Source organism: Aptenodytes patagonicus, chromosome 2 (genome assembly GCF_965638725.1).
Source record: "Aptenodytes patagonicus chromosome 2, bAptPat1.pri.cur, whole genome shotgun sequence".
In the NCBI taxonomy this organism is placed as follows: Eukaryota; Metazoa; Chordata; class Aves; order Sphenisciformes; family Spheniscidae; genus Aptenodytes; species Aptenodytes patagonicus.
The window spans coordinates 18,193,213-18,265,301 of record NC_134950.1 but is presented as its reverse complement, the minus strand read 5'-3'; positions in this window follow the sequence as shown (position 1 = coordinate 18,265,301).

Genomic DNA, 72,089 nt, shown 5'->3' with positions numbered 1-72,089 from the left:
ACATCTCAAGTTGGAAGGGACCTATAAGAATCATTGAGTCCAACTTCCTGCTCCTCGCAGGACACTAATAGTTTTCAAAGTAAATTACTACATATAACTTCCCCCACCTTTGATATTAAATGTTTCCTGTGTATTTCCCCTGAACCATTTTCATTGCTATTGTTTGATATTTTCTTTTTGTCTTTTCCTTCTTTTCTGACTTTAACAAGCAATGTGTGGCAAATTTGACATTCTGCATAATGATATTTTCATAAAGATTTGTGTCCCTTGTAAACCCACTATAATTTCTTCTCCTTTGTGTGTTTTCCTTTTTATGTTCTCTTTGCAATGTCAATCTTGTTCTACTACATTCTTTGTGCCTTTGGCACCTTAATTTAATTTGTCTTTTCACCTGTCACCTTCCATTGATGAAAGTTAACACTTTCTTCTATCATACGTTCTTTAGTAGGTGCCTGCGGTTCTTACTCAGGCAGAATTCCCAGTGAAAGTTAGTGTCATGATTCTCAACTTGGATGCAAATGTTCCTGAAATCACTTATTTGCTTCCAGAATTATGACATGAACTGAATCGTTTTGTCAATGAGTCAGTTGACTCATTGAGGGGTGACCTTATCACAGTCTACAACATTCTCAAGGGGAGCAGCAGAGAGGGAGGTGCTGATCTCCTCTCTCTGGTGATCAGCGATAGGACACAAAGAAATCGGTTGAAGCTGTGTCAGGGGAAGTTCAGATTGGCCATTAGGAAAAGGTTCATCACAGAGAGGGTGGTCAGTCACTGCAACGTGCTCCCCAAGGAAGCGGTCACGGCACCAATCCTGTCAGAGTTCAAGGAGCGTCTGGATGATGCTCTTAGTCTTAGCTTCAGTTTTAGGTAGTCCTGAGAGGAACAGGGAGTTGGACTTGATTATGCTTATGGGTCCCTTCCAACTTGAAATATTTTATGATTCTATTATGCTATGATAACAGTCTCAAATCCTCCCTAGATCGGATGGAGGACTAAAAGATATGCATACACAGAATACTCTGAGCTACCTTTGTTTAAGTAATGACTTAAAATTCAAATCCTGGATATGTTAATTTCCTTAAATCTAATATCTAGTAATAAGTAAACAAGCAAATATGTTTTGGAAGACAGAAGATTACCTCTTTACCTCTTTTTTTTTTTTTCTTCTCTTTTTTTTTCTCTTTCCTTGCTTAAATTTTAAATATGTTGGAACTTCAGAATTTACCAATAACTGTGTGGGCTGTGTCACCACTGTGTAACTCGAGTTTTATGCCAGCATAACTCCATTAGTATACACTGATGTAGCACTGGAATTAAGTTTGGTAGTCTGGCTAGCCAGAAATGTGAATGCCATGAAGGTGATCTGGATGCAGAAGTTAACTGTTAACACCCAAAAAGATCTGAAGTATCTGATTTTTAAAAAGCCATATACACAGACTAGTCTATGTTTTTAGTTACATTGAGAGGTATTAAATTCAGATTTCTCTCTATTCTTGCTGGGCTGAAATGACTGCTTGCCATTGTTTTATTCTGCTTACCAGAGGAATGATAGGCAGAAGGATGAGAAACTCATGCAAAAATCAAACAAATATAAAGTAGGTTGAAATGGAGCATGAGGGTCTGATCAGTGTTTCATAGAGGTATAGCAAGAAACAATGACAGAAAGACAGAAGAAAGAAATATAGCCATGCCTGGAAATACTACTTAATTCTAATCCATCTAAATATATGTAGCAAACAGAATGCTGGATAGCCAGTCACTGAATCATTCAAAATTGGATTGGTCAAAATGCTTGAGAAGATAGGCCATCCGGCAATTCTTCATTGGTGAGTGAGGGAGGAAATGACCTACCAGAATTTGATGTTTTTTTCCTCATCACTGATTTATACTGAAGAGTGAACTTATTGAAACTGTTAACAGTGTCATTAACAGAATGAATTTTGTAACCAAATGTACATGCTAGATAAAAAAAAAAGAAAACAACTTTCTATTCACATTAAATAATTCAGATAACCCTAAATATAAACAAATCAGTCCTAGGTTTTGTGTAATAACATTTTCTGAATGGGAAAGCTGTTAATAAAAAAAAAATCAGAATTTAAACATAAAAGTACATTATAGTGTATTTCACTGCCAAAATATGATTTCATTTCTCACATTCAATGTAAGTCAAATATATGTGTTACAAGGCATAATCAAATCTGCTCTGTATTTTTGAGAAAGACAAATTGTTCAACCTAAAGTCCATATATAACCACTCTTTTTTTTTTTTTTTTTTTTTTTTGGTAAAGGAAGGTTGTATATTTTTCTTCTTCTGAGATTCACAAAGATAAATACATCAAATAAATACAGAGTAAGACAAGATGTACACAGGCTGCGCTACACCTGAGGAACTTTCTAGCTACCAGGAAAGAAAAAAAAGGAAGAACAATCTGGCAAGGAAATAAGAGTTTAGAGGATCTGAGAAAGGAGTATTACCTCCCATCCCAGGACATTCCCAGATTAAAGCTTGATTGGGAGACATTAAAGCCTTGGAAAGGGCTTATTTCTATCAGAGGCATTTTTTGACAGATGATCTGAGTTACACTGCAATATTTTTATTTCCTTGATTGAAATCCTTTGAATTCAGCCTTCCCTTTGAACCTAGCTGAGAAAAGTCTTGTTCCTATGTCTCTGTTAGTTGGCCAAAACACGTGAGAATAGTGCTTAGAAGGAAATTAGAGAGGATCAGAAATCAAAGGACACTTTCCGCAATCCTTTGCTCTCATTTCTGCTGGCTGTTCAGCTACCATCCTGCACATAACTGGTAAAGAAGTGATAAGTTGCCATGATACTACAGCAACAATTTGAGGCTGAACCTTTTTGTGGGAAGAGGCATCATTGTGCACTTGAATCTAGAACTGCATCTTCCTATATGAAGATGAGATTTTAAAAAAAGGCAAAAAATGGGACAATATTAACCCATGGAAAAAGGTAATGTCATCTACCTACATGGCATTGACAAGAGCAATACTTGAAAGGTAGATACAGTTAGGCATTCAAAAACATAAGAGACTATCACGGTCACTGAGTCCAGAATTTTGCAATTCAACGTGCTGTATAACTGAAGTTTAGTCCTGAAGAGAAAAGAGAATATCACAGTTTGCATACATTCACACAGTATAAACTATAAAATGTTCCCCAGCCTTCTATCACAAGGCAAAGACCTTTTCTACTTGGGACACAAATATTGTAATGCACTGGAGAGAGGGAGCAGGAGAGATCAAAGGCAACATTACAAAAGGGATAAGAAAACCTTTAAAAAGTCTCAGAAAAATGTCTCTGGAGTATTTTGTGGTCTGATTAATACACTTACTAATGAGAAATGTAAGGATATCACTATATAGTTTGTTGCAAAGAAGATTAAGAAGCAACTTGATCACAATCCCATGAGATCTTATTCTATAACTGAGTTATTTAATTTAACAGACAAAAGCATAACAAGATACAATTACTAGGAATTAGAAAATTCCGACTTGAAATAAGCTTCAGATTTTTAACATTGTGTTAATCATGAATAGCTAAAAACAAAAGTAAGTCTCGTAGTATAATCCACACTTCAGCTCATTGTTGAAGTTACAAACAAAGCTATACAGCAGAGTTAATATAACAGCTCAGTAAGAAGACCGGTATGATTCTTCTGACCTTAAAATGCCTGAGGTAACCACAATGTCTGTGTACAGAGCACAATGATCTAATCACTTCTAATCGCTAATGGCTAATCACTTCTCTCCAAATGTACCACTGTCCCTACTAGACCTCCAACCCATTTCATATGCTGATTTGCAAATATAACTCTCTCAATCTGAAATTGTAACTGTAACAGGCCTGCCAGATGTTGGGTTAATTCCGGAGATTAAGTTACATAACTAAGGACCTTAATGAGTCTAGCATCAATAAATTGATTTTTACCCAGAGACTCCAATAACACTGAATACCTTTCCTGGGTATCCGTATAAACGACATTTTCTTACCAAAAAATAGCCTATGAAATAATGACAACTTTAAAGAACATAGGACATACAACAGCTTAGGAGAGAAAAAAACAACAGTGATAATAATTATTTTTTGAGAAAAAGAAAACCTTCACATCAGTTAAATATATGATAAGGAAATAACCATTTAAACTTCATTTCTCCCTTCCTCTTAACTGAATATGACATTCACATTTAACCCCTAAGGAAGGTGCAGCGCACATAACTCAAGTTCTTTTCATATCAACACAAAGCATACTTAGTGTGGTATCTCAGGATGGGGAGACATGATTCTAGGATGAAGCCATACATATAATACATTACTATTGTCTGCCAGATTCCCAAAGAGAGTGAGATTTATTAACTTGCTAAATTACTGTATATGAAGGTAGCTATTTCAAAATGTTTTAACAGCTTAATGGTACCTATTGAGATAAAGTGTACTTTCAATAAAAACACACAACTAACTAGCCCATGAACCGCCTGGCTGACAAGGCTGATTCATCTAAATCGCTCATAGTCATAATTACTTGGTCATGCACCTCAGCTGAGCTCAGCCTGGCTGAGCTCTAAGTTGGCAAATGAACTAGCTCTGATCCAAATGCCATGTAGCCTTGTGAGCATGGCATTGTGTCTAGGTTAATGTTCCCTTTTGAGAACTCCATTCTAGGTGCCCATAAACTGTGATGAAAATAACTGACCTGACAACTGTGGTATGCTCTAAAAAACACGTCTGTCACATCTTCGGTATTTTCTAACTACTTTTTTGGTATCTCTCTGTTCATCTTCTTCTTTCCCTTTCTTAAATCCCTATTTTTCCAGGATGTCCAAGATATAAATGTTATACTGTAAATGGAAGTACAGCCTTTTTTTGTCCAAGTGGAATTTACAGTGACCATGTTGATGATACTACCCTATCTTAATCAAAGCATTCCCAAAAGCAGTTCTTCAATTGCTAAGGTTTCAAACTACGCTATTATGTGTAACTGTCATCCGAGTGAAAAAAAAGTTTGTTTGGAGTTTCATTCTCTTTGAATTGTACCTTGAAAGATACAGTGTATACTATTTCAACTGTTATCAATAGAAGAACAACTACCTAAAGAATGTATTATCCAGAGCCCGTTCAAAATATGCCAGATGTTTGTGTGATATTTTTAAAACAAAAAGTAGATCTTAAGAAGTCATGTAGCTCAGTTCAATCCTTATGAAGGTATATGCAATGTCTTACAAAACTGTTGTCCTGATGACTGTTTTTAAATAAGAAAAACTTCTAAGAACTGAAGACTTTCACAGGAGGTTAAAAAAACAAAAGCAAAGACCCGTTGGAAGCTACATGTGGTTTTAATATGAGGAGATTACTATGGTCTGCTATAAAGATGTCTGGACATATACTTCAATGGCAGACTAGCAGAGATATGCTAGCCTCATGCTGTAATCCCAGCTCACTACTGGACGATTGGTGGAACTTCTATCCATGCCAAATCAAAAGGAAATGAACTGTGAACATGAGAGCTCAGCAGAGCAGTTCAAGATAAAAAGCAGAGATGACAAGGATAACAGGGGAATACAATGAAATAATTTGGAGTAGAGGAATAGACCAGGGTAGTGATTAAAAACAGAATGGAGACACACTGAGTGTTGTGAGTAGTGAGGGAGAAGAGTGATTACCAGAGGGCAGAATAGACAGTACTGGATGGCAGAATATATTTTACAGTATATTCAGAACAGCACTGTTGGCAGGGCAGAAGAATAACACAATGGAGTCCCACTGAGTGTGGACGGAGCCACCTAACAGCCCAGATTAAGTGTGGCTAAAGAACAGTAGGAATGGGGATAGCCATCAACCCTCAAAAGATAATATTCAAGGAGAAAATGACCTTAAGTTTCAGAGCAGTAGAGAGCTGTGTAAGACTTTGAAAGTTAGTATCTTAAAGGAATTTAAAAGAAGGTATTACAAAGAAAGACCATGATCTTCAGCTTTGTCGAATTTCAAATATTTCAGGTGTCCTACTAAAATACATCAGCAGCCTGTGGATTGGTACTTCATAGAATCATAGAATAGTTTGGGTTGGAAGGGACTTCTAAAGGTCACCTAGTCCAACCCCCCTGCTGTGGGCAGGCACATCTTCAACTAGATCAGGTTGCTCAGAGCCCCGTCCAACCTGACCTTGGATGTTTCCAGGGATGGGGCATCTACAACCTCTCTGGACAACCTGTGCCAGTGTTTCACCACCCTCAGCGTAAAAAAATTTCTCCCTTATATCTAGTCTAAATCTACCCCCCTTAGTTTACAGCCATTCCCCCTTGTCCTGTCGCAACAGGCCCTGCTAAAAAGGTTGCTGCCATCTTTTTGAGAAGCCCCCTTGAAGTACTGATAGGCTGCAATAAGGTTTTCCCAAAGCCTTCTCTTCTCTAGGCTGAACAACCCCAACTCTCTCAGCCTTTCTTCATAGGAGAGGTGTTCCATCACCCTGGTCATTTCTGTGGCCCTCTTCTGGACCCATTCCAACAGGTCCGTGTCTTTCTTACGCTAAGGGTTCCAGAGCTTCAGGAGCTCAATGAAAGTTTTGTGTCTGCAAAAATCAAATTCCCAATTAAGTTGTTCCTTCCAGAAGAAGAAATAAATCACACATTTCTCAGAACTTTTTTTTTCTATTGTTCCAGTTCTTGAAAAACTAAAAGATACAGTTTTATCAACTAATATTTAGCTTAACACTTAGTAATCTAAATACTTCTATTAATTGTCAAAATATTTAAACTGAAGTATAACCATTTAATTAATTTATTCATCCTCTTAGTTCTAATATCTTTTTTAAAGTAAGAAACATATTCACTAATACAAAAAAGAAAAATGAAATTGTTTTGAACCAACATGAACCAAAAGTGCTAGAAGGACTATGATAGGAATATTATTATTTTATTCTGCTATTTACAAGCTCTCTGTTCTTCCATAATATCATGTTTTTTTCTGCAGGAATAAATATATAACACTACAGAAAAATGGGGAAAAAATTCAGAACTGTGAACCTACGAACCAACATCCTTGCACTATTACCAGCAAAAAATGTTAATTTATAGTTTGATTGCATCACTTTGTTTTGTTAAGTCTGAATTGAAACAGATTATGTGTGTTTACTTACTCTATGTTACTGAAGTATTATGATTACAGACTGGCCTAAAATTTTTTTTGTAGAATACTTATTCACCAAAAATGCAGTTTTATGTAAGGAGATTATTCACTATTCACATATTAAGGAATAGTTGTCATGAATTTTTGCTCCCCCCCCAAAAAAAAAAGAAGAAATAAATTTAAATGTCTTAATGGTTTATCTCAATCCTTTTAAAAATTTGCAGTTTTTAAAGATAAATTCACAACAGTAATTTAATCATTACTCATAAAATACAGAAAGTTGTAGCACTGTCAATATTCGTCACACTAAGTTAGTGCTTAGGACATTAATGTAGAATAGGAGATATAATATCAAATCTCCCAGTTTATAAGGCTAACTTGAACTTTCATTTGCTATTTCTCTAGTGATTACCCTAACCCCTGCATAATGTTATATTAAGCATTTCCCTTTTTTGTTTTGTTTTGTTTTTTTTTTCCCCTCTTCTCCAAATAAACTTTGACTATTTTTCCAAATTAGTATAGTTCAAGTAAGACAAAAATAAAGAAACACACACCGGTATATATTTTATACCTTCTGGTACCTGAATGTGGGTTAATTTCTTTCGCACAAGAAGAAAATTGGCAGTAGATTTTTGACCTCCTGAATAAGTGCTATGACACTTTGTCTTTGGAGTAACAAGGTCCACAGCCTTGTAGGAGTGTGGAGCTCTTGCTTCTCATTCCAGGAAGATGCTTCTTTGAAGTTCAGAGTGAGGCAGGCACTGTGATAACAGAGGCTGATTAGCTATAGTACATTTTCCCTTGGTGTTTCCTCTTGACTAGTTTAAGCAACCCTCAGTTTACTGGCTGGCTTTTATGGATCCATTCTCAGCATATGCTATATAAAATGTCTATTGCTATACTAACAAAGTAGACAGGGATGCATGTTTTAAACACTATTTCCAAATAGTTCATGCTATTTAATTGCTAGTAGGCTTCCAGAAATGGTTTTGGCTTTTATCAACTAGTGTTCTTCCAGATGATGTTCAGGCAGTCTGGGGGACTTTGTACTCCAGGGTTTGTTCCTCTCAGGCAGCATGGGTGACAGATCTTCAGTTGCAGCAGGGTGAGAGTTTAGCTAAATGACTACAAGCCATGCTGCAGCTCCTGCCCTCAAGTTCAGAGAATGACCCAAAGCCCATTTTATATTCTAGCAGAGACCATAGTATCTGTCTAAGGATTTTGGATTCCAGCATGCTGTATGCCTGAGCACCATATATTTTGCCTTTTTCCAAAGCTATTCCTTAGTGATTTTCAAGATGTGAATATTTTTCAAGCCAAATACATACCCTTTGAGGACTTCTGGGCTAGACTTCTGGAATAGTACAGAAAAGAAAGCAAGACTTACTCTCATATCCTCAGACTTCATATCAACACTTGAATTTTTACAGTCCTCAAATTCACCTGATTACACAGTCCTCTAAGACATATCTATAATTAACAATGGATAATAAACAATTCACTCCTGCCCAAATAGAGAAAATTGAAGTAAAGGGTTAAGAGATGAAATAATTAAGACTTAGAGCAAAGAAACAGATGTTCCTCTTTATGGGACAATTCAGAAAGACACTTAATAATATGCTTAACATTAAGCATGTATTTCAGTTTCACCAGAGTCAATTGGACTTATGCATATGTTAAAATTAGATGAATAAAGATGGATCTATAAACTGATTCAGACCGTGTGAGTTCAAGTATTATCATTCCAGGTGACACTAAACAGATGCATCATAGTAATGACATCCTGAAGAAAAAAACTTTTATATATTTGTTAAAAGTGTTACATATTTTGTTCCAGAAAAATAAAATAATAATATATTTCCTTGGGAGGCAAAATAAAGAAAAATAAGTAACCTAGCTAGTTAGTGTAGCAGGTATCTAAACTGTTTTTTTCATAAATGAGTAGTTCTAAAGTGAACTCACTTTAGAATCTAATCTTTCACTATATTCATGCAATTTTTTTTTATTAATGTCATATTTTTTTCTTCACTGTATTTTCTTGAGTGCGCTCTCTTTTCAATAAATAACCTGTTTACATTTTTTCACTTTCAACATACATTATAAATATTTTAAAAGTATTTGCTAAATACATTAGTTGTACATTTTTGTACAGTTTTGAAAATATGGCCTATTTTTACCCTGGCAGCTTAGAAACCAAGAGATAAAACACAAACAAACAAGCAAATAACCAAAACCGCCACACTTTAAAAATCATGAAAAGTTATCTTACGTTCAGTTACCTTCTAATCTCAAGATTTTGAAAGGCAGAGTTGATTAATTCATCATTTTTAGCCTTTCAGAATGACAATTGCAAAGTTTTTCTTAAAATTACTGTTATTACTGTAAAATCACTATAAAATTGCTGTAAAATTACTGTTTAATACATTAATATAATAGAGAAGATTTAGAGAAACTTTTTGCTATGATTGAGAGAAAAAATAACGCTAAATACAGATGGAAATTGCACATTTATAGAGCACAAGTTCTGTATTTTAACTGTAAAATTGCATAATCTAGCAATTGAATCTACCTTTCAGACGATAGCAGTGAAAAAGTGACACTGTAGAAGAGATCCGTTGCAGAAGCAGGATTAGAAATTAATTCTCTCATTTCCCGGTTCAGCATCTTGCTGAACCATAGGACCATAAGGCTTTCCTTAAGGCCAAATAGTGATACTATTTCTGTTGTAATCTGTTCAATCACTCTTGAGTGATTCTGGTGGCACAGAAGGGGAGTTTAATAAAATTCTGATTCACTTTAGGTCAAAGAACATATGCCTTTCATTCATTTTATAAAAAAACAATACCCACCCACATTTGGAGTACTGGTATGCACATTATGTTATGTCAGGTTCCTCTGTATTGGTCTGTTTGTACTGCCGAAGCATTCATTTTAATATAAGGTCTGTCTTGGCGCTGCGTTATTTCATTAGTCAGAGTGGAGATTAGCACCAGATGGTGTTTTGTTACTCCTATCAAGCTGGGGAAAAAAGAAAAAGAAACAAAAAACAACCTAAAGCCATAGTGTATTTTGTGGGCGGGTGTGAATATATGTGTGCTTTCCCATTTGAAAAGTAGAGAAGCAGACAAAGATACTGACATTATACGACAGTGACATAACAGTAGAGCTATGATTATCTGAAGATTGTGAGAGACACCTGAAACCTTTGGATAATCAGAGGAAATGTGCTTCAGCTTCACTCATGCACTGCTATGACCTCCTCTTCCAAGTATGTCACTTACACATTAAACTTTTCTCATCAGGTTGACACTGAAGATGACAAATCCTTGAGGACGTATCTGATCGCTGACAAATACAGAGCTTCACTTTTGAAACTTTGCTATACATAAAAACTGCAGTCATTAATATTTCACGTATACACAAAGCAAGACAATAAGTTCAAAAGTATTAAAATAGATGGAAATAGAAAAATATTGTTGTAAAAGTTTTGTGAAGTAGTTGTAGAAGATAAACAGTGTCCAACAGTAAAGTACAAAATTCCGTAACACAGTATGTCAAGTACTTTGGGCAAATTAAATCAACTCATGGAGCTGATAGGAACACTTTTCTCTGATATGATCTGTTTAAAAGATTATTACATATTTTACTATTTTCTTTTGCCTAAAGGTAGGTGATATATAGCTTAGTAAGGGTAGGATATCATATTATTTCATTTCTATTTGATTCTCACAGGTAGAAACAAATATACCCTCAGCACTTGTCTCATTATCCTCTTTTTTATTTCATAGAATTGTGTCATAATGTAGTAAATCTTATCAGCATAATTATCTTTTTTGAAAATTGACATTTTAAAAATGTATTTCCAAAGCTTTGGCAGTTCAGTGGGACCCATTAACTAGCTTCAGAAATTGTGCATAATTCACATAATTGTTCTCCAGGACACTCTATCCATCAAAAAAAAAAAGACATGCCCTTTGAAGAGGTGAGTAGTGAGATGCTTGAAGACAGAAAACCTGAACTTAAGCTATCACAGCATATAAAAACTAAACATAAGCAGAAGAAAGTTGCCTTTATCTCATAAGTAACTAAGTTTTTTAAAATATGTCTCATTTTACCCTTCAAATGACATGAAATTGGAGATGCTGAGTTTCACGTCCAAAAGGAAAAAGTCTCTGCTTTTATTTTTCTCCATCTGATGTCCACCTTGATAGGCACTTTCTCCTAGAGTCTCTGTAATGATAGTGTATTTTCACCCTCTGTATCTTCATTTACCTCACAAACACACTCCATCTGAAATGGATATTCATTAAGCCTACGTACAGTTGCATGCCAAGTGTATACAGTTACACCAGAGGAAAAACTTTGGAAAGTTCGGGCCCAGCCAATCAACCTATTAAGGCTATTTCTACACTACTAAATTAATAGTGCCAGAAAACACACTATGGAACTGTTCCATTTACAGATATAGTCTTGTCCTAAATTTTGCCCCACGTATCAGGGTGCTCTCCTCAAATAACAGTTGCATTTGACTTTCTCAGAAATACTTGAATCTTCAGAGCTGGTTATCATAAACATTATAGACAACCTGTAATGACCTTTTTACTAAGACATGGTGAAAGCTTCTGCATACATGAGCACTTAAACTGCTGGCTGGACTGCTCTTACATTTCCCTGTCCATCCCATCATGGAGTGATCTTCACCCTAAAACTGAAACAGAGTCACAAGTCTGATTCTAGCAACATTTAGTGCTTTCAGGAACTTGACAGCATTATAAGAACCCAAAGAGTAGATGTAGAAAATTATACACACATACCAAAAATGTCACGCACAATGGCAATATCATGCATGTGTAGATAAAATAAATGCTTAGATGCTAAGATAGTTGACCTATGAAAGTATTTAATTTGTCAATGTGATTAATTCTAAACCATATGAAATGATTCCTTAACAGGAATTTAAGGAAGAAATCCAAGGGTGATCAAAAGAGACTTCAGGATCTTGGGACAACTGATTAAGGGATCAGGAGGACAAGTAGTGTTTTCCTCTACCCTTCCAGTTGCAGGGAATGCTGAGGGAAGAAACAAGAAGACCCAGCTGATCAATACCTTGCTCCTTGACTTGTGTCATAGGCAGAATTTGGGGTTTTTTGATCATGGATTGGTCTACACAACACCAGGCCTGTGGGCGACAGACAGTGTACACCTTTCTCAAAGGGAGAAAAAGATTTTTGCCTAATGGTTAGCAGGGCTCATTGAAAGAGCTTTAAACTAGATTTGAAGGGGGAAAGGGAGAAGGTTATTCTGGGACTTACTGAAAAACACTTGAGAGACAATGCCATCATTGGTTATAGCCAGCACGGGTTCATGAGGGGAACGTCCTGCTTAACTAACTTAATTTCCTTTTATGACAAGCTCACCCATCTAGTTGACCAAAGGAAGCCAGTAGATGTGTTTTTTTTTTTTATTTTAGCAAAGTTTTTGACACTGTCTCTCACAGTATCCTTCCGGACAAAATGTCCAGCATACAGCTAGACAACTCCATAATGCATTGGATGAACAAATGTCTGACAGGTCAGGCTCAAAGAGTTATAGTAAATGGGGTTACATCAGGCTGGCGGCCAGTCACCAGTGAGGTTCTCCAGGGCTCAATTTTAGGGCTACTGCTCTTTAATGTTTTTATAAATTATCTGGACACAGGAATTGAATGTACATTAAGTAAGTTTGCCGATGATACTAAACTAGGAGGAGCTGTGGATTCCCTTAAGGGAAGAGAGGCCTTACAGAGCAATCTCGATAGACTAGAGAGCTGGACAACCACCAACCATATAAAATTTAACAAGAGCAAGTGCCAGATTCTGCACCTGTGACAAGGTAATCCTGGTTATACATACAAATTGGTGGATGAGAGGCTGGAGAGCAGCCCCATGGAAAGACATCTGGGGGTTTGGGTTGATGGCAAGTTGAATATGAGTCAACAGTGTGCCCTGGCAGCCAAAAGGGCCAAGCATGTCCTGGGGAGCATCAAGCACAGCATAGCTAGCTGGTTGAGGGAGGTGATTGTCCCACTCTACACTGCATTGGTACGGCCCTACTTCAAGTACTGTGTGCAGTTTTGGGTGCCTCAATATAAGAAGGACATCAAACTATTAAAGTGTATCCAGAGGAGGGCGACCAAGATGGTGAAAGGCCTCGAGGACAACACTTACAAGGAGCAGCTGAGGTCACTTGGTTTGTTCAGCTTGGAGAAGAGAAGGCCGAGGGATTACTTCATCACAGTCTACAACTTCCTCAAGAAGGGCAGCAGAGGGGGAGGTGCTGATCTCTCTCTAGTGACCAGCGATGGGACACGAGGAAATGGAATGAAGCTGCATTAGGGGAAATTCAGATTGGGCAATAGGAAAAGGTTCGTCACAGAGAGGGTGGTCGGTCACTGGAACGGGCTCCCCAGAGAAGTGGTCACGGCAGCAAGCCTGTCAGAGTTCAAGGAATGTCTGGATGATGTTTTTAGTCTTAGGTTTAGTTTTAGATAGTCCTGAGAGGAGCAGGGAGTTGGACTTGATGATCCTTATGGGTCCCTTCTACCTTGAGATATTCTATGTTTCTAACATCAGTTAATGCTTACCAGCTCCACAATTGCATGAAACACATATAAGTATAAAAAAAAAAAAAAAAGTTCAGCAGATTAAAATGGATTCAGAAGTGAAATATTTGTATACCAAAAATCAGGAAGGAGCTATACATTCATTTCCAAGAAGAATGATTTGGGGTGTAAGGATACTTAGGTGTGATGGTTAGGATCAGGAAAGTGGAAAGTCAACAGCCTCTGGGAATACTGGAATGTTTAATGTTAAATCAAATCTCTGATAATGGGCCAGTTTCCCTAATAGAGAGCATGTTTTATCCTTTGCAAAATATAAGAAAATACCTTTCCTAAAGACAGGCAGATGCTGCTGTCAGTGGCTACATGGAATATGCTGCAGTTTACATTAGAAGGTAAAAATCCTGCCAAAGATGATGTTTTTACAATACAAAGCAGACATTCTGGAGAGTTCAAAGAGGTCAAGAAAAGATCTCAACACAGTTAACTCTATGATCAAAATGGTTCTATCCCTCAGACACACGCGCTTTATTCCATCTGAAGACTAAACTCCATCTCATCTCATGTTTCTTCTTATCATCTCAATTCCAATGGGTTCATATTCACTACAGAAAACTTGGCAATATGCGAGCACAGAGCTGAAGTCAGGAGGATTTAGGTGACAGTCATCCTTTCAGGCTGCAGATAGGACATTCATCACCTATTCAATATTTGATAACACAGAGTATACAGCAATATGACATTCATGAAGGAGTACTAGCTTCCTAAATATTAACAAGTCATACGGACATAATTAGAAATCCTTCCGCCTCACAAGCACACACAAAAATGAGGTGATTGTGAATAAGGGCGCTCTGACTGGGTGACTACCAAATATGAACAAGTATAATTTAGCAACAAAAGCTCAGTGAAAGGATTATGAAATTCAATGTGATAACAAAAAACAGATTGTCTTGTACTTTGAGAATAGGATATTCTGTTAGAACACAGATACTCCTAAAAATTTTATGCTTCCACAGAATGATCTGTAGTCTGACTTTGAAACTGTGTGTTGACAACTAGAACTTTAAGTTTTTCCAGAAAAGGTAGATCGTTTATTTGGTATATGTGGAAGGAAATTTTAACAGTTAATGTCCAAACTCTATTCTAAGAAATTTAACATAGAAAAAGATTATCTGGTTTTTGGATGTGACAACTCTCTCTATCACAAACGGAGAGCAGTAACACCAGGAATAAACTTTTTGAAAAAAGTGGAGCATGCCAGCATTTGAGCAGTTCAAAGGAGAACTTCACTGATGAATCTGAAAGACAGAGAAAAGAGAATTTATAAGATATTAAAATAAAAACAAATATGGAACAGATAGAATTTTAACCCATGGTTTGTATTGAGGCCATTGGAGTCCAACATGTTGGCTGGCTTGACGATAGCCAATCGGTATGACAGATAATTTTAATAGGACCTGTAGCAATAGGACAAGGGGTAATGGTTTTAAACTAAAAGAAGGTAGATTCAGACTAGATATAAGGGAGAAATTTTTTACAATGAGGGTGGTAAAACACCGGAACAGGTTGCCCAGAGAGGTTGTAAATGGCCCATCCCTGGAACTATTCAAGGTCAGGTTGGACGGGGCTCTGAACAACCTGATTTAGTTGAAGATGTCCCTGCTCATTGCAGGGGGTTTGGACTAGATGACCTTTAAAGGTCCCTTCCAACCCAAACTGTTTTATGATTCTACGAGACTATAATCTCTCAGATAGATAGACAAAAAGATTGAAAGATGATAGAGAAGTGCCAAATATTTTCTTTTTACAAGAAGGAAAATTTTCAAATTTCCCATAACACTCTTTTTCTGAAATTTTCAGTAAGTCTTTTTACCTTTCTAAGATGGCAAATTTTAACAACGGTAATATTACCTATTCAATACACTGTTGTATTTAAAACAGCTTAAAGTTCTTTAACAGGCAAGAAACCGTTTAACTTGTAATTAACTCCTTTTCTTTTTTTTTTCTCAGTGTTTTAATCAATTTTAATTTCAAATGGCTGATGACATTTTTAGAACTCTGAAAGAAAATAAGAAATGAAGTAATTTTTTCAGAAATTTTCATTCTATTTATTGTATGAATTTCTAAAAAAGAAAAAAAAAATCCATGCACTATTGCAAACATAAAGAAGATACAGATTTACATTGTATTTTCCAACCTTCTCCACTGGATTATATTAAAATTGTATCTATCTTTACCTCATGAATTATCATTTGCCAGCAGACCAACTGACATCTTATTCCATCTTTAAGCAAAATAGAATAAATATTTAAGGAAGACAGTAAATTAACATGCATAGAAGAGGAGATATGCTGAGGATGAAACATTATGTGTTATTCTGATGGTGTGGCTTTTAGCCCTATTGTTTATGTATTTTTAATGAAAACAGTGGGGAAAAAGAAGTCAGGGTTTATTACTACATCTTTTGGCCTCTTACTCAGTTGTTCATTGCAGCAGACTGCTGGAAGCCAGAGATTTCTTGCTGCATAAAAGTGAATATCTCAGTCATGGAAAAGATGACACTGACTTCATGCCAGATAATACACATTAAAAAGGAAAAGTGCTGATTATGTAATGAACAACTGGAAGGTGATATTGGAATAAGCAGAAAAAACTGGCTGGTGTTTCACAACATTACTTTTAACTTATACAGCAGTTAAAGATAGGATAGGTAGGATAATTCAGGCTGGAAGGGACCTCAGGAGTTCTCTAGTCCAGCAAGGTCAGCTGTGAGATCAGTCCAGGTTCCTCAGGGCTTTATCCAGTTGGCTTATCCAGGTCTGGAACACCTCCAGGGATAGAGACTACACAGCCTTGCTGGGCAGCCACTTCCAATGGTGGGGTAAAAATTCAGTTTGTGCTCATTGCTCATCCACCCACCATGCACTGTTTTTATCAGTTCCCATCCCCAACCAGTCCTCCGTCCTGTCAAAGCTGTCTCTTCTGCAGGCTGATCAAGCCCATCAGTCTCTGCTCACAAGGCAGGTGCTCCAGCCCCAGCCAGCTTGGTGGCCCTTCAGCAAGCTGACTCCAGTTTCTTCATGTTTTTTCTACATTGGGAGCCCAAAACTAGATACAGTATTCTAGATGTGGTCTAGTAAGTGCTGAATAATGGGGGGTAATCACTTTCCTCAATCTATGGGCTATGCTTCAACCTTTAATTCTCTGTGAACCCCGGCTACGTGCTGATAACAGCCTTTTTGCATCCAGGGTTTTAATAGCTAATGTATAAGGGAGATGTACGACGTAATATTTAAAAAACAAAAAGCTTGAATTTTCACACAGAAAATATATGGAGTTCACTGTTGTTATTTCATTTTTCCCCTATAATAATGCATGAGGTTTTCCAACACATTACTGATTTGCTGTAATACTTTAAATTGCTCTGTACCTTCAGCTATTATTTTCTTTTTCTATTCTTTTTTTCCCCCCTCTGGGAATGTCCTGTTCCTGTTCCCTTTTTTTACACAACATCTTTACTTCTATTTATCCCTAGATAGTGATTTTCTTGGATGAGTATTCCCCTCCTGAATATTTGGAAAGAACCTAGTACACACATTGAAATGAATATTTAATGTAGTATTTATCAGCATTTATTACTTTTTTATGGGAATTCACAGAGATGCAGAAGCAAATATTAATTAAAAAAATAGCTAAACAAAAAAAAAAAATCAAAAAAACAACCAAAGCTGAAATAAACAAGAGTTTTATTTTGTTTAAATGAGAGTGAATACTTGCAGCCTTTCAGATGCTAACCTGTGTTGGCTGAGTTTTGTATCCAGTGCTGCTAGGAGGAGCTCTTCTGCAAGCAGCTGTACAGGTGGAGCCACTTCCAAATCTGACTTTCCCACCGTCAGGGAGCAGATGGAGCTCTGAGGAAAAGGGCAATTCAAACATGTTACATTTTTTTCATTCTGACCCATCTTAATTGTTTGCCCAGAGAGTTCTTGCATGCAATGTTGCCAATATTTTCAGATATTTTGAATTTTTTGGGTTTTTCTCTCCCAAATGGCCCAGCTTCTGGAAGTGATTAAAAAAAGAGAGAAAGACTTCATGCTTATATTTCCAAGATTTTTTTTTTTTTTTAAATCTGTTAAAAACCCCCAACATTCTTTCCCATAAGTAAAAAAGCATGTAAAAATGTGTCAGTAAAAAAAAAAGGTCATAATTAATAGTCATGTTCTAACACAAATTGGACTTAGTAATTTTTGAAATTTCAACAGAAATTGTTAAAAAAAGTTATTTGGAAGGGAAACATTTGATTTTAAACAAAAGAGTTTAAAAGTAATCTGCAAAGTAATTGAGAATTTAAATAGAATTGAGATATAAAAAAAACTTGTGGGCATGGGAGAACACAGGGGAGAGGAGAAAAATGTAGATGTTTTTCTTGTTAATGAAACAGTGTTCCATTTTCATGTAATGAAAGGGTGCAAGAGGGTCAGTAGATCCCTAACATAGCCATTTTATATCAACCTTATGTCCTTATTCAGCTGAGCATAACACTCAACGTTAGTGGTATTAGGCTTAAAATATGTGGTTATCATAAAAGTATCACTACAGGTGCTCAAATATTGACAATAAAATTTAAACAGATTTCCTCAGCTAGTGAGACAAAAGCAAGCAGATACTACGATGCTAATACACAGTTGTTGTGGTTTAATCCATCAGGCAGCTAAACACAACACAGCCGTGCGCTCACTCCCCCCACCCCAGTGGGATGGGGGAGAGAATCAGGGAAAAAAAGTAAAACTCGTGGGTTGAGATAAAGACAGTTTAATAGGACAGAAAGGAAGGGAAAATAATGATGATAATAATAATGCTAATGAGAAAAGAATATAAAAGATAAGTGATGCACAATGCAATTGCTCACCACCCACCAACCAATGCCCAGCCAGTTCCCAAGCAAGGAGGTCACTGCCCCCTGGCTAACTCCCCCCAGTTTATGTACTGAGCATGACATCATATGGTATGGAATATCCCTTTGGCCAATTTGGGTCAGCTGTCCTGGCTGTGCCCCCTTCCAGCTTCTCAGTCGGTAGAGCATGAGAAGCTGAAAAGTCCTTGACTAGTGTAAGCACTACTTAGCAACAACTAAAACGTCGCTGTGTTATCAACTTTGTTCTCATCCTAAATGCAAAACACAGCACTGTACCAGCTCCTAGGAAGAAAATTAACTCTATCCCAGCTGAAATCAGGACAGCAGTATAAGCCATGCTAGCAAACATGGATGCTTCTCCCAAAATGGCTATAAGTAACTTGGAATATGAATAGCAGAAATGAAACTGAGATTTATTATCTGATTGCACAGGTGGATAATGCTAAATTGGATGCACACTTGTTTGTTTATATCAAATCATATTCATATAAAGCCAGATTGAATATATGAAAAAACTGATTTTAAGAGGATCAAGGAGAACAATGAAGTAGTATCCAACATAGGTAAAAGCCAATTTATATAGAAAATTTGGATGCAATGTGGAACTGCAGATCAATGAAGAAAAGGCAAAGGTGTAAAAGTGTGTTAGCGAATATACAGAAAAATGACTTCAAGTGGATCCTAGAGTGAGGAAGAAGAAACCATCAACATGTACATCATATTCCTCTTGGTGATGAAGGTCTCCAGGAGCTGACAACTCACTGTAACACCCCATCACCACCATGATCAGAATGAAACCACTAATCTTAGAACCCACAGAAGGGCAAGGGTGAGCATAATACCAGGAAAGGGGTAGAAACTAAGTGTCTATGTAACAATTTGAACCACGTTATTATTCTTTCTTTTTCTGTAAGAATTTGTTATGAACTAATAATGATTAGACTCTTAAGATTTCAGTTATAACAATTATAACAACCATTTCTTGGCTTTATCTAAACTACTGTGCATACACAGATTGTCTGTGCATGTGTCTGAGGAATCCTTTATATACGAATACTTCAGAGGTATCTACTATAGATTAATACAGCCTTTTCAATTGATCAGGTATAACAAGCAGAGAAAAACCCATTTTTTTTGAAAAGGTAAAGTGCCTTAACTGCAGCTTTGCTCAACTCCTTCCATCAGCCAGCCAACCTGCATCTCCTGAGAAGTCTCTGTTTCTCTCTGTAAGAAGAAAAAAAACATATACTTCAAGATGAGGTCATGGGGACCTTGTTTTGATAGGAGTACACCTAGGTAGGAGCGACATGTACATGTTTTCTAGTATCTAGTGAAAGAGGTGAGACAAGGAGCCACAACCAGGTCATGTCCCCTGCTATCACTTTTTCATTTTTGACTGTGGTGGGGTTGCAGAAACTCTTGCAGTTGCCTTTAGCTCAGTGTCCAGATCCCATATCTGGTCACTGTCTATGTCTTGGTACATTCTTTGTGAGACTGGCATGTTTGAAGGAGCTATGTGACGCTGGAATAGGGAATGGCATTTATAGAGCTTTGGGGAACAGAAAAGTTCTGAGAAATATTTAGAAACTGCAGCAAAACCCCGAAACATTCTGCTGAGGAAAAAAATTACACTTTTAAAAGCTTGTGAGTCCTGTCAGATGATGGCAGGTTTTCAGGAGGACCTCAAAAGGCATATATAAAGACACTACAGGCTCTTTAGGAAGAACAGGCAGGGGAGATGAGGAGGGGTGTTGCCCTCCATGTCAATGACCAGCTGGAGTGCATGGAGCTCTGCCTGGGCATGGATGAGGAGCTGACTGTGAGCTTATGGATCAGGATTAAAGGGAAGGCAAGGACAGGTGACACTACGGTGGGGGTCTCCTAGAAGCCACCTGACCAGGAAGACAGAGTGCATGAGGCCCCCTATAGACAGATAGGAGCAGCCTCATGCTCACAAGCCCTGGTCCTCATGGGGGACTTCAACCACCCTGACATCTGTTGGAGGGACAACACGGCAGGGCATAAGCAATCCAGGAGGTTCCTGGAATGCATCGATGATAACTTCCTTCTCCAAGTGGTAGAGGAGCCAACGAGGAGAGGTGCTATGCTGGACCTTGTCCTCACCAACAAGGAGGGGCTGGTGGGGAATGTGAAGCTCAAGGGCAGCCTGGGCTGCAGCGACCACAAAATGGTGGAGTTCAAGATCCTTAGGGCACCGAGGAGGGTGCACAGCAAGCTCACTACCCTGGAGTTCAGGAGAGCAGGCTTTGGCCTCTTCAGGGATCTGCTTGGTAGAGTGCCATGGGACAAAGCCCTGGAGGGAAGAGGGGCCCAAGAAAGCTGGGTAATGTTCAAGGATCACCTCCTTCAAGCTTGAAGCCACCGAGGCCGAAGGGCTCCGGAGCGGAGGATTGCGACGGGGGACCCTTCCTGAAGCGGCAAAACCGCGGCCAAACCCGCGAAAAGCAAAAGCGCAGGGAGCGAGAGGGAGCCCCAGCCCCCCCATTCCCCGAGCCGGAGGAGGGTGTTCCTGACGAGCAGCAGCTCTGACTCAGCATGGGCGGGGACAAGAGGGGCGGCAGCAGTTTAAAAACCCGCTGTACCCACCATTTCAGCGAAGCCACCGAGGCGAAGGGCTCCGGAGCAGAGGATCGCGACGGGGGACCCTTCCTGAAGCGGCAAAACCGCGGCCAAACCCGCGAAAAGCAAAAGCGCAGGGAGCGAGAGGGAGCCCCAGCCCCCCCATTCCCCGAGCCGGAGGAGGGTGTTCCTGACGAGCGGCAGCTCTGACTCAGCATGGGCGGGGACAAGAGGGGTGGCAGCCAAACCCCCTCACTTAGAAGAGCAGCCCCAGGGAGCGCGAGCGACCCGGAGCGCGGCGAACAGGGCGGGCAAACAGGACGTGGCGCATCAGAAGGGCATGGCGCGGCACTTTGCGCGGCAGTTTGCGCAGGGAAGGCGAGCGGGCAAGGCGCAGCCCCGCTGCCGGCTCCAGAGGCCAACTCAACTGGTAATCGTAGGCTTCCGAGAAGAGGACCGGCTATGGTTTCCACTCGGCCGAAAGCCGTCGCCAGAAGGAATGTGGCGACCCAGATGGAGCTCACACGCAAGCATACAGCTGTTCAGGTCTCTGGCTGCAGGGAGTGCCTGAGCCTGTCAGCTGTACCGGAGGGCGGCAGAGACACCACCTGTGTGCGGTGTGACCAGGTGGATGATCTGCTCAGCCTGGTGGCAGAGCTGAAGGAGGAGGTGGAAAGGTTGAGGAGTATCCGGGAGTGTGAGAGGGAGATAGATTGGTGGAGCTGCACCCTACCGTCCCTGAGGCAGAGGCAGCAGAAGGAGGCTCCGCGAGAAGCAGAGGATCCCCTGCCTTCTTGCCACCAGGTAGAAAGAGGGGACCTAAGTGACGGGGGGGGATGGAAATGGGTCCCTGCTCGGCGTGCCAGGTGAACCCCCGCCCGGCCTCCCTCACCTTCCCGGTTGCCTTTACACAACAGACATGGGGCCCTGGAACTTGAGGGCGAGGCAAGCGAGGATGTAGACGAAGGTCCATCCGGGGGGTCGCCTAGGGTGAGGCAGTCAGCCCCACGCATTACGACTGCCGCTGCTAAGAAAAAAAGGAGGGTAATTGTCGTAGGCGATTCCCTTCTGAGGGGAACAGAGGGCCCGATATGCCGACCGGACCCGTCCCACAGGGAAGTCTGCTGCCTCCCTGGGGCCCGGGTCAGAGACATCACTAGGAAGCTCCCTGGTTTGATACGGCCTTCTGATTACTACCCGCTGCTGGTTATACAGGCTGGCAGTGATGAGGTTGCAGAGAGAAGTCCTGCAGTGATCAAAAGGGACTTCAGGGCACTGGGGCGACTGGTTGAAGGATCGGGAGCGCAGGTAGTGTTTTCCTCTATCCCTACAGTGGCAGGGAAGGATACTGAAGGGAGCAGGAAAACACACCTGATCAACGCGTGGCTCAGGGGCTGGTGCCATTGGAGGAATTTTGGCTTTTTTGATCATGGGGAGGTTTACACGGCACCGGGCCTGCTGGCGACAGATGGAGTCCAGCTGTCTCACAGGGGAAAAAGGATCATGGCTCATGAATTGGCAGGGCTCATTGAGAGGGCTTTAAACTAGGTTCGAAGGGGGAAGGGGATAAAACCAGGCTCGCTAGAGATGAGCCTAGGGGTGGCGTGCCGATGCCGGGGGCGAAATCGATAGCCCAGCTCAAGTGCATCTACACCAATGCACGCAGCATGGGCGGCAAGCAGGAGGAGCTGGAAGGCATTGTGCAGCGGGAGAGATGTGACTTAGTCGCCATCACAGAAACATGGTGGGGTGACTCTCATGACTGGAGTGCTGCAATGGATGGCTATAAACTCTTCAGAAGGGACAGGCGAGGAAGGAGAGGCGGTGGGGTGGCCCTGTATGTTAGGGAGTGTTTTGATTGTCTAGAGCTCAACGATTGTGATGATGGTACGGTTGAGTGTCTATGGGTAAGGATGAGGGGGAAGGCCAACGAGGCAGATATCCTGCTGGGAGTCTGTTATAGGCCACCCAACCAGGATGAAGGGGCGGATGAAGCGTTCTATAAGCGGCTGGCAGAAGTCTCTCAATCGCTAGCCCTTGTTCTCGTGGGGGACTTCAACTTCCCGGACGTCTGCTGGAAATACAAGACGGCAGAGAGGAAGCAGTCTAGGAGGTTCCTGGAGTGTGTGGAAGACAACTTCCTGACACAGCTGGTAAGTGAGCCTACCAGGGGAGGTGCCTCGCTCGACCTGCTGCTTACAAACAGAGAAGGACTGGTGGGAGATGTGGTGGTCGGAGGCCGTCTTGGGCTTAGCGACCATGAAATGATAGAATTCTCGCTTCTTGGTGAAGTAAGGAGGGGGGGCAGCAAAACCACAACCATGGACTTCCGGAGGGCGGACTTTGGCCTGTTCAGGACGCTGGTTGAGAGAGTCCCGTGGGAGACGGTCCTGAAGGGCAAAGGGGTCCAGGAAGGCTGGACGATCTTCAAGAAGGAAGTCTTAAAGGCGCAGGAGCAGGCTGTCCCTGTACGCCGTAGGAAGATCGGGCAGGGAAGACGACCGGCCTGGCTGAACGGGGAGCTCTTGCTGGGACTCAGGAAAAAAAGGAGAGTTTACCGCTTGTGGAAGAAGGGGCAGGCGACTCAAGAAGAGTACAGGGATCTCGTTAGGTCGTGCAGAGAAGAAATGAGAAAGGCAAAAGCCCAGCTAGAATGCAATCTGGCCGCTGTCGTTAGAGACAACAAAAGAAGTTTTTACAAATATATTAATGACAAGAAGAGAGCCAAGGAGAATCTCCATCCTTTATTAGATGCGGGCAGGAACATTGTCACCGAGGATGAGGAAAAGGCTGAGGTACTCAATGCCTTCTTTGCCTCAGTCTTTAACAGGCAGACCAGTTATCCTCAGGGTACTCGGCCCCCCGAGCTGGAAGACGGGGACAGCGAGCAGGATGAACCCCCCGTAATCCAAGAGGAAGCAGTCAATGACCTGCTATGCCACCTGGACACTCACAAGTCTATGGGGCCGGATGGGATCCACCCGAGAGTGCTGAGGGAGCTGGCGGAGGAGCTCGCCAAGCCACTCTCCATCATTTATCAGCAGTCCCGGTTAACGGGGGAGGTCCCGGACTACTGGAGGCTTGCCAATGTGACGCCCATCTACAAGAAGGGCCGGAAGGAGGATCTGGGGAACTACAGGCCTGTCAGCCTGACCTCGGTGCCGGGGAAGATGATGGAGCGGTTCATCTTGAGGGCGCTCACAAGGCATGAGCAGGACAAACAGGGGATCAGGCCTAGCCAGCACGGGTTCATGAGAGGCAGGTCCTGCTTGACCAACCTGATCTCCTTCGATGACCAGGTGACCCGCCTAGTGGATGAGGGAAAGGCTGTGGATGTGGTCTACCTGGACTTCAGTAAGGCCTTTGACACCGTCTCCCACAGCATTCTCCCAGAGAAGCTGGCGGCTCACGGCTTAGACAGGTGTACTCTGCGCTGGGTCAAAAACTGGCTGGACGGCTGGGCCCAGAGAGTTGTGGTGAATGGAGTTCAATCCAGTTGGCGGCCGGTCACGAGCGGTGTTCCCCAGGGCTCAGTACTGGGGCTGGTCTTGTTTAATATCTTTATTGATGATCTGGATGAGGGGATTGAGTGCACCCTCAGGAAGTTTGCAGACGACACCAAGTTGGGTGGCAGTGTTGATCTGCTCGAGGGTAGGAAGGCTCTGCAGAGGGACCTGGACAGGCTGGATCGATGGGCCCAGGCCAACTGTATGAGGTTCAACAAGGCCAAGTGCCGGGTCCTGCACTTGGGCCACAACAACCCCATGCAGCGCTACAGGCTTGGGGAAGAGTGGCTGGAAAGCTGCCCAGCAGAGAAGGACCTGGGGGTGTTGGTCGACAGCCGGCTGAACATGAGCCGGCAGTGTGCCCAGGCGGCCAAGAAGGCCAATGGCATCCTGGCCTGTATCAGAACTAGTGTGGCCAGCAGGAGTAGGGAAGTGATCGTGGCCCTGTACTCAGCACTGGTGAGGCCGCACCTCAAATACTGTGTTCAGTTTTGGGCCCCTCACTACAAGAAGGACATTGAGGTGTTAGAGCGTGTCCAGAGAAGGGCAACGAGGCTGGTGAGGGGTCTGGAGAACAAGTCTTGTGAGGAGCGGCTGAGGGAACTGGGACTGTTTAGCCTGGAGAAGAGGAGGCTGAGGGGAGACCTCATCGCTCTCTACAACTACCGGAAAGGAGGTTGTAGCGAGGTGGGTGTTGGTCTTTTCTCCGAAGTAACAAGTGATAGGACGAGAGGAAATGGCCTCAAGTTGCGGCAGGGGAGGTTTAGATTGGATGTAAGGAAAAATGTCTTTACTGAAAGAGTGGTGAAACATTGGAAGAGGCTGCGCAGGGAAGTGGTGGAGTCCCTATCCCTGGAGGTATTTAAAAGACGTGAAGGTGAGGCGCTTAGGGACATGGTTTAGTGGGCATGGTGGTGTTGGGTTGATGGTTGGACTCGATGATCTTAGAGGTCTTTTCCAACCTCAGTGATTCTATGATTCTATGATTCTATTCAAGCTCAGGAGCCATGCATCCCATCAAAGAGGAAGTCAGGCAAAACCACCAGGAGGCCTGCATGGATGAACAAGGAGGTCCTGGACAAACTCCAACACAAAAAGGAAGCCTACAGAGGGTGGAAGCAAGGACAGGTAGCCTGGGAGGAATACAGAGGAATTGTCTGAGCAACCAGGGATCAGGTTAGGAAAGCTAAAGCCCTGATAGAATGAAATCTGGCCAGGGATGTCAAGGGCAACAAGAAAAGATTCTATGTACCTATGTACATCGGGTATAAAAGGAAGACGAGGGAAAATGTGGGCCCTCTCCAGAACAAAACGGGATACCTGGTTACCCGGGACACGGGGAAGGCAGAGGTACTCAATGACTTTTTTGCCTTGGTCTTCACTGGCAAGTGCTTGAGCCTCACTGCCCAAGCCGCAGAAGGCAAAGGCAGGGACTGGGAGAATGAAGAGCCACCCACTGTGTGAGAAGATCAGGTTGGAGACCATCCAAGACACCTGAAGGTGTACAAGTCCATGGGACCCAATGAGATCCGTCCGCAGGTCCTGAAGGAACTGGCAGATGAAGTTTGTAAGCCACTATCCATTGTATTTGAGAAGTCGTGGCAGTTAGGTGAAGTCCCTGGTGACCGGAAAAGGGGAAACATAACCCCCATTTTTAAAAAGGGAAAAAAGGAAGACCCAGGGAACTACAGGCCAGTCAGTCTCACCTCTGTGCCTGCGAAGATCATGGAACAGATCTTCCTGGAAGCTATGCTAAGGCCCATGGAGGACAGGGAGGTGATTCGAGACAGCCAGCATGGCTTCACCAAGGCCAAGTCCTGCCGGACTAACCCAGTGGCCTTCTATGATGGAGTGACTGCATCAGTGGACACGGGAAGGGCTACAGATTTCATCTGTCTGGACTTCTGTAAGGCCTTTGACACGGTCCCCCACAACACCCTTCTCTCTAAACTGGAGAGGTGTGGATTTGATGGGTGGACTGTCCGATGGGTGAGGAATTGGTTAGATGGTCGCATCCAGATGGTAGTGGTCAACGGCCCAATGTCCAGATGGAGATTGGTGACGAGTGGTGTCCTGCAGGCGTCTGTATTGGGACCAGTACTGTTTAATATCTTCATCAATGACCTAGACAGTGGGATTGAGTGCACCCTCAGCAAGTTTGCAGATGACACCAAGTTGAGTGGTGTGATCGACACACCAGAGGGACGGGATGCTGTCCAGAGGGACCTGAACAAGCTCAAGAAGTGGGCCCATGTGAACCTCATGAGGTTTAACAAGGCCAAGTGCAAGGTCCTGGACCTGGGTCGGGGCAGCCCCCAGTATCACTACAGGCTGGGGGATGAAGGGATTGAGATCAGCCCTGCCAAGAAGGACTTGGGGGTACTGGTGGATGAAAAGCTGGACATGAGCCAGCAATGTGCGCTCGCAGCCCAGAAAGCCAACTCTATCCTGGGCTGCATCAAAAAAAGTGTGTTGAAATGCACTCCTTTCTTTCACTGTAATCTCATTTCTGGAATGTTTCAGTCATACTCAAGATAATGCCGGCAGGCTGTCCTTGAATCATGGCCCTGGGAATGCCTAGGGCTAACGCATTCCTCCATACCGTTAGGTGCTCTTCAAGGGCTTCGCAATTATGCCAGTTGTCACAAGCCCATTCTTCTGAGAATTTGGGACTCGGATTCAGTCCATGGCTCCGTAAATAATCAGTGCTACTACTTGCCACCCTGCCGACTACGCCAGATTTTCACGGATGGAGTGAGACTGCACTTCACTTGTAAGAGAGAAGCAACAATACACTTTATTGATAGAAAACAGTAAGTTACAGTGTGAGTTAACAAAGTTCAACGGTAAATACGACAGTAGTTTAACAGGATTCGGTGGCAAGGTACACTTGATTGTTTACTGCATACAGGACAGAGTCAGACAAAACTGTCAGGGAGACCCTCCTATTAGGCCATGAGGTTCAGAAAGGACCCCCTTGCTTTCTAGACTCATTCTTAGAGAGGAGTCTAGGTGCGGCTGGATCCAATCCTAGTCCCAGACTTGGTCAATGGTTTATGTCTGAAGGATTATATATGTGCAATTAATCCTTTATATCACTTAGCTAAGATTTCAAAGTTTAACATGCTATTAGTCACTTACTGAGTATCTGTTGTGGCAAGGAATCTCTCAACCTCGAGGAATAACCTTGAGAGGCGTCCCTGCTCAAGGGGAGATCCCGCCGTGCAGCCTGCTGCCATGCAGGAGACCTCAATGGGCCCTGGGCTGTCCACTATTTATAGAGTAAGATGATTGACTTATAGTCATATTTGCATAATAGCAAGTCATTTGAGTCACTGCTCCAGGCAGCCCTTGGCTACTATGTTGCCATCCATTCCCGAAGACCAGCATAAGCTGGATGCAGCCAACACAACCCCCACTGTTGGTCATTGTTTACGCAGAGGAGGGGGGAGCACACCGCCACAAAATGATCAGAGGGATGAAACAACTCTCCAATGAGGACAGGTTGACAGAATTGGGGTTATTCAGCCTGGAGAGGAGAAGGCTTCAGGGAGACCTTATTGCAGCCTATCGGTCTTTAAAGGGGGCTTATAAGAAAGATGGCAGCAAACTTTTTAGCAGGGCCTGTTGCAATAGGACAAGGGGTAATGATTTTAAGCTAAAAGAGGTAGTTTTACACTAGATATAAGGGAGACATTTTTTACGCTGAGGGTGGTGAAGCACTGGAACAGGTTGCCCAGAGAGGTGGTGGATGCCCCATCCCTGGAAACGTTCAAGGTCAGGTTGGACGGGGCTCTGAGCAACCTGATCTAGCTGAAGATGTGCCTGCCCACGGCAGGGGGGTTGGACTAGATGACCTTTAGAGTCCCTTCCAACCCAAACTATTCTATGATTCTATGATTCTATATTTCAGATCAATGCCTTCTAAATTTCTATCCCAGCTATAGGTATGCTGCAGCTATTCAAACACAAAAAAAGACAAAGCTTTCTAAAACTACCCAAATTATCCATTTTCCTCAGAAGAAGCAGCAGCCGAGTTACTTAACATGAAAGTTTAATAATTTTTCAGGCATAGATCCAGAATGAAAAATGTTAGTTTGAATGTTTTGACACAGAGAATAAAATCTTTAAAAGAAGAGGTCAGCTGTATAAAAAATATATCCAATTATTAAAAGCAAAGGAAAAATATTTTAGTAGATAAATGCAAATTGTGAAACTATTTCAACTGTATCTAAGGTATCTTAATAAATATTGTAGTCAGAAACAGGGAGTTTGTGCTTCTCTCTGAAAAGACAAAAATCACCAGAGAAAGCATGTGTAGCAAAGCCAGCTATACAATGACCTTTTGAATTTCAAGTGCAATGTAAATTTTAACTCATCTTCCTAACTAACTATAAATGCACAACTGTTTTTGATACATGTCTAGAAGCACCTGAATCATCCTATGTAGTTCAGGCTGTCTGTATTCAATGGAGAAGACTGATGCTTATAAAGGTTTCCAGAGGAGATTCAACCGTCCTAACTTCTCTGTCTCCAGTGTCTGTATAAGGAATACAGAAATTTACTTAGGCTGACTATTTCACTATTTATTGTAAAATTCAATCACAAGTTTAGTAGAAACCCACCTTACTTGATTAAAAAATCCACACGTATATCTCCAGAAATGACTGAATTCATGTCCAATTTAACATTGCAGAGTTTCTCAAATGGCTGGCATATTCATTTCTTCATGCACCACAGAAAACAGACACTATTTATCATTATATGATTAATGTTAAAAAGGTCATATCAACTTTTGAAGCATTAGGACAATTAAAAATTCAATCTGACTTGTCTGTAATAGGTGCTTTTGATAATTTCTGAAATGTTCAGATTTGTTTTCCTGTTTTCTAGTATCCATTTGCATACTGTATATTTTTATTTTGATATATATGGGATTATGCCATCATTCTTGATAAAAGTGTTAAAAATCTGGAACAAGTATTTATATTAAGGTTGTCTGAACCTCAGTTTATTAAAAAAAAAGAGTCTAAGACATCAGATGACTGTTTCCTCTAAAGTTGTACTACATTTTAAAATTATCTGTTTGCTTACTTTGTCTTATCCAAATATTAACCTATCAAATTCCTGATTTATTTGAATTTCAGATTAGTGGACATACTAAAGCTAGTTATTCAGCTGGCAGATTGGAAGATGAAAATCTACTTTGCATATGAATAAATGTAATTAACAATTTTCATCCAAATCTAAATTTATTATCTAAATTCTAACCAGCTTTTATATACGTGCATTACTTTTTAATTTCTGATATCATTACAATTTCATTTCTCTTTCTCCCCATCTAAAAATAGTCTATAGTCATTTTAAGAGTTGGAAATAATACGTGTTTTTTAGAGTCGCAATACTGGTGACCACATCACAATAGTTCCACAAAGTAAAAAGCACGTGTTATCAATTTGGGATATAATGTTACTTCAGGTTTGACTATGTCTGGTGTATTCAACAGCTCAAAGCAGACAGAATGTAGTTGAACAGACTTGTGAGATTTTTTCTTGTGAATGAGGTACAGTCAGATGTCTTCTGCTTTCAGGCCTTCATATTGCTTGATTGATCCAATGTGCCCGTGATGCAAATTGGTTAAGCTTTTAGAAGGTCAGACAAGTTTATTGGCAACTGTGTACCACTTAGTGCTAAAAACATCTTTACTTTGTCATTGCCTTGTTTTAGTCCTAGGCCAAGAACAACTTGGCTGCACTGGTGAAAATGACTAATTGCTTCTGTGTGATAAAAATGGATGATCATTTCTAATAAAACATATGCATATTTAATTTCTAGTATTTTTTTCTTCAAGCCATTAATAAAGTCCCTTCCAGGAACCAACTATCTGGTGGGGTTTTTTAAATAAAATATAATTTTTCCATAACTTAACTGAGAAACCAAGGAAGGTATCTACTTTCATTTGGTTCCAAGACCCTAAATAATACAAGTGATAAATGGGACAATCTGCATTCATCGTTGGCACCAGGCTGACATGCAGAATAGATTATTATACCTTGGAAAGATGGTTTCTGTGTGCTAACAATATTTCAATTTCTTTGATGTAAGGCAGACTCTGTTTAAGTTGCACTCCAGAACATGTACATCTCTTGAGACCCATTTTAAATTTGGAACTGCTTTGTCATCAATATGTGAAAAATGAGGACAAGGTTCAAGCTCTTATGGTACGTTATTTTTGGACTTGTCCTACTCTGGAGCTATTCTTGTCACAAATACATGTGTGTATCTTCCAAAAATATTTAGTGTTCATTGCTTTTGGAGACCTCATATTTCTGCTTGGAAGGATGGCATAATTACTTATTTTCTACCACACAGACATAAGGTAATTTTGTTATCCTTAATACCTACTGTACTATTAATTTATTCTTAGGAAAGTGACAGGTAAGCCCAAATTCTCTCAGTTGATTGCTATGCATAGAAAATTGCTAGGCAAAAAAATTACACTATTTCTGGTTCCACTCAGTCAGGTCCTACTCTAGCTACTGGTTCCCAAAAGCCCTGTACTGTGTATTCTACAGCTTCAGAAGCTGCTCATAAGTTACCAGGGAGCTTTTTCACTATTTTCAGCTCTTTCATATTAGGTAATTTGAATATTGCTGCCCTTAAGATGCTGTAGCAAGGTAGTAGGAAGGTATGGAAATGGGACAATGTAGCATGATAGAAGAGTTGGACTTGCTGTTCCCACTGCCACTAGGGGATAGAGAGAGGGACAGACACAAATAATGTCACCTTTCCATGACATCAGTGACATCAGCATGTTGGGGAATTTTTATTGTACTCCTTGAGGTGAATTAAACACGTTTGTGCTTAAATATATCTAAAGAAAATGAACAATGTGTTGGACAGAGTCCTACCGCCATAAACGGTTCTACAAGGAGTCTGCAAAGACACATCGTGAGCAGAATCCTTATAGACACTTGCACCAGCACCAATCCTGTGAACATTGGCATGGGGCACCTCAGCCCAGCCTTTAGCCCAAACCTCAGCCCAGCTCTGCTGCCCTAAGGTAGCCCCTGAGTGCTCACATTCCAGGATGGCTACAAGGCAGGTTAATGCTGGCTGTTTCTTGTCTCATCACCAAGGGAAACTTGACCCCTTAAAGGGATATGCTCTGTCTCTGGCATCCCTGCTTCCAGTCAATTTAACCCCTTCTGCGGGTGGGTCTTCTTGCCCTGCATACCAGATCATTCCTTGGTCACAAATTACCACTGCTGAGCAGTTACTATTTGAATTTCCCCTTCAAGCAGTAAGCAATCAGCCTGGTTTAGAAAAATCATAAATAAGCAGATTTGTTGTCACAGGGTGTCCTATTGCCACTTTTGTCTATGCCTGGAGACAAAATTGTCAGCCCATTTAAAGAATAAACTTCACCAAATTTAAAACATTAAACTGTTGTTTGTGACATCTTAATTCCAAGAAGCTAGTAGCTCTGTTACATCAACACGCTCAGGCTTAGATGATGACAGGAGGTCAGAAAATTAACAGCAGACATGCAATGCATATGCCACATCTGACTAAATGTAGAGGGTTAAGAAGTGATTTCCTGATTCCACAATTTAATCATAGATTCATAGAATTGTAGAATACCAGGTTGGAAGGGACCTCAAGGATCATCTGGTCGAACCTTTCTTGGCAAAAGCACAGTCTAGACAAGATGGCCCAGCACCCTGTCCAGCTGAATCTTAAAAGTGTCCAATGTTGGGGAAACCACCATAATCTCCCTGGGGAGATTATTCCAATGGCTGATTGTTCACATTGTAAAAAGGGAGTCTCCATCTTCTTTGTAGCCACCCTTTAAATACTGGAACATGGTGATAAGGTCTCTCCTAAGCCTTCTTTTCTGAAGGCCGAACAAACCCAGTTCTCTCAGCCTTTCCTCATATGGCAGGCTTCCCAGTCCTTTGACCATCTTTGTGGCCCTTCTCTGGACCCTCTCTAGCCTGTCCACATCTTTTTTGTATAGCGGGGACCAAAACTGAACACAGTATTCCATGTGTGGCCTGACAAGCGCCTGGCAAGAGTGGGATAATGACTTTCTTACTTCTGCTGGTGATGCCCTTGTTGATGCAACCAAACATCCTGTTGGCTTTCTTTGCCACAGCAAAGAAAAATCTGCCACAGCACTGTTCACTCATACTGAGCTTGTTGTCCACCAGGACCCCCAGGTCCCTTTCCACAGATCTGCTCCCCATCTGGGTAGATCCCAGCCTGTGCTGCACTCCTAGATTATGTTTTCCCAGGTGCAAGACCTTATATTTGTCCTTATTGAACTTCATAAGGTTCTTGTTAGCCCACTCTTCCAGCCTATCCAGGTCTTCCTGCAGAATGGCTCTCCCTTCCGAAGTGTCCACTTCCCCACTCAGTTTGGTATCGTCAGCAAACTTCATCAGGGTACAATTGATCCCATCATCCAGATCACTTATGAAGGTATTAAACAGCATTGGGTCCAATATTAATCCCTAGGGAACCCCACTTGTGACAGGTTGCCAGTTTGAAAAGGAGCTATTTACCACCACCCTCTGGGTGCGGCCTGTAAGCCAGTCCCCCATCCACTGCACAGACCACTTGTCTAGACCGTAACTCATCAGTTTCTCTAGGAGGAGGCTGTGGGAACTGTATCAAAAGCCTTGGAGAAATCCAGGTAGATTAAGCATGGACCAGAAAGGGAGAAGTGACAAACTGCCTCACAATAGGGGCACCACTGAGCAAGAAGAAGAGACACAGAAATCTTGATCCTGAGACTCCTGGAACTCCAGCTCTGAGACAGTTTTTGCTATGTTCTGATCCTTTCAAGACAAATTTAAAGTCCAGATCTCACTGTCATGGCTATTTAATAAGCTTATGACAAAAAGAAAACAAATAAATTATGAGATTCATAACTATGTCAGCAAAATATTTTGGATTTTTTCCTTAGAAAATGGAACAGGTAGTGCCAGTTCTTGCTCTGAGGTTCAGCCCTGGCCAAGAGGTCTCTTCAGTCTTGACTTTGATTTGATATTCTCTTGGCTTTACAGTTGTTCCCTATTCTTTCTGGCTGTTCTCTATTCAGGCTGATGCACACTATTCCATTCCTAACTCTGCTACACTCGTTTCTGAGGTCATCAAGATCCCTTGTGATATTATTCCTGTCCTCTAGCCTTGAATCTCACTCCCTGGTAGCTCACTCAAACTGCAGGTCTTCAAAATTAAAAGTGATTCTTGGTGAAAATAACAGAGGAACTGTCACATTAAGCACAACATCATTATGCCACTGCCAGTACATAATAATACAACATATAAATGGTAGGCACATACAATCTCAGTAATATTTTAATATTCATTGCTGGTAAAAGAAGGCTATTCCTTTACATTTTTGCCACTGAAAAATAGTAATTTATCTTTGTAGCAGGGACAAGTATATTTTTCTGAATTTTCAGGTACTTTTTCTTCCATTCCTCTGGGAACAAGTTCTTGAATTCTACATTGTAATTTTTTATGTCAGTTTCCCGTCATGCTTACCATCATATGACCCAGTGGAATGATGGACTTTATTCTAAAATACAAAGCAACCAAAAATATTACACTACAGGAACACTTTGTCAGCTTATTTTAGTGAGTTGAATTCAAAGAGTCAATAGCCAATGTATAACGTCCTAGACTCTAAGTTTTTCTTCCTCTGCTAGCTAGGCATGTCTGAGTTTTGCAATTGCTTGTCAAAAATGCTAAATAGATTAAAAATTACAGCTTCAAGGTGCTGGATTCATCAAAACCTATTTGGAAAATTATGTAAAACAGTCAATGAAAAACATATATAATTCTGGTGACTGTGAAAAGACTCCATGAAGTTAGCTTTCTACTCCAAATCTCAGGGAGCTTTTTATTTTTCAGAGGTAAAATATTGCTGTATATCACACAGAACTTATTGCCAAGAGACACCAGGTGCTGTATGCTGGGGGGGGGGCGGGGAACAAAACAGTCTCTCTGGTGAAGGCTTACTGGACCATACATTGATGATAACAAATAAAGACCTAATTGACATTTTATACTCCTCCAATGAGTGTCAGACATTCTGTATAAGTTTATCACTATTCACTGATCAGAAAATCCAAAAGGTGATAGCACCATTCAGTCCAGTAAACTCGGATCACTCATGTCTGAAGTGCTACAGAAGCATACATGCAAAAACGTTAGCTCTTTCTCACATAAGGAGGAGCTGATTCTTGAAGGCTGTGTTGTGTGATGTGTCAAATGAGAATTATATAAAATATGTGTACAAAAATCCATAATTATGCTTGTATGCAAATGTCAGCACATTTCTACATGTAGCTATTCAACTTGTGCTTGCAGGTTCAATGACTGACAAACTGTGGTATTTGAACAGTTCTCCTGATACATTTTATAATCTGATTTTAATAGGAAAGAACTCAGAGTAATTACTCTTCTCATCTTTTCTTCAGATTTTATTCTATTATCTGGAAAAATTGCTGAAAATAGAAGGTAGACTTACAAACTCTAGGAAGTGACAGTACTTTCCGAGCTGCTTTCTGCTTTAAACTTCCAATATAGCTGGACTTGAATAATTTCTTCTTTTGGTATTAATCTATTGTGTGACATTCTATGTGTCTTAACTCCTCATTTCCCCTTGCTTCAGTATTATTTCCAAATACGAATGCAGTTAAATCTGTAGTAGTATTCATGGCTATCACATTTTTCACAAGAACTTGATCTTTAGATTGTTAAATATTATTGGAAATCCACTACTGAGAGCAAAAGGCCTGCAGTATCTTGAAAGATTGCATTCTAAACATACACTAATATGCCAAATTCAGTTGTAATAACCATCCTTCTCATGAGGTTAAATTTTCTGTTATTTGTGTAGGAAAGCCAAGGGTAGCAGAAAGAGGCGTACAAACAGTTCTGTTCTCTTTTGGCAGAGTTTTAAGAAGCATCAAGCATCTTTCCCTGTATTCTAGAAAGTGCAAAGGATGATTCTTGCTTACTTTCTGTGTCTTTGGTGAGGGAAATCCAATCTAGTTAGCCATCTACAAAAATGGACACACGGGCTTCATAGGGCATATCTCTCATCTGAAGGAAGACTGTGTGAGGTCACATGTTTGTTGTAGAAGGGCACCCCGTGGCCAACACAACACCACAAAGTGTGCATGCCAGGTAACAACAGAGCCTGTCAGAAAGCAAAATTCCATGAATAAATATAATCTCAGCAGAGCACAGTACTTCTAGCACATAACCCACGCTCCAATTACTGAAGCAGAATAAAAAAAACCACAAATGCAGGCATCACCAGGACACAGGAAATGGGAGCTGAGCAAGACCCATGCACAGAGCTGAAGACCGATCAAGTCCATAAAGGTTTGCAATCCAGAGTGTATGATAAATAAAACTAAAGCTTAGTGCTGTTTCCTTGGGAACTTTTGTCAATTCTTTTAGCTTTCCTGAAGCTTAAATTTGCACAATCAGGGTCTAAAAAACCATGCAATATGTATTGCAATATCTACTCTGTTATCGTACTTACATCTGTTCACACAGAGAGTAATTTAGATATTGTAAATGTTTTATTTCATTGTCAGGCTGACCAATAGTGAGGTCAAAGGTAATCTCAAATGATGCACACGTGTAGTGAAACTATAAAATATCAATGGCTTTCCCATGAACATGGAAACATGAAAAAAAATTCCCATGGAAAATCTGAGAACATACGCAGCTCACTGTGAGCTTGGTTACTGTATCTGCCACTGCTGCAGCTGGTGTTTTTGCCTTGTATTATATAATACTTGTCTGCCTGTCATTCTGTGTAGTTTTTGGATTGAGTTCATAGTGATGGTATCTGTGTGTCACATCATTTCCACAGTGTGCAACCTGCAAGTATTACAGAAGGCTAGAGCCAGACTACTTAGAGTAAGTCAACACTTTCAGATTCTCATTGCAGCTTCTGGCTGCCAGGCTTGCCTCCACAGTGCTCCAACTCTGACCATGCAATTATAGCATAACACAACTGATGACTAAGCTTGCACCAGGCCAAATTATTGAAACAAAGTCTGAGATGACAAAACATCCATCCCAAGCTTTAAACGAAGCTAACAAAGAGAAAAGTCACATAAGCTTTGTTCTTAAAAGCAACATCACTGAAGTAATGGAAGAAATATCTATCTCATTAGCAAGTTCCAATCCCATGATGAATCAGCTTTTTCAGGCCACCCGTAGGAGAAGGATGAATAGTGAGAAATGTAGTGCAAATGCAAGAGAAGTTTGTGAACAGGAGATAATAATATTAATTCAGCTTAGGGACTTAATCTTTCAAAAGGATTCAAGGCTGAGGACCATAACTGGGAAAGGAGTCGCCCTCCAGCCCATCATTACACCATTGTCTGAGTTTATGCATGGAATGAGGCCCAAATTCTGAGACTCATCCACTTATCCCTAGATTCCTCCTTTGGAGCATTCAGTGGTTTGTCTTGAGTCAATGTTGATCTCTCTAATAGCTGCTGCCTTAGAACAGTATCTGAGCTGAAATAGGATATCATGAGATGTCAGATGTAAAAGTACAGAAATATGTTTAAGAACACAGAGCCTGAGAGCTGTATTCTTAAAAATATGTAAGATCATAAAATCTAAATCTAAATAAAAATTTATTAGTGGAATTTCAGTATCAGACTGAGATTCACTCAGTCCAGGCACTCTACACAGTACCTGAGAAACTAAGAATATTTCTAAAATAGTATCAGAGCTTTTTACAGCTCTGAGACTAATTTGAACAGAATGCCTCATGTCTGCATTACTAAATTCTTTTTTCCTCTCACATAAGTTAAGGAAGGACAAACTGTAGCCCTGTAGCTCAGTAATGCTGTATTAAAAGGCCACAGGCCTTGTAGTGAGTTTGCCCAGTCTCAGAACTGAAGCCTGTCAGGTTTGCTCTGTCTGAACTTTCCTTGACCTGCCTGCAGCTTTGTTTATATTTGGTTTATCTGTAGCAACATTTATTCCTCCAACTAAGTGGCTATGGCTAACTTGTTTTACTTTAGTTGTCTTTGTGTGGTACAACATAGCTTTATATAGATAGCACTACAAGTATTTTTCTGTGTAAGAAAAAAAAATATGTTTATGAATCTAAAAGAATGATGGAAGAGAGAGGATGTAGAGAAATACAGGCCCAGTATGATAGTAAAGGCCTTGAGAAGCGGGGACACAGGATGTGATGTAGAGCACTACAGGCATGGGATGATAACAAATGGGACACAGACTTGGTGCTGGAGACCTCATGTCTATAAATAACTCACCCATGGTCAGTTAAAGAAATGAAGCCATGGAGTTGGAGAAAACTCATTCTAGGGGGCACAAGGAAAATAATGGAGTAGTATCCAACATATATAAAAGCCACCATATGTGGCTCAACATCAACGTGGAAACTAGTAACAAACGGTATCCCTCAAGGGTCTGTACTGGGACCAATACTATTTAATGACATCATCATCAGTGACATAGACAGTGGGATTGAATACACCCTCAACAAGTTTGCAGATGACACCAAACTGAGTGGTGTGGTCGACACGCCAGAGGGAAGGGATGCCATCCAGAGGGACCTTGACAGGCTTGAGGAGTGGGTCATGAAGTTCAACAAGGCCAAGTGCAAGGTGCTGCACCTGGGTCAGGGCAATCCCCAGTATCAATACAGACTGGGGGATGAAGGGATTGAGAGCAGCCCTGCGGAAAAGGACTTGGAATATTGATAGATGAAAAATTGGACATGAGCTGGCAATGTGCGCTTGCAACCCAAAAAGCCTATCGTATCCTGAGCTGTTAAAAAGAAGTATGGACAGCAGGTCGAGGGAGGTGATTCTTTCCCTCTACTCTGCTCTCGTGAGAGCCCACCTGGAGTACTGTGTTCAGTTCTCGAGTTCCCAGAACAAGACAGACATGGACAAGCACAAGAACAAACACAAGAAAGACATGGACCTGTTAGACTGTGTCCAGAGGAGGGCCACAAAAATGATCAGAGGGCTGGAACACCTCTCCTATGCAAAAAGGCTGAGAGAGTGGGGGCTGTTCAACCTGGAGAAGAGAAGGCTCTGGGGAGACCTTATTGGAGCTTTTCGATATATAAAGGGGGCTTATAAGAAAGATGGAGAGAGACTTTTTACCAAGGCCTGTAGTGACAGGACAAGGGGCAATGGTTTTAAACTGAAAGAGGGTAGGTTTAAATGGGACATAAGGAAGAATTTTTTTTTACGATGAGGGTGGTGAGACACTGGAACAGGTTGCCCAGAGAGGTTGTGGATGCCCCATCATTGGAAGTGTTCAGGGCCAGGTTGGATGGGGCTTTGAGGAACCTGATCTAGTGAAAGATGTCCCTGCCAATGGCAGGGGGTTTGGACTAGATGATTTTTAAAAACCCCTTCCAACCCAAACCATTTAATGATTCTATGATGTACAGTATATTTGGATCCAATTTGGAGCTGCAGACCAATGAAGGTGTAAAAGTAAGGTGTAAAAATATGTTAGCAAACATAAAAATGACCTCAAGTGGATCCTAGAATGAGGAAGAGGAAACCGTCAACATCATATTCCTCCTGGAAGGACTCGTGATACTGATGACTCACCATAATACCACCAGTGCTAGCCTGAACCTTAGGACCCAGAGGAGACATGAAAGGGTGGCCATAATATTAGGCAAAGGAACAGAAAAAAGGAATTGCATGTGTATCAATTTTATCTGCATTACTGTTATTGAGACTTTATTTATATATATATTAGTATTCATTTCTGGATTTTATTTTATTTTTCTGATATTTAGACCTGGACTAATAATGATTCTTGGATTAAGCTGTTAAGATTTTAATTATAGTAGCAATAAATTCCTGGATTTATGTATAAGGTGTTTCCTTTTTTTTTTCCATAACAAAATTTTGAGTGTAACAAAACTGGTTTTTGATAATGGATCCTGGCCAAACTGTGCCTGGGAAATTGCTGCTGACAAGGCCAAGGATGATTATCATCCTCTACTCAAAATCTGTCGTTACACAGCTTTTAGATTCCTACCTATCTGTCATTTCTTTGAAAGAACAGTGCCAACACTTCACCCCTGAATACCCACTACTTTGACATAACCAGCTCCCAAAGGGATATGAAAGACCAAGATTCAAAATATTTTGCAAAAAATATGAACAATTTACTTCATTCCTAAATTCCCTTAGTCCTTTGATTATAGAGCAGAACATGTCTGCCAGAGGCATATACTGAGATATCTGAGAACAGACAGAAACCTGATAGTCCACCTGGACATCTGTGTTCAGCTTCAGCTCACAGACCTGCATATTTTTAATATCTCCTCAAACAGCCAAAGCATGCAATAGATAGCTGCAGATGAAAGGGTCTCTTCTGAGGCTAGCACCTGGGGAACACTTATCTTGAGATTTTCTCTCCAGAGAGGTCTCAGCTGGAATTTCTATCATATTGTTACCTTAAATGGCTTGGATCACAATCACCAAATGGGCAGGTACTTATTGAGTTAGTGATAACCAACATATTTTTTGAAAGACGTCACAGGTGTCCGAGTAGTGCATTTAGGCAACTAATGAAGCAGAAAGACTAATTATCTTGCATGATCTGGGATGAAGGGACAAGGTTAATGATGCTGTCTTTTAAAGTCTGTCTTAAAGTATCAGCCAGTCAAATACAGTACAGCAATGAATAACACAAATCACTTAGCACTAAGTCACTTTCTTTACATTTGCAAGCCTGGGGTGACAGGATTAAGTAAATACAATAAATTTTCTAGGACATTTTTTCTTATATAAATGATTACATTATTGTAATGTTTATTCACACTCTGGGGCTATTCTGCTTGCTTGCCAGGGCCATAAACATCTCCCTCGCTCTTTTTTTTTTTTTTCCATGGTATAGCAAATGCTCCCAGCTTAGACAGCTATTTAATCAGACTGTATTGACTCTGTTGGGCCACTATTGATCACTGTTAAATGTTTTCTTCCCACAAAGAATATCTCGTTTAAGTAATTTTCCCTATTTTTGCCAGTAGCAGACACTATGAATTAGGAATGAAATAACAAAAGAATAATATCAAGAATTTTCTAGTTACAATGCAGATATTTTCCTTGTGATTTACATCTAAGTGATAAATATGTTCTTTAAATAAATGCAATTCAATTTATATCTGAACAATGTGACTCATCATCTCTGCTTTGAAAATCCAAGTTGCACCACATCAAAACACCCAAGCTTAAGTAAGTAAAATTCATTAATAAATTTCAGTCTAATAAGTATTAGCTTGGAAGAAATAGGCTACAGAAGGCTTTCTGGTTGCACTTTTACCTTTCCAATTTCCTCTTGCATTCCACCAGGGGGGAGTGAGCAAGTGGCTGCGTGGTGATTAGTTGTCTGCTGGGGTTAAAACATGACACTGATTTTGTTTTTTTAAATTTCTGTAGATCTTATAACTCTAAGATTTCATTGGTTTATATTACAATGAACTTTTATTCAGAAAAAATATTATTTTGTAGGCAATGATTTAAAAAAAGAGATCCATAGTTTTATTTTTGTTGTTTTCTTTACAGATAATCAGCTAAGTTTTACTTAAAGAGTTACAGACACCTGAACGGTGGCTTTAAAAACATCCATGGGTATAAATTAATCATGGAAAATGGCCTGACACACCTGTTGCAAAATATTATTACACTGAATGAATGGATTATCCAAGCTGATTTTGTTCTGTAAGCACCTAGTCCTGTAGGTTTTTGTTTTCAGTGGCTGAGTTTGAAAATATATATGGATTCTTGCCTTATAGCTAATGAAAGAATCAAAGACCAAAAAGTTCCTGAAAACAGAATCTCAAACTAACCTTTCTGTTCTCTATCCCATCAACATAGTCAGTAGTTGCAAATATGCTTTGAGCATTCTCATGTCAGAGGGAACATGCTAAAGTACAGCTGGGGAGGTGGAAAAGTCACAACCTAGTGTAGCTAACTAATAGCACAGAAACACGCATATGGCAATTTCTACCAGTGACTCTAGTCACTGGCCTGATAAAGATTTTTCTTTGCTGTTACATTACATTCTTGCCTAGAGAGATTAGCTAGCAGTCCTGCTTCTACTTGCTATCATTGCCTGGCACAGCATTTCCTCTTGCTGATGAGACAGAAATGTGACCATACACCTCCATCCACACCACTGCTTCATCCAGAATTCATTTATTTGTACAGTGCCTAGAACAGTGGAGCTCCATTCTTCTTTGCACCTCAATCACATGATCATAAACAAATAAATATGGTCATATTCTTACACATGTATTTATCTGCCTCAAGTACTCCTAGCAATTGAATATAATTTTAGAATTATTATTTATTGTTTGCATTATGGCAGCAGCAAAATCTATCCCTCATGCAGTATGAGGTGATGAGCACTCTGCAAATAACATGCAATGCTGGACTTGAGAAATTTTTTTGAGGATTCAGAATAAGTGGAAGAAAGATACATAAAGCAAAACGGTAATGAGGTTATGCAGTGGATATTGTTACATTGTTATTGGTGACAAATTACGTCTTGTTAGGTACAGCAGCCATTTTTATAATGAGTGTTTATGGGGTTTTTAAGCTCTTGTGCCCTGTATTTGCAGAAAGCAAATTTTGAATGATATATTTTGATTATGATAAAAAGATTTCCCACTGAGTTCATTAGTCACAAACTCAGCTTATCAGAGAACAGAAAAAAATACACAGAAACACACACAGCATGCATTTCAAAGTTTGAATAACAACAACTTTTTTGTGAAGTAATCATGTATGGTAAGTATTTCAGAAATAACCCCCCCAAATTCTAGAAATTTCACCACTTTCTAGTAAACAAAAACTGGTTACATTTGATCAATAATTTTCTCATTTTAATTTATTTTCTCAAGTTTTTAGTGAATAAAATTGAAAAGGTAAGGCTGAATTTGATTTTGCCATATCAGATACTCTGTGGGGTTCATCTGCAGATTTATTTTCCCTTAAAAAACAACACATCAATTTGTTACTTAGTTTAACTTTCCAATTATTCCCTGTGGAACTGAAAGAGACAGTTGTGCCTACTACAGAACAGCCTCCATACAAATTGATAATGTACTATTCATTCAACCATTTATTTACTTGCATCTGTTTGGCATCCCCATCATCTCCCAGTTTTGTGAACTAATTAATTTGTATGACTTTAATTTTCTCTGATTATGCATTTCCATTTCATGCAAACAAGAACATTTATCATTATTAATTTTAATGAATGTGATTTATATTTCATTTAGAATAATGTAAACATTAATCTGAATTTAAAAAAAAATGTGTCTAAAGAGAATTTTTAAAGAAGATTCTAGTGGCAAGTCAGTGGATTACTGATGCAAACTAGTGGGAAGATACTGAATTATATTTCTGGAAATACTGGATGGATAGTTGGTTATTATTCTTAAATTTTTTTGTAAGTTAAATTGTTTCTGGCCTCCTGTTACTTCAAGCAGTCTACTCTGGAAATCTCTGGTATTTTTTTTTGCTAACACACTAGAGCAATAGAAGGTTCTAATGGGACTGACCCACAAACAGGTATGGATTTTTTTTTTTTTTTTTTTAAATGTAGAATCCTTGTCAGCTGGGAAATTCTTAATGAACCCATACTTTATCAGGCACTGAATAGAGCTGATAAATTCCTTCCTAAGCCACTATATTCACAAAACAGTCCTCTAAGTGTAGTACTGCCCTCATCACACTGGAAAAACACAAGTTCAATGAAATTTTAACTTTATTAAATTATGACAGATGGTTAAACTGAGATTAACCTGTTTTATCCTTGAAATCCCCTGGTATCTGTGGTAACAGCTATGCTATATAGCCATTTAATTTATTGGAAAATGTCATAAGACAGGTATTGTTAATATTTCTTTTTTAAAAAAATATAATTTATTATTTTCATATTACAGTATAGGTAGGAACAAGATTTCCAATATGCAGACAAACAGAATTCTTGCTTATTAAAAGTTGCTGTTTGCAAGAATGGCTAAATACAGTACAACACTGAAAGATTTTTTTTTTTTCATTTAGAAATTGGAATAATGGGTGGAATAGATAATCCCTGATGAACATAAAAATTCATTCTCCAAATCAGAATTCTTGATTTTATCTTTTTTTTTTTTGCCCCAACTGTTACTATTTAAGTGTGGGAGGACATGCAAATACAAGCCAAACAGCAAAACTCATAAAACAGTAAACGACAATATTAGTCTCCTTGAAATATTAATTCATTGCTGTATTTTGTTTTTCATGAAATTTCAACATCAAACCCTATGTTTACAAAGGAATTTGAGTTCCCCATAAGAAAGCACTGTATCAGGACATCATTTACAGCCCCAGAGCCTTAGAAGTGCTACCTGTTCCACAGGTGGTTTCTTGTCAACAGAGCAAACTCTACCAAATAATATTAGAACATATCATGGCACCAGCTTTTAAGAGGAAGTCTCCACTGGAATTGACTTCTGATATAGAAATGACTGTATTATTTGGGCCATTAAATTCTCACTAGGCCAAATGGAATTTTCTAGGACTTTAAAGAGCAGATCCAGATCCTATCGGATGGAGAACGGGCTGGGTATATAGGTTAACAGGGCTACTAGTAATCTTTTGTCAAATGGTGCTGTTCCAATGACTTCAATGGACTTGTTCTAATCTGCTACTGCTGGACATCATTTGGAGAGGCCAGGGGGTAATGAGTGCAAGTTGCACTGGGAGAAGTTTCATCTTGATAAAACAAAGAAATTTTTTACAGTGAGAATAATCAATCACTGGAACAACTTCCCCAAGGATGTGGTGAAGTCCCCATTACTGGAGTTTTTCAAGATGTGACTGGACAGGGTGTTAGATAATCCCATCTAGCCTCCCTTTTCCATGAAAGGTTGAACCAGATGATCTTTTGCGGTCCCTTCCAACTTGGGCTATTCTATGATTCTGTGATTCTATGATTTTATGATTCTGTGACCTAGTACCAGGGTAATTGTACTTCTCACCTGCTATATATTACTCTGGAAGGTAGGATTTCTAGTACACTTAGTATTAGAACTGTAAAACATAGATCTGATTTGCTGAATCTCTCAGACAGTAAAATTATTGTATATATGTTTTCAAAATGGAAAGAAAATATTGTGTGACATTTACCTTAATGAGTTTAGATTTGATTTTCTATGCTAGTGGGTTTGGTTCTCTCCTGAAGTAATTTTCTGAGTGCAGAAAATCCCTAAAATCAATGGAAGATTGTCTAAATAATGGGTGGTCCCAGTGTAGCTCAGGCTGTCATGTCTCCTACTGTCTTCTTTGTATCTATATTTAACTTAAATGGGCTGGCTGGGAGAAGTGCCATTAGGCCAAGGTATTGGCAATGCCCATTGATAAAATTGCTTATTTCAATTCCAGACTCTCTGTTGTGAAACAGAGTACTCTAGCTTTCTAGTACTCCACAGAAACTCAGTGTTGGGGAAATACAAAAGGTATCATCACTTACACTAAAACAAACAACATACACACACAGAGGTGATGCACCCTAACTAAGGATGTGAGGCATTCTTTCAAGCAAACAAACAAACAAAAACCAAAAGAAACCCATGGTCAATTCTGCACTATGCAATTAATTTCTTAAAAGTTCTTAGCTGTATAAGAAAAGCAGCATTTTTAAAAAGTGACTGTATACTGTGCACTCACTTGTCACACTTAATCCAGCAGGAAAACCAGCCATTTCACTCTGCCTATTGCCTTTTTCACTTTTAAATTATCACTGGAACTCTTTACAGTGAAAGAGCACAGAACGTCAAATTTACCTGTACTGAGATTAAGAATAAATAATTCTTACAGCAATTTCTTATATCACTAAGCCACATTTTTGGCCTTTTTACATTCTTAATCCCTTGCCAATCCATGAAAACTCTGCCGAAGTCTGAAGAATTCCAGACCTGTCATATAGTCAGAAGTAGAGCACCACCTGGATCATTGGAAATTCTGTTTTGAGGGTCTTTAAGTGGGAGAAAGGTTGAAACATGAAGTCTGATTGTTTTACACATAGTGTAAGAAGAGGTTTGGGATGCTCTGTCTGTATTTTTATATATCTCTCTCTGTCTAGATATATATGATCTATCTATATATACAGAGATATAAAAAAATCTGTGAAGTATTCTTTCAGAATTTTTCAACTAGGAAAAAATGCTCTGAATCTCAATGTTGTTGACACCAGTTTAACTTCATCTTTGTCTAGTCTCAAGAGAGAAAATATTAATTATTATTCTCATACAGTCTGAAAAAAGCATGCATTGAAATGCAAAGAGTAAAGTGAGAGTGCAGGTCTTTCTATGGATAAAAGAGAAAATGTTTTATATCTGTGCTACCATTTATCTATCAGAGTATCAAATACTTTTCTCCTGATTACTTAGATGAGGTACTTCTGTCACAAGTGAAATATGAAGTGTAAATCCACATACAGAATGGATTTCCAAAGACACTTAATAAAGATGACTATACAGTGATGGAATAGTGCTATTTATCCCACCACATTATAATCATAAGTCGTTTTCTCTTTCAGATGACAAACACTACCCAGGTGCCAGCTGAGAAAGATATTTTCCCTGCAGCAGCATCTGGTTCATTGGCAGACTCTTCAGGCAGTTGTACCGGCATCTTCTGTACTGCCTGTAGATCATCGGTATCATTACGTTGATCATTTGTCTGGGCTACTGTGCCCTTCTGTTAAAACCTTCTTTTTGTCTGTTTTGTTCTAAATAATTTGTTCAATATATTAATTTATTACTTAGCTAATTGTTGTAGATAGGATACCATCTTTGGAATCACTCATGGTAAAAATTAGTGATTACACATTTCTGCAGGGTTTCGAGTTTGCTTCTTGTGTGAATCAGCACTAGAACTACTTAAGTCTCAATAAATTCTTTAAATGGGGTGACTTTTAAGAGAAGTTTAGGCATCATCTTTTCTGCACTGTATACATTTAAAAAAAAGATAGTTTTAACTGAAAACTGCAATCCCAAATCTGATCAATACAAGTTCATTACTATCAAATGCCAATGCTTTTTCATCTCTAAAAAATAATTCAAATGTAACTACATGTCATGGGAAAGCTATCTCTGTAAATGCATTACACTTTAAGGAAAAGATTACACTAAAAATGTAATTACTATCAAGGGTAATTATGATTACAGCACTGAAATACTGTAGTACTGCCAGTAACTAGGAAGTGAAAACAATAAAACCAACGACGACTAGCATGAAGCAGAAATAAGTAAGAATATCAGAGCAATCTTACAGAGTTAGATCAAAAATCCATCCAGCTTTGTGTCCTGTCTCTAGAAGTAGCAAAAGAAGAGTATAAGAACAGCACAAGCATATGTATTTCCCCCAAATACTTCTTAAGTTGCTTAAGAATTTCTAAAATGTAAAAATATTTATAAGCGCTTAACAATTCTCAACAAATTTCTCCTTCACAATTTTTTCTAGTTTTCTCTGAAACTGTCATCTTTTGCATCCAAAGTATCCTGTGAAGGAGCCTCCACAACTGTACTTTGTGTTTATGAACCCTATACAACATCCTAGGTATGCCTCCTGTTCAAATTCTTCTGTTCAAATTGTCCCCAACATGACAGTTACTTCATTGGCTCTTAAGCAGAATGAAAGAACACTTTTTTCCCCTTAATTTATTGATCACAGTCTGTCCAATTCCTCAGTTATTCTATTGCCAATCAAAAAATGTTCTTCTTGTGGCACTGATACCAACTATTGCCTAATTTCCTTAGCAAAGAAGTCTCAGTTTGCTTGAATTCTACTGAAGCGACCAGATTTCCTTTGGATTGGTCACCAGTTTGCCTAGTATAAACCAGTACTATCTTCAGAAGACAAGGAAAGGTCTTTTAGAAAATCCACATCAAATTGCAGAAGTTATTTCCTTTCTTTCCATAACCATTAGCTGCATACAGTCTATCTAGGACTCTGTTATTTGCCTATCCTTTTTGACTGGTCAAGAATTATTATTTCCACTTCCTTTCTTATAAAGAATACAATAGAGAGAATTAAAACAGAGGTGTGATCAACTACTCAACTATCTCTGCTACATAACCAATGTGAGAGCATGAACAGATTAGCTTGATGAGAAAAGCAGCCACACAGCTTAATGAAGACAAAGAAATCAAATGCACAAACTTACCAAGGATTTCCGCCCCCCCTCCCCAGTACAAGGCTTTCTAGACAGCTGACCTGGTCCTGTCCAGACAATTTAGAGGTTGCTTAAAAAAAAAATTATGCAAAAACTACTCTCTTGCCCATTCAACACATGAAACATGAAACCAAGAAAATGAATCTATCCTTGTGCCCTCTGACAGCCTCAAGATATTGAGAAATTCAAATAATTTTTAAAGCAATTCATTGACACAACACAATGATCTCTTCTATGTTCCCTATGACAGAAAAGACATACCTGTGCCTGTTTGAAAGTTTATTTGAAAAATTTTTACATACAAAGCTTTAGACGATAAGGTTTTTCCTTCTCATCTGAAACTTTCTTTGTGCGTACAGTGGGATTTCAGTAAGATATTGACTTTTCTCAGGAAACATCATATTGTCAATTTTTACCTTATGTAGAAGCTAGTAAAAGAAGAGTTTTGTGGTGCTGAATACTGTATCACTTCACTTTATGCACATTATGCACAACGGAAAGAAATGTTTGATGAATGGTATCCTAAATGCAGCTTTAGACTTGTATCTTTTATTAGATAGGAGGTCTAAAACACTTTCCCTACAGTACTCTTCAGTTGCTGTTGGCCAAATAAAGTATGACCTAATATGAATATTATTATTGTACACCAAACCAAATATATTCCCTCAATGGAGTATTTTTATACAATGTGTTTGTTTCCTTATATAAGTGCAATGTGTGCATGATAGTTTTATAATTTTTTGAGAAAAGTTGCAGTGCAAGAGAACAAGTTTTGCATTTTCTGTACAGTGATGAGCTCTGCGTTAGTTTTCCTCTCCAGTCTGTTTCTGGTTCATTCAGTCTCTCAAATATTCCAAACCACTAAGTACATCTTGGTGGCCTACAGTCTCTCATCTGTGTTGTGTCCTGGTTTCAGCTCAGATAGAGTTAATCTTTTTCCTAGTAGCTGATACAGTGCTGTGTTTTGGATTTAGCATGAGAATAATGTTGATAACACACCGATGTTTTAGTTGTTGCTAGGTAGTGCTTACACTAGCCAAGGACTTTTCAGCTTCTCATGCTCTACCGACTGAGAAGGCTGAAGGTGCACAAGAAGCTGGGAGGGGGCACAGCCAGGACATCTGACCCAAACTGGCCAAAGGGATATTCCATACCATATGACGTCGTGCTCAGTATATAAACTAAGGAAAAGCTGGCTGAGGGGGGCCACTGCTCGGGTTCTGGCTGGGCATCGGTCAGTGGGTGGTGAGCAATTGCATTGTGCATCACTTGCTTTGTATATTCTATTATTATTATTATTATTATTATTATCATTATTATTACTATTACTATTATTACTATTACTATTTTACTTTATTTTATTTGAATTATTAAACTGTTTTTATCTCAACTCATGAGTTTTCTCACTTTTACTCTTCTGATTCTCTTCCCCATCCCACTGGGGTGGGGGGAGGGGGTGAGCGAGCAGCTGTGTGGTACTCAGTTGCTGACTGAGGTTAAACCATGACAGTCTTTTTTGGCACCCAACATGGGGCTCGAAGGGTTTGAGATAATAACAGATTAACCAGAGGAATTAAGGAATTTATAACTGTTAACAGTTGTGGGTCGCAATATTGATTCATCTGTTCTTCATATTAGTTTATCTGATCTGCATCATGATCTTCTTTTTGCTGTACATGTTAAAGATTGGTGTTGGTTTTTGCAGTTTGCTGTGGTCTGTAGTGATTAGTGATGTTTTGCCTGGGAGGTTTGTTATTAAAACACTGGCCTTGAGTTTAATCTGGTATTTGAGCTTTGTATTGAAGCCATTACTGTATTTCGGGTACTACCTCATAGAGACAATTAGCAATTATAGTTCTTCCTCTGAGAGGTTTTTTATGGAGGAAATACAGGATGGCAGTCTCGCTACCTTCTTCTATGATGTTTCCTCCTTCATTACAATAACTTTTTAGTATCTTGAACATCATTGGGTAGTTAAGGTACTTCTATTGGTATTTCTTGGGAATATTTTTTTGGATTTGTCTAAGCAATTAAATTGCTGTTAATAAGCAATTTAAGAACATTATCCAGAGATCTGCCCCAAGGCTGGATAGTTATGAGTGGCAGGGTGTGTGGGATAGCATGGGAAAATGTCTAGGATGGTGGGCACCCACAGTATTTTAGAACTTCACCCCTGAGTAAGTGCAGAATCCTGAAAAATTAGTAAAATATTTGGAAAAAGTATTCTGTCACCCTGGTAATTTTATGAAGACACAGATCATTGCAATGTGCTGGGGCCTGGCCCATGCCTACTGAGCCCTGTTCAACACTATTCAGCACCCTCAAGAGGAAAAAAAGGTCTCTGGATCTGACAACAAAATGACAGGCACTGTGGCTACTCCAACTCTAGTGGCACACACTGCAGATACTCCAACCCCTGCAACAGGTACTGCAGCTGAACTGGAGAACCAACCTGTGCTGGAATCTGTCGCCCCTATACACAAGAAGAAATGTTGGAAGTAAAAGTCAGCTTGTTTAGTAAGGGATGATGAAAAAGCAGGGCCATCACAAGGAGAGGAGGGGGAAGAACTTATAAACAAGGTGGAAACCACCCGATCCCTATCCTTGACTGAACTGCGAGACATGTGAAAAGATTTCAGCCATCGTCCAGGTGAGCATATTGTCACCTGGCTGCTCCGATGTTGGGATAATGGGGCCAGTAGCCTAGAATTAGAGGGTAGGGAAGCCAAGCAGCTGGGATCCCTTTCTAGGGAAGGGGGCACTGACAAAGCAATTGGAAAAGGGGCACAAGCCCTCAGCCTCTGGAGGCAACTCCTGTCAGGCATGGGGGAAAGATAACCCTTCAAGGAAGATGTTATCTATCGCCTAGCATGGAGAGAGGTATCTAGTACCTGAGGGAATTAGCCGTGCTGGAGGAGATTTATGATGACCTGGACAATAAACAGTTATCCAAAGATCCAGATGAAGTTGAATGCACATGACCCATGTGACAGGAGTGGGTACAGAGCACACCATCGTTATATGCCAACTTATTGGCCGTAATGACTTGGAAAGACAGACAGGAACAAATAGTGGATGAATTGGCTGGCCAACTCCAGCACTACAAAGAAAGTCTCTCTTCCTCCCTATGGGCCTGCATCTCGGCTGTGGAAAAACTGTCCCGGGAGTTCCAGCAACTCAAAGAGGATATAGAATCATAGAATCATAGAATAGTTTGGGTTGGAAGGGACCTTTAAAGGTCATCTAGTCCAACCCCCCTGCCATGGGCAGGCACATCTTCAACTAGATCAGGTTGCCCAGAGCCCCGTCCAACCTGACCTTGGATGTTTCCAGGGATGGGGCATCCACCACCTCTCTGGACAACCTGTGCCAGTGTTTCACCACCCTCAGCATAAAAAATTTCTCCCTTATATCTAGTCTAAATCTACCCCCCCTTTAGTTTACAGCCATTCCCCCTTGTCCTGTCGCAACAGGCCCTGCTAAAAAGGTTGCTGCCATCTTTTTGAGAAGCCCCCTTGAAGTACTGATAGGCTGCGATAAGGTGTCCCCAAAGCCTTCTCTTCTCTAGGCTGAACAACCCCAACTCTCTCAGCCTTTCTTCATAGGAGAGCTGTTCCATCTCCCTGATCATCTTCGTGGCCCTCTTCTGGACCTGCTCCAACAGGTCCGTGTCTTTCTTCTGCTGAGGGCTCCAGAGCTGGACACAGTCCTGCAGGTGGGGTCTCCCCAGAGCAGAGTGGAGGGGCAGAATCACCTCCCTCGACCTGCTGGCCATGCTTCTTTTGATGCAGCCCAGGATATGGTTGGCCTTCTGGGCTGCGAGCGCACATTGCTGGCTCATGTCCAGCTTTTCATCCACCAGTACCCCCAAGTCCTTCTTGGCAGGGCTGATCTCAATCCGTTCATCCCCCAGCCTGTAGTGATACCGGGGGCTGCCCCGACCCAGGTCCAGGACCTTGCACTTGGCCTTGTTAAACCTCATGAGGTTCACACAGGCCCACTTCTTGAGCTTGTTCAGGTCCCTCTGGACAGCATCCCGTCCCTCTGGTGTGTCGATCACACCACTCAACTTGGTGTCATCTGCAAACTTGCTGAGGGTGCACTCAATCCCACTGTCTATGTCATTGATGAAGATATTAAACAGTACTGGTCCCAATACAGACGCCTGCAGGACACCACTCGTCACCAATCTCCATCTGGACATTGGGCCGTTGACCACTACCCTCTGAATGCGACCATCTAACCAATTCCTCACCCATCGGACAGTCCACCCATCAAATCCACACCTCTCCAGTTTAGAGAGAAGGGTGTTGTGGGGGACCGTGTCAAAGGCCTTACAGAAGTCCAGACAGATGAAATCTGTAGCCCTTCCCGTGTCCACTGATGCAGTCACTCCATCATAGAAGGCCACTGGGTTAGTCCGGCAGGACTTGGCCTTGGTGAAGCCATGCTGGCTGTCTCGAATCACCTCCCTGTCCTCCATGGGCCTTAGCATAGCTTCCAGGAAGATCTGTTCCATGATCTTCGCAGGCACAGAGGTGAGACTGACTGGCCTGTAGTTCCCCGGGTCTTCCTTTTTTCCCTTTTTAAAAATGGGGGTTATGTTTCCCCTTTTCCGGTCACCAGGGACTTCACCTAACTGCCACGACTTCTCAAATACGATGGATAGTGGCTTACAAACTTCATCTGCCAGTTTCTTCAGGACCCACGGACGGATCTCATTGGGTCCCATGGACTTGTACACCTTCAGGTGTCTTGGATGGTCTCCAACCTGATGTTCTCCCACAGTGGGCGGCTCTTCATTCTCCCAGTCCCTGCCTTTGCCTTCTGCGGCTTGGGCAGTGAGGCTCAAGCACTTGCCAGTGAAGACCAAGGCAAAAAAGTCATTGAGTACCTCTGCCTTCCCCGTGTCCCGGGTAACCAGGTATCCCGTTTTGTTCTGGAGAGGGCCCACATTTTCCCTCGTCTTCCTTTTATCCCTGACGTACCTATAGAATCTTTTCTTGTTGCCCTTGACGTCCCTGGCCAGATTTCATTCTATCAGGGCTTTAGCTTTCCTAACCTGATCCCTGGCTGCTCAGACAATTCCTCTGTATTCCTCCCAGGCTACCTGTCCTTGCTTCCACCCTCTGTAGGCTTCCTTTTTGTGTTGGAGTTTGTCCAGGACCTCCTTGTTTGTCCATGCAGGCCTCCTGGTGGTTTTGCCTGACTTCCTCTTTGTTGGGATGCATCGCTCCTGAGCTTGAAGGAGGTGATCCTTGAATATTACCCAGCTTTCTTGGGCCCCTCTTCCCTCCAGGGCTTTGTCCCATGGCACTCTACCAAGCAGATCCCTGAAGAGGCCAAAGCCTGCTCTCCTGAACTCCAGGGTAGTGAGCTTGCTGTGCACCCTCCTCAGTGCCCTAAGGATCTTGAACTCCACCATTTTGTGGTCACTGCAGCCCAGGCTGCCCTTGAGCTTCACATTCCCCACCAGCCCCTCCTTGTTGGTGAGGACAAGGTCCAGCATAGCACCTCTCCTCGTTGGCTCCTCTACCACTTGGAGAAGGAGGTTATCGTCAACACATTCCAGGAACCTTCCGGATTGCTTATGCCCTGCCATGTTGTCCCTCCAACAGATGTCGGGGTGGTTGAAGTCCCCCATGAGGACCAGGGCTTGTGAGCATGAGGCTGCTCCTATCTGTCTATAGGGGGCCTCATGCACTCTGTCTTCCTGGTCAGGTGGCCTCTAGCAGACCCCCACCGTAGTGTCACCTGTCCTTGCCTTCCCTTTAATCCTGACCCATAAGCTCTTGGTTGGCTCCTCATCCATGCCCAGGCAGAGCTCCATGCACTCCAGCTGGTCATTGACATAGAGGATGACACCCCCTCCTTGTCTCCCCTGCCTGTCCTTCCTAAAGAGCCTGTATCCCTCCATCCCAACACTCCAGTCACAGGAGCCATCCCACCACGTCTCCGTGATGCCAGTAAGGTCGTAGCCCTGCAGGCGTGCGCACATCTCTAACGCCTCTTGTTTATTCCCCATGCTACGTGCGTTTGCATAGAGGCATTTAAGTTGGGCCCCCAATGAAGCTGTCTCACTGGCTGGAGTTCCTCTGAGCTGCTCTTCAGGCGCTCTCCTGCTGACCTGTGTTTCTTCTCCAGGCTCTGGGCATCTACTGCTGACCCTGGCATCAAATTGGTAGGAGTGGGATGGATTGAGGTTCCCCTCCCCCGGCATCTCTACTTTAAAGCCCTCTTCACCAGCTTGGCAAGCCTATGACCGAAGATGCTCTTCCCCTTCTCTGACAGATGGACCCTGTCAGCCCCCAGTAGACCAGGTTTCTCAAAGCAAGTCCCATGGTCTAAGTAGCCGAACCCCTGGCTGTGGCACCAGTCCTATAACCATTTGTTGACTCACCAGATTTGACTGGTCCTTTCAAACCCCTTCCCTTTGACCGGCAGGATTGATGAAAAAACTACCTGTGCTCCTGAGTCCCTTACTGTTGCTCCCAGGGCTCTGTAGTCCTTCTTGATAGTCCTCAGACTGCTCCTGGCTCTGCCACTGGTGCCCATGTGAAACAGCAGCAGCGGATAATACTGGACCGTACGAGGCTTGGTAGCCTCTCGGTGACATCCCTGATGTGAGCCCCCAGTAAGCAGCACACCTCTCTAGAGAGTGTGTCCGGTCAACAAATGGGTGCCTCTGTACCTCTCAGAAGAGAGTCGCCTACTACTATCACCCGTCATGTTTTCTTAGTTGCGCTGGTTGTTATACGGGGGGCAGATCAGGCTGCATTACTCATCTCCAGTGCTTCTCCTGGTGCGACAGGACTTTCCTCTTCGGCCTGCAGAGAGGTGAAGTGATTCTGCAGGGGTACCTCAGGCTTCAGGGAAAGTCTCTTCCTCCTGCTGGTCCTTGCCTTTGCAACTGCCCATTCTTCTGCATTATTGCCCTCCCCCACTCCCTTCTGTGTGTGCTGGTGGGGGAGTTTTTGGCTGTCTGGCCATGGGCTGTGGGTCCACTGCAGACTGCGCTTGGCACCAGCTATCTAGCTCCTTCTCTGCCTCCCTGATGTTACGCAGTCTTCTCACCGCCTCCTGCAGCTCAGCCACTTGCTGCAGAAGGTCCTCCACCTGGGCACACCTTTTGCAGGCAGGTCTGCTGCCTGTCCCTACCCTAAGATAAAGGTCTAGGCACTTCCTGCAGCCTGAGGTCTGCACTGCAGCCTCTCCCTTCAGCAGTTCTGTCTGCATGGAAGCATCGGCCATTGCTGGGGTAGATGGTGCAGACCCCCCAGCTGGAGCTGTGGCTTTTGCCCTCAGACGAGTGCCCACCATTCTGCCTTGAGGGTCAGGTAGGATAAGTGCCCTTGACCTGTACCCAGTTGCTGGCTTATGTGCATGCTGAGTCCCTCACTTGGCCCATGGAGTGCCTCTCCTTCGAAGAGGAACCCTCCCTCACGAACTGCCACGCAAACTGCCGCGTCATGCCCTAGCTGACGTGCCACACGCTGTTTGCCCATCCTGTTCGCAGTGCTCCTAGTCGCTAGCGCTCCCTTGGGCTGCCTCTAGTGGGAGTGGGGGGTGGTAGACGTTGCTCCTAGCCCCGCCAATGCCTCATCAGCTGCCTTCGTGAGAGCTGCGGGTGAGCAGCAGGTCTCTGTGCTCCCCTGTGGGTTCCCTGGCTCAGGAAAAAAACCCTGTATGCCGCGATCCGCCGCTCCACAGCAGGACACACCTGCACTGGAGCTGATCACCTCTGTGAGATAATGATTTAGTGCTTGAATTAGACAGGCACCCAGGATGACACACATGGTCCCTTTATCTTTACCATTTTGATTATTCCCGTGGCATTGTTCTGCTCTCTCTGCGACCACTGCTGGGTCGAACCACTTCTCCTTCACCCATTTTATACCTCGGGGAGAAGGGCTACAGCCATGCCTTCATAATAATTCCTCTATTGACACCATCCTGTCAACTATGCCAATTTAATATCACAGAGGCTCACAAAATCAATTTAGGCAGGTAATAAATTCAGAAAGAAATTTTATTTCAACCAAAATTGTTTAAGAGACAACTAACTAGAAATGAGGCGTCAATACTCCGACAACATCAGTAAACCACAGGTTCAGGATGGCGTACAAGGAATTAAGACTGCACAGCCAGCTTTAGAAATGAGGATCCAAAATGTGCACAATCACTCACCTATAAGATGAGGGCTCTCAACCTCAAGGAGTTTCCTTCGACGGCATCCCGACCCAAGGGGAGAGTCCCCAACTGCAGACCCGCTGCTCTGAAGAGGATCGACTCAACCTGCCCTCTGGCAGGGCTCCATTTATACCCTAGTTGAATCTGATTTGTGGTCAATTCTGATTGGCTGAGGTCCTTGAGTTTCTTAGCCCTTGCCCGAGGTGTATACGTGACCATAATTACTGGCCCAAAACATGTACGTGATCGTCAGCACTTGCCACCTTAAAGGCGCAAAAGTAAGGGTGTGAAAACTGAGGACCCAGTGGTCTTAAAGCCCCCAGTCTTTGTCAGGGCAGGTGCACTACCTTGACCCTAGAGGCATGGGTAGGTGAATTACAAGGACAAACAATCACAAAAGAGGGTTCTTCCAAGAAAATTGCTGCTCCAGTTTCCAGCAAGCAGTTCCCCAGACAGAGTGGAAGGGCTGATCTTACTCTTGATCTTAATAAAAGGACTTCTGATTCATATTTACACAAAGTGAGTCATGAATACTATGACCAGGACTAGAGGGGTCTTGCCTCCAGCCAGGGGGAGGAAAGGGACAACCGGGTTTACTGGACTGTGTGGATTTGGTGGTCTGGCACATTGGACCCACAGGAGTATAAGGCTCTAGTAGACACCGGTGCACAGTGTACCCTAATGCCATCAAGCTATAGAGGGTCAGAACCCATCTGTATTTCTGGGGTGACGGGGGGATCCCAACAGCTAACTGTATTGGAAGCCGAAGTGAGTCTAACTGGGAATGGGTGGCAGAAGCACCCCATTGTGACTGGCCCAGATGCTCCGTGCATCCTTGGCATAGACTACCTCAGGAGAGGGTATTTCAAGGACCCAAAAGGGTACCGGTGGGCTTTTGGTATAGCTGCCTTGGAGACGGAGGAAATTAAACAGCTGTCCACCTTGTCTGGTCTCTCGGAGGACCCCTCTGTTGTGGGGTTGCTGCAGGTCAAAGAACAACAGGTGCCAATTGCCACCACAACGGTGCACCAAAGGCAATATCACACCAGCAGAGACTCCCTGATTCCCATTCATGAGCTGATTCAGTCACTGGAGAGCCAAAGAGTGGTCAGCAAGACTTGCTCACCCTTTAACAGTCCCATATGGCCAGTGCGGAAGTCTAATGGAGAGCAGAGACTGACAGTAGACTATCGTGGCCTAAATGAAGTCACGCCACCACTGAGTGCTGCTGTGCCAGACATGCTAGAACTTCAATATGAATTGGAATCAAAGGCAGACAAGTGGTATGCCACAAGTGATATCGTTAAGGCGTTTTTCTCAATCCCTTTGGCAGCAGAGTGCAGGCCACAGTTTGCTTTCACTTGGAGGGATGTCCAGTAAACCTGGAACCGACTGCCCCAGGGGTGGAAGCACAGCCCTACCATTTGCCATGGACTGATCCAGACTGCACTGGAACAGGGTGGAGCTCCAGAACACCTGCAATACATTGATGATATCATCGTGTGGGGCAACACAGCAGGAGAAGTTTTTGAGAAAGGGAAGGAAATAGTCCAAATCCTGCTGAAGGCCGGTTTTGCCATAAAACAAAGTAAGGTCAAGGGACCTGCACAGGAGATCCAGTTTTTAGGAATAAAATGGCAAGATGGACGTCGTCAGATCCCAATGGATGTGATCAACAAAATAACAGCCATGTCTCCACCAACTAGCAAAAAGGAAACACAAGCTTTCTTAGGCATTGTGGGTTTTTGGAGAATGCGTATTCCAAATTACGGTCTGATTGTAAACCCTCTCTATCAAGTGACCCGAAAGAAGAACGATTTCAAATGGGGCCCTGAGCAACGACAAGCTTTTGAACAAATTAAACGGGAGATAGTTCATGCAGTAGCCCTGGGGCCAGTCCGGGCAGGACAAGATGTAAAAAATGTGCTCTACACCTCAGCCGGGGAGAACGGCCCTACCTGGAGCCTCTGGCAGAAAGCACCAGGGGAGACTTGAGGTCGACCCCTAGGGTTTTGGAGCCAGGGATACAGAGGATCCAAGGCCCGCTATACTCCAACTGAAAAAGAGATATTGGCAGCATATGAAGGGGTTCAAGCTGCTTCGGAAGTGATCGGCACTGAAGCACAGCTCCTCCTGGCACCCCGACTGCTGGTGCTGGGCTGGATGTTCAAAGGGAGGGTCCCCTGTACACATCATGCAACTGATGCTACATGGAGTAAGTGGGTCGCACTAATCACATAACGGGCTTGAACAGGAAACCCCAGTCGCCCAGGAATCCTGGAAGTGATCATGGATTGGCCAGAGGGCAAAGATTTTGGAATATCGCCAGAGGAGGTGACGCGTGCTGAAGAGGCCCCAATGTATAATAAACTGCCAGAAAATGAGAAGCAATATGCCCTGTTCACTGATGGGTCCTGTCGTCTTGTGGGAAAGCATCGGAGGTGGAAAGCTGCTGTATGGAGTCCTAGACAAGTCACAGAAACTGCTGAAGGAGAAGGTGAATCGAGTCAGTTTGCAGAGGTGAAAGCCATCCAGCTGCCTTTAGATGTTGCTGACTGAGAAAAGTGGCCAGTGCTCTGTCTCTATACTGACTCATGGATGGTGGCAAATGCCCTGTGGGGGTGGCTGCAGCAACGGAAGCAGAGCAACTGGCAGCGCAGAGGCAAACCCATCTGGGCTGCCGCATTGTGGCAAGATATTGCTGCCCAGGTAGAGAACCTGGTTGTAAAAGTCCGTCACATAGATGCTCACGTACCCAAGAGTCGGGCCACTGAAGAACATCAAAACAACCAGCAGGTGGATGAGGCTGCTAAGATTGAAGTGGCTCAGGTGGATCGGGACTGGCAACATCAGGGTGAATTATTTATAGCTCAGTGGGCCTATGACACCTCAGGCCATCAAGGAAGAGATGCAACATATAGATGGGCTCGTGATCGAGGGGTGGACTTGACCATGGACACTATTGCGCAGGTTATCCATGAATGTGAAAGATGCGCTGCAATTAAACAGGCCAAGCGGTTAAGGCCTCTTTGGTATGGAGGATGATGGTTGAAATATAAATATGGGGAGGCCTGGCAGATCGATTATATCACACTCCCACAAACCCGCCAAGGCAAGCGCCACGTGCTTACAATGGTGGAGGCAACCACCAGATGGCTGGAAACATATCCCGTGCCCCATGCCACTGCCAGGAACACCATTCTGGGCCTTGAAAAGCAAGTCTTATGGCGACATGGCACCCCAGAAAGAATTGAGTCAGACAATGGGACTCACTTTGGAAACCACCTCATAGACACCTGGGCCAAAGAGCACGGCATTGAGTGGGTGTGTCACATCCCCTATCATGCACCAGCATCTGGGAAAATCAAACGGTACAATGGACTGTTAAAGACTACGCTGAGAGCAATGGGTGGCGGGACGTTCGTACATTGGGATACGCATTTAGCAAAAGCCACCTTTTGCTAAAGGTGGGGATAAGCCAATCGAGCTGGCCCTGCCCAATCAAAACTTTTACGTACTGTAGATGGGAATAAAGTCCCTGTAGTGCACATAAGAAATATGCTGGGGAAAACAGTTTGGGTTATTCCTGCCTCGGGCAGAGGCAAACCCATCCGTGGGATTGCTTTTGCTCAAGGACCTGGGTGCACTTGGTGGATAATGCGGAAGGATGGGGAAGTCCGATGTGTACCTCAAGGGGATTTGATTTTGGGTGAGAATAGCCAATGAATTAAGTCTATGATGTTAATTGCTTTATAACATTGTATATCATCACTTCTAGGGTGTTTATATGCCATATCAATGGTATTACAGTACGAATCACCTGGTGTCCTGGTTTCGGCAGGGATAGAGTTAATTTCTTTTCTAGTAGCTGGTACAGTGTTTTGGATTTAGGATGAGAACAAAGTTGATAACGCACCGATGTTTTAGTTGTTGCTAGGTAATGCTTACACTAGCCAAGGACTTTTCAGCTTCCCATGTTCTACCGACTGAGAAGGCTGAAGGTGCACAAGAAGCTGGGAGGGGGCACAGCCAAACTGGCCAAAGGGACATTCCATACCATGTGACGTCATGCTCAGTACATAAACTGGGGAAAGCTGGCCGGGGGGGGCCGCTGCTCGGGGACTGGCTGGGCATCGGTTGGCGGGTGGTGAGCAATTGTACTGTGCATCACTTGCTTTGTGTATTATTATTATTATTATCATATTATTATTATTATCATTTTATTTCAATTATTAAACTGTTTTTATCTCAACCCACGAGTTTTTCTCACTTGTGCTCTTCCAATTCTCTCCCCCATCCCACCGGGTGGGGGGGAGTGAGCGAGCGGCTGCGTGGTGCTTAGTTGCCGACTGAAGTTAAACCACGACAGTCCTTTTTGGCGCCCAACGTGGGGCTCGAAGGGTTTGAGATAATAACAGGTTAACCGGAGCGTATTAAAGAACTTATATCTGTTAGTAGTTGTGGGTCACAATGTTGGTTTCTCTGTTCTCAATATTGATTTGTATAATCTGCATCGCGCTCTTTTTCCTGCTGTACATGTTAAAGATTGGTGTTGGGTTTTGCAGTTTGCTGTGGTCTGCAGTGAATAGTAATGTCTCGCTTGTGAGGTTTGTTTTTAGAACATTGACCTTGACGTTAGTGTGGTATGTAAACTTCGCAATGAAGCCGTTACTGTACCACGGAGATCATTTCGTGGAGACAACTAGCAATTGCAGTAACCTTTCTGAGAGTTTTTTTTACGGAGGAAATACAGAATGGCAGGGTCACTACCTTCTTCTATAATGTTTCCTCCTTCATTACAGTAATTTTTCAGTATTTTGAACATCCTTGGGCAGTTAAGATACTTCTATTAATACTTCTTGGGAATATTGTTTCGGTTTTGTCTAAAGTTGGTAAGCAATTTAAGAATATCATCCAGAGATCTGCCCCAAGGCTGAATAATTATGAGTGGCAGGGTGTGTGGGACAAGATGGGCAAGTACCTAGGCCAATGGGCACCCCCAGTGTTTTGGAACTTCACCCCTGAGCAAGTGCAGAATCCTGAAAAGTTAGTAGAATATTTGGACAAAGTATGCTGTCACCCTGGCAACTCCAGAGAGATGCAGATCATTGCAACGTGCTGGGGCCTGGCCCATGCCTACCGAGCCCTGTTCAACACCATTCAGTGCCCTCAAAGGGAAGGGAAGGTCTCTGGCTCTGACAGTAAAACGACACGCACTGCGGCCACTCAGACCCGGGCAACGCGCCCTGCGGCCACTCCGACCCCAGCGACAGGCCATGCAGCCACTCAGACCCCGGCAACAGGCCCTGCGGCCACTCAAACCTGGGCAACACGCACTACGGCCACTCCAACCCCAGTGACATGCACTACGGCCACTCAGACCCCGGCGACATGCACTGCGGCCACTCAGACCCTGGCGACATGCACTGCGGCCACTCCAATCCCGGCGACATGCACTGCAGCCACTCCAATCCCGGCGACATGCACTGCGGCCACTCAGACCCCAGCGACATGCACTGCGGCCACTCCAATCCCGGCGACATGCACTGCAGCCACTCAGACCCCGGCGACATGCACTGCGGCCACTCAAACCCCAGCGACATACACTGCGGCCACTCCAATCCCGGCGACATGCATTGCAGCCACTCAGACCCCAGCGACATGCACTGAGGCCACTCAGACCCCGGCGACATGCACTGCGGTCACTCAGACCCCGGCAACAGGCCCTGCGGCCACTCAGGCTCCGGTGACATGCACGTGCACTGTGGCCACTCCAACCCCAGCAACAGGCCCTGCGGCCACTCAGACTCCAGTGACATGCACTTGCACTGTGGCCACTCCAACCCCGGCGACAGGCCCTGCGGCCACTCAGACTCCGGTGACATGCACTTGCACTGTGGCCACTCCAACCCCGGCGACAGGCCCTGCGGCCATTCAGACTCCGGTGACATGCACTTGCACTGCAGTCACTCAGACCCCGGCAACAGGCCCTGCGGCTACTCGGACTCTGGTGACATGCACTTGCACTGCGGCCACTCCAACCCCGGCGACATGCACTGCGGCCACTCCAACCCCGGCAACAGGCCCTGTGGCTGAACCAAAGAACCAGCCTGTGCCGGTATCAGTCGCCCCTGTACACAAGAAGAAATTTTCGAAGCGGAAGTCGGCTCGTTTAGTAAGGGAGGAAGAAGCTGCTTCTAAAAGGGAACCAGAGGAAGAACTGTACGAGTACCCTGGAGAAGGGCCATCACGAGAACGGGAGGAGGAGACCCGGCCGCTGATCGGGGAGGAGGAAGAGGAAGAACTCATAAACGAGGCAGTGACCACCCGATCTCTATCCCTGAGTGAGCTGCGAGACATACGAAAAGATTTCAGCCGTCGTCCAGGTGAGCATATTGTCACCTGGCTGCTCCGATGCTGGGATAATGGGGCCAGTAGCCTGGAATTAGAGGGTAGGGAAGCCAAGCAGCTGGGATCCCTTTCTAGGGAAGGGGGCATTGATAAAGCAATTGGAAAAGGGACACGTATCCTCAGCCTTTGGAGGCGACTCTTGTCAAGCGTGAAGGAAAGGTATCCCTTTAAGGAAGATGTCATATGTCGCCCAAGCAAGTGGGCCACCATGGAGAAGGGTATCCAGTTTCTGAGAGAATTAGCTGTGCTGGAGGTGATTTATGGTGACCTGAACAATAAACAACTATCCAAAGATCCAGACGAAGTCAAGTGCACACGACCCATGTGGCGGAAGTTTATAAGGAGCTCACCATCGTCATACGCCAATTCATTGGCAGTGATGACCTGGAAAGATGGAGAGGAACAAACAGTGGATGAATTGGCTAGTCAACTCCGGCAATACGAGGAAAGTCTTTCTTCCTCCATCGTCTCGGCTGTGGAGAAACTGTCCGAAAAACTGTCCCGGGAGATCCAGCAACTCAGAGAGGATAGGTCCTACTCCTCACCTGTACGGACCAGTATCTCGGCTATTAGAAGTAAGCGTTCTTTTGCTCAAGAGAGAGAATATAAAGGGTACACACCACGGGGCACCCTATGGTTTTACCTGCGTGACCACGGAGAGGACATGAGGAAGTGGGATGGGAAACCTACCGCAGCCCTAGGGGCACGGGTACGCGAATTGCAAGGGAAAACAATCACAGAAAGAGGTTCTTCCAGGAAAATTGCTGCTCCAGTTTCCAGCGGGCAGTTCCCCAGAGAGAGTAGAAGGGCTGATCTTACTCTTGATCTTAATGAAGAAACTTCTGACCCGTACGTACAAGAAATGAGAAATGAGTACTGTGATGAGGATTAGAGGGGCCCTGCCTCCAGCCAGGGGGAGGAAAGGGACAACCGGGTTTACTGGACTGTGTGGATTCGGTGGCCTGGCACGTCAGACCCACAGAAGTATAAGGCTCTGGTAGACACCGGTGCACAGTGTACCCTAATGCCATCAAGCTATATAGGGGCAGAACCCATCTGTATTTCTGGGGTGACGGGGGGATCCCAACAGCTAACTGTATTGGAAGCCGAAGTGAGTTTAACTGGGAACGGGTGGCAGAAGCACCCCATTGTGACTGGCCCAGATGCTCCGTGCATCCTTGGCATAGACTACCTCAGGAGAGGGTATTTCAAGGACCCAAAAGTGTACCGGTGGGCTTTTGGTATAGCTGCCTTGGAGATGGAGGAAATTAAACAGCTGTCCACCTTGCCTGGTCTTTCGGAGGACCCCTCTGTTGTGGGGTTGCTGAAGGTCGAAGACCAACAAGTGCCAATTGCTACCACCACAGTGCACCGGCGGCAATATCGCACCAACCGAGACTCCCTGATTCCCATCCATAAGCTGATTCGTCGACTGGAGAGCCAAGGAGTGATCAGCAAGACCCGCTCACCCTTTAACAGTCCCATATGGCCAGTGCGGAAGTCTAATGGAGAGTGGAGACTAACAGTAGACTATCGTGGCCTAAATGAAGTCACGCCACCGCTGAGTGCTGCTGTGCCAGACATGCTAGAACTTCAATACGAACTGGAGTCAAAGGCAGCCAAGTGGTATGCCACAGTTGATATTGCTAATGCGTTTTTCTCAATCCCTTTGGCAGCAGAGTGCAGGCCACAGTTTGCTTTCACTTGGAGGGGTGTTCAGTACACCTGGAACCGACTGCCCCAGGGGTGGAAACACAGCCCTACCATTTGCCATGGACTAATCCAGACTGCACTAGAACAGGGTGGAGCTCCAGAACACCTGCAATACATTGATGATATCATCGTGTGGGGCAACACAGCAGGAGAAGTTTTTGAGAAAGGGAAGGAAATAGTCCAAATCCTGCTGAAGGCCGGTTTTGCCATAAAACAAAGTAAGGTCAAGGGACCTGCACAGGAGATCCAGTTTTTAGGAATAAAATGGCAAGATGGACGTCGTCAGATCCCAATGGATGTGATCAACAAAATAACAGCCATGTCTCCACCAACTAGCAAAAAGGAAACACAAGCTTTCTTAGGCGTTGTGGGTTTTTGGAGAATGCACATTCCAAATTACGGTCTGATTGTAAACCCTCTCTATCAAGTGACCCGGAAGAAGAACGATTTCAAATGGGGCCCTGAGCAACGACAAGCTTTTGAACAAATTAAACGGGAGATAGTTCATGCAGTAGCCCTGGGGCCAGTCCGGGCAGGGCAAGAGGTAAAAAATGTGCTCTATACCGCAGCCGGGGAGAACGGCCCTACCTGGAGCCTCTGGCAGAAAGCACCAGGGGAGACTCGAGGTCGACCCCTAGGGTTTTGGAGTCGGGGATACAGAGGATCCGAGGCCCGCTATACTCCAACTGAAAAAGAGATATTAGCAGCATATGAAGGGGTTCGAGCTGCTTCAGAAGTGATCGGCACTGAAGCACAGCTCCTCCTGGCACCCCGACTGCCGGTGCTAGGCTGGATGTTCAGAGGGAGGGTCCCCTGTACACATCATGCAACTGATGCTACATGGAGTAAGTGGGTCGCACTGATCACACAACGGGCTCGAATAGGAAACCCCAGTCGCCCAGGAATCCTGGAAGTGATCATGGATTGGCCAGAGGGCAAAGATTTTGGAATATTGCCAGAGGAGGAGGTAACGCGTGCTGAAGAGGCCCCAATGTATAATGAACTACCAGAAAATGAGAAGCAATATGCCCTGTTCACTGATGGGTCCTGTCGTCTTGTGGGAAAACATCGGAGGTGGAAAGCTGCTGTATGGAGTCCTATGCGACAAGTTGTAGAAACTGCTGAAGGAGAAGGTGAATCGAGCCAATTTGCAGAAGTAAAGGCCATCCAGCTGGCTTTAGACATTGCTGACCGAGAAAAGTGGCCAGTGCTCTATCTCTATACTGACTCATGGATGGTGGCAAATGCCCTGTGGGGGTGGTTGCAGCAATGGAAGCAGAGCAACTGGCAGCGCAGAGGCAAACCCATCTGGGCTGCCGCATTGTGGCAAGATATTGCTGCCCGGGTGGAGAACCTGCTTGTAAAAGTCCGTCACATAGATGCTCACGTACCCAAGAGTCGGGCCACTGAAGAACATCAAAATAACCAGCAGGTGGATCAGGCTGCTAAGATTGAAGTGGCTCAGGTGGATCTGGACTGGCAACATAAGGGTGAATTATTTCTAGCTCGGTGGGCCCATGACACCTCAGGCCACCAAGGAAGAGATGCAACATATAGATGGGCTCGTGATCGAGGGGTGGACTTGACCATGGACACTATAGCCCAGGTTATCCATGAATGCGAAACATGCGCTGCAATCAAACAAGCCAAGCGGTTAAAGCCTCTGTGGTATGGAGGACGATGGTTGAAATATAAATATGGGGAGGCCTGGCAGATCGATTATATCACACTCCCACAAACCCGCCAAGGCAAGCGCCACGTGCTTACAATGGTGGAGGCAACCACCGGATGGCTGGAAACATATCCCGTGCCCCATGCCACCGCCCGGAACACTATCCTGGGCCTTGAAAAGCAAGTCTTATGGCGACATGGCACCCCAGAAAGAATTGAGTCAGACAATGGGACTCATTTCCGAAACAACCTCATAGACACCTGGGCCAAAGAGCACGGCATTGAGTGGGTGTATCACATCCCCTGTCATGCACTGGCCTCTGGGAAAATTGAACGATACAATGGACTGTTAAAGACTACACTGAGAGCAATGGGTGGCGGGACGTTCAAACATTGGGATACGCATTTAGCAAAGGCCACCTGGTTAGTCAACACTAGGGGATCTGCCAATCGAGCAGGCCCTGCCCAGTCAGAACTTTTACGTACTGTAGATGGGAATAAAGTCCCTGTAGTGCACATAAAAAATATGCTGGGGAAGACAGTCTGGGTTATTCCTGCCTCAGGCAGAGGCAAACCCATCCATGGGATTGCTTTTGCTCAAGGACCTGGGTGCACTTGGTGGATAATGCGGGAGGATGGGGAAGTCCGATGTGTACCTCAAGGGGATTTGATTTTGGGTGAGAATAGCCAATGATCTGAATTATGTGATGTTAAGTACTAATTATAGTTATAATAGTTATACTAATAATACACAGATATACTAATAATACTAATAATATTATATGCCATACTAATGTTATTACAATAAGAATCACCCAGACTAATGAAGAATAACTTCAGTGAAACCAAGCAAAGCACAGTGATGATGGTACCAGAACTGACTTCAACATGGAACAATCCAACACCACATACCATCTCCATTTTTCCTGCCCTGAAAGATTATTATGACAGATGGAGCCCGAAGTCATGGACTAAATGAACTCACCGAACATTTTAGAGGGATGGCCCACAGACGAAGGGAATGATATCTCTGTGTGTGTATATATATATATATATATATAAAGGGGTGGTGATTAATGAAAATGTACTGGAAAATATGAGACTTGAGCATGACGCAGATGGTATAGAATAAGGGGTGGATATTGTCCTGGTTTCGGCAGGGATAGAGTTAATTTCTTTTCTAGTAGCTGGTACAGTGTTTTGGATTTAGGATGAGAACAAAGTTGATAACGCACCGATGTTTTAGTTGTTGCTAGGTAATGCTTACACTAGCCAAGGACTTTTCAGCTTCCCATGTTCTACCGACTGAGAAGGCTGAAGGTGCACAAGAAGCTGGGAGGGGGCACAGCCAAACTGGCCAAAGGGACATTCCATACCATGTGACGTCATGCTCAGTACATAAACTGGGGAAAGCTGGCCGGGGGGGCCGCTGCTCGGGGACTGGCTGGGCATCGGTCGGCGGGTGGTGAGCAATTGTACTGTGCATCACTTGCTTTGTGTATTATTATTATTATTATCATATTATTATTATTATCATTTTATTTCAATTATTAAACTGTTTTTATCTCAACCCACGAGTTTTTCTAGCTTGTGCTCTTCCAATTCTCTCCCCCATCCCACCGGGTGGGGGGGAGTGAGCGAGCGGCTGCGTGGTGCTTAGTTGCCGACTGAAGTTAAACCACGACACCTGGATTAATGAAGAATGATGAAAATCGAGCAAAGCACAGTGATAATGGAACCAGAACTGGCTTCAGCATGCAAAAATCCAACACCACATACCATCTCTCCTGCCCTGAAGGACTGTTATGACAGATGGAGCCCAAAGTCATGGACTAAATGAACTCAACAGATATTTTAGAGGGATGGCCCATAAACTAATGGAATAATATCTATGTGTATATATATCAAAAGACAGGAAAAGTGGTGGTGATTAATTGGAATATATTGGAAAGTGTGGGACCTGGGCATGACCTGGATGGTATAGAATAAGGGATGGATACTGTCCTGGTTTTAGCTCGGATAGAGTTAATTTTCTTCCTAGGAGCTGGTATAGTGCTGTGGTTTGGATTTAGTATGAGAATAATGTGATAACACACTGATATTTTAGTTGTTGCTAAGCAGTGCTTACACTAGTCAAGGACTTTTCAGCTTCTCATGCTCTGTCGGCGAGAAGCTGGGAGGGGGCACAGTCAGGACAGCTGACCCAAACTGGCCAAAGGGATATTCCCTACCATATGACGTCATGCTCAGTATATAAACTGGGGAAAGCTGGCCGGGGGACTGCTGCTCGGGGACCGGCTGGGCATTGGTCGGCAGGTGGTGAGCAATTGCATCATGCATAATTTGCTTTATATATTCTTTTTATTATTATTATTATTATTATTGTTATTATTACTATTACTATCACTATTACTATTACTATTATTATTACTATTTTACTTTATTTTATTTCAATTCTTAAACTGTTCTTATCTCTACCCACGAGTTTTTCACTTTTACACTTTCTATTCTCTCCCCCATCCCACTGGTGCCAGCGGAGTGAGCGAGCAGCTGTGTGGTGCTCAGTTGCCGTCTGAGGTTAAACCACAACATTCTGATATTTCTTTTTAAATGGGGAGTCCTAAAACTGGACACAAAATGCTGGATGCAGCTTCATGACAGCCACGTATAGTGGAATAACTGCTTACCTCAGTCACTGACTATGCTTTTGCTAATGTAGCCCAATATGCCTAATCCGTGTCATCTGTGAATTTGCTAGAGATGCTTTCTGTCCCATCATCTAGGTTGTTGATAAGGATGTTAAAAACAGAATTGCTCCTAGTATAAACCCCTTAAAATTACTACTCAGAACCAGTAACCAGTTTCACTTTGAACCACTGCGCTATAGCCCAACAGTCCAATTAGATTTTCACTTTCCATGCAGTACACCTATCTGCTCCGTATCTCTCCAGTTGGACTACCAGAATTGTGTAAGAAAGAGACTGGTTTCCAGTCTTCAGGGACCTCCCTTCCTCAGCAGGACTTTTCAAACGTGATAGAGACTGGTCTCACAATTATATCTTGGAGATCTGTCAGCTTTCTCAAATGTATCCAGCCTGGTCCCATGAACTTGAAAATGGCCAGCTCACCTGAGGAGTCCCAACTCAGGCTCCTCTACTCCCCTCTCTCCCAAACCTTGGCACAGGGCACAGAGACCTGGAAAACCTGGGAGCTGAACTTGTTAACAAAAACTTAGGAAAAGGTGCAAATACCTCAGCCTTTCTTGTAGTCTCTCTCACTAAAAGACCTGTTTCACTCAGTGGTGAGCCCATGATGACAATTAATTAGAGACAACTAATTTCATAATTTAGTCTAGAGACAATTAAGTCCATAAATTCCTTCCTGAAGATATTCAGAATCTGAAAGAATGTAATCAGTCCATGCATACCCTGTCTATATGGATGTTGTAAATATACTTTGTTTCTTCCAGCAATGCCCCTCGTTCACTCTACAACTGTGGGAAAATGCTTCAATTTTTGGTAATAAACACTAGTAAGCAAAAATACAGATATTTTGTACATGGGTTCTAAATTACTTAGGGTGTTAGTAACCAACAGTGCTGAGAGAAATACAGTAAAATTTCTTTTCAAGGATTTTTTGAGATTTACAAAACTAATTATATGTATAAATGCCATATGTTACTTGTCTTTTAGTATTTTTATAAAATCTGTGTCACTGCAGTTACCCATTTGGATTTTCCTGTTATGCACCTGTTTATTTGGAGATACTTGTAAGACTGTATAAAAAAGGATCTAAATGGTGAACTGCAAAACCACAGGACATTCAAGAACAAGATCCATATCAGGCAGCCAAAGAAACAGTAGGTCCTTTTCTGTTTGACCGCACTGTGTTGTATGGACAGGCAACAAGTGGAAAGTGAATGTCTTTATTCCATAACATTGTGTGCATTGTGGTCATGACTGTATAAGAAAGCAAAATTATCTGCCCATCTGTCCATTTGAATGTTATCTAATAAATTTGCAGTGCAGAAACCTTCAAAAACACAGATGGGATCTTTCGTCAACTCCTACTTGGTAAAGAATAAAACAAAGCACATAAATACTAGAGGCTGTCATATGAAGTTGCATGAGTTTATGAATTTCCTGGAACGCTTATCTGGAAATGAAACTTTATGCTGGGTTTTTCTTTAATTCAGGAAAAGGAGCTGTCAGGAGAACAGAAAGGGGGGGGGGGGGGGGGAGAGAATAAGTAGAGAAAGAATAATCTAAGTGAGAAAACAGGCAAATAAAAAAGACTATTCAATTATGTTCCTTCTCTTCCATGTCATTTTGATTTTTCCATAAAATGTTCACTACAGACAAAATGCAATACTTAATTTTGAAGAAATTTGGGCAAGAAGAGGTGACAAAGAAATAATTTTTGCATCAATCAAAATTTTTGTGACAAATCTTCATATACAGTTCTTCATGAAGTTTGGTATAAAGCATCACAATTCCACAGACCTCTGCTAGTGTAACTCCGGTTGTGAAAGAGGATCCATGTTTCCATGTTTTGCTGAAGTATTAGCAATATCTTGTCTACAAGAATACTATCCTGATCTCAATGAAAGACTAGCAGGAAAAAAACAAACAAACAAATAAAAGAATAAAAAAACAATAAAAAAAACCCCAAAGCAGATCAGTATTTCAGGAGTAACTAGATCCAGATAAGAATGAACATGTTTGTATTTCTTGCATTAATTAAAAAATAGGAGGAAATTTAATCTTTAATAAGCAAAATGTTTCAGTACAATGTTATTCCACATCTTTATGATTTCAATCTTTCAGATGCAGTGCAAGAATATGGAGTTCTGCAGGGAAAAGAAAAAAAAAAAAAGGAGGGGATGTTAGTGGTAGAAAACAACTTTCTTACTGATGTGGAAATTCTCACCCAAGCTTGATCTAATAACTCTGACTTATGTCAAGTACTGGGTCTTGCATTAAGCTGGCTTTTCCTGCTACAACCAAGGGCAGAGACCCATTGCTGGCAGAAAGTCCTCCTAGACGGGAGAACACAGTGACGCATAACTTCAACTCTGTTCTTGGGCATCAATGGTTTGCAAATAGGACACAATTCACACCATTTATAGCATCTACAACAAAGACTGTGTAACACATTATCTGAATACCATCCACAACACTCATTGGCAATTCTACCTTTTACCAGATGACACAAGAAAATTTTGTATTAAAACATTAAATAAGTTAATATATTTGAATGTTCATAAACCAACCACTAAGTTTAAGAAATTATATTAAAAAAAAAAAGATCAAAATTACTCAGTATTTTATGGTTTCTATCTTGAAACTTAAATACAGATGATAAAGTATAAAAACAAGCATAAAAAGTATAAAGAATAAAGACAGGTATGAAAAAAGGCATATTCAGCATCTCCTATATACCTGTATGGTATGTGGCCCGATACCAGTATATGAGTATATGGATCATCTTTCTGTAAGTAGCCCGGGATCTTTAAAAAGGAGGTCCAAACTGCTAGATCCATAGTTTTTTATCTCCTTTTCTAAAACTTTCTCTGTTCTATTGGGTAAATGTGACGGTCTGAATATTAAACCTTTCATTTAAGGTCCTGCAGTCTCTTTCCTTGTATTTTACCTCTGATACAATCTCTCAGCCATCCTACAAGAAAGTTTCCTGGGAACTTCACTGTCCTAAAATTGTGACAAACTTAGATAGCATTATCTGTGCTCCACCTTCTGATGCTATGATGTAGGCAGATAGCTTAAGAGGTTTTGGAGATTTTTGTTCTTGTCAAGTTTTCATCACATGCTTAGTTATCTTTTAGATAATTTTCTTGTAGGTGCAGGATAAAAATACAGCTTTATCTCAAACTCTGCTGTATGAGGTAGCTACCAATGACTTGGAGGAAACTGGAGACACTCGAGGCAATCTTCACCTGCCCTGAATCCAGAATAAATTCTTACCAGACATTGGATGATGGCACTATCTTAGTAAATGTAACCTCAAACTCTAGGACTGGGGCCTTGAACAATTAGTTTATGTAAGCAGGTAA